This window comes from Thalassophryne amazonica, chromosome 12, assembly GCF_902500255.1.
Source record: "Thalassophryne amazonica chromosome 12, fThaAma1.1, whole genome shotgun sequence".
Classification (NCBI taxonomy): domain Eukaryota; kingdom Metazoa; phylum Chordata; class Actinopteri; order Batrachoidiformes; family Batrachoididae; genus Thalassophryne; species Thalassophryne amazonica.
This window is the reverse complement of record NC_047114.1, coordinates 49021624-49093712: the sequence shown is the minus strand read 5'-3', so window position 1 is coordinate 49093712 and position 72089 is coordinate 49021624. Positions and strand designations below refer to the sequence as shown.

Sequence of the window (72089 nt, the reverse complement as noted above, 5' to 3'; positions counted from 1 at the left end):
ATAATGTTTTCATTATCAGATTATCTTTTTAGATAACTTTAAAAACCATTATCGGACCAATTACCTTCCGATTAATTTTTGTCCAATAACTTTTAGACCGATAAACAAAGTAAACAAAGCTGAACAGCGACAAGCGTTTTTAAAATGAGTTCAGCACCTACCTGTTAAAAGTTTCGGAACAGATGAACAGTTGTACCCTCTGCTAACAAAAGAGAGCTGCTTCTATGAAAATCATCTCTATCCTCTGTAGATAAAGGAGAAATGACCAAAAAAAAAAATAATAATAATTTCCTTTAACACCATATCAAAATGTTGGCAATATCACCTAAGTCATCCAGAGGCATACATTTTTAACTTATGGTTCAAATTTTAACCAAACTAATTTTGGACAAGTTATTTAAAATTACTGTCATGTCTGAAGTTTAATAAAGTGAAAATATCAGATATATGTTTTAGTTTTAAAGTAATGTGCTCATTTTTAAGGTTTTGTGAGCACATGCTGTGCCCAGCAGTGCATTATGGGTACTCTCAGAATGCCTCTGTGCTGGGAGCTCTGTAGTAAACAAGAGCTTCCAGCAGAGGCAGAATGTTCAAAGACGAAAGTGTGGCCTCATTGTTTGGGTCTGTTGTTGCTTTTAATATTACTAGAAGCTATTGCAGCATTAAAACTTAAATTTGTTTTATTAGTAGTTGTAAATGTACCAGAGACAATATTGGAATTTATCTGTTATCGGTTATCTGTAACTTCTGATACATTTTTGGGTGGTTTATTGTTTTATCTTTATCAAAGATAACTTTTCAGTTATCTGATTATCTGTTATCGAAGTTAATTTTTTGGTTATCTGTGCCCACCACTGCTTATGCTAAGTATGAATGAAATAGGTCGAGTGGTTCTTGAGATATCGTGCTAACAAGCGAAAACAGACAGGCGGATACAGTGCCAGTCTTAACCAATTTGGCATCCTAGGCAAGATTTTTAATGCCATCCCACACACAAATGCAAGATATAGACATTGCTGTGTGGAGGCTTCGGAGCCCTCCACGCGGCTGAAACTTTTGACTGAAATGTTTTTGGCATTGGACGGATTGTGCTGCACAACAGGGGATCCAGGGGCATGCCCCCCCAAACAAAAATGGTGCATTTTGGTGCATTCTGGTAGATTCTTGACACACAATTCTTACTTAGAAAAATCTGAACAAGATATCACCTAAGTACACCCTTATGCTAAGTATGAGTCGAGTAATAGGTCGAGTGGTTCTTGAGATATCGTGCTAACTAGGGAAAACAGACAGGCGGATACAGTGCCGGTGTCCCGTCGAGATGAGGTGTGTCGCGCAACTGCACATGGGGAGATGATGTAACTCGCTCGATGTGCAACTGCGCATGCGCATTTTATTTTTTGTTTTTTTTTTTCCGTCAAAGTTTTTCTTTTTATTAATTGTATTCAGTGTATTTATAGCCTAGTAAGTAAAACATTTTCTGTATTTTACATTAGGAGCAAAAATGTATGTATATTTTGCCTGTTGAAATAAGCTAACTCCAGGTTAAAAATACTTATCATTTTATAGTGAGTAGATTTTATACATTACTATGTTCGGATGAACAATTTATACATTTACTTGCCCATCAAAATAACCGAACTTCGTCAAGTAATTTTTTCAGTGCACACATATGCAGTTATGCAAGGAAGCTCATCTCGAGGACGCACTTCATCTCGATGGTGCACCTCATCTCGACAGAACGCCGGTCTTAACCAATTTGGCATCCCCCACTCCCACAGAAAAGAAAATGGTGCATTCTGGTAGATTCTTGACACACAATTCTTACTTAAAAAATCTGAACAAGATATAACCCAAGTACACCCTTGTGCTAAGTATGAATGAAATAGGTCAAGTGGTTGTTGAGACATCGTGCTAACAAGCAAAAACAGACAGGCGGATACAGTGCCGGTCTTAACCAATTTGGCATCCTAGGCAATATTTTTAATGCCGCCCCACACAAATTCAAGATATAGACATTGCCGCGTGGAGGCGCCAGAGCACTCCACGCGGCTGAAACTTTTGACTAAAATGTTTTTGGCATTGGATGGATTGTGCTGCACAACAGGGGGTCCAGGGGCATGCCCCCCTGCCCCAGAAAAATTTTGGTGCATTCTGGTAGATTCTTGACACACAATTCTTACTTAGAAAAATCTGAACAAGATATAACCCTAGATTCTAGGGTTATATCTTGCATGGTTTCCCTGCATGTTTTCCACGTCTACCCACTCAAGGCACGCCTGATTTTTTTTTAAACTGATGTTTTCCAGCTCTTGATTGGCTGAACACACCTGATAGAGTTAACTGCCTGGGAGTGGAAGAGGGAGAGTTAGAAAACACGAACATTCAACAACATGGAACATTCCATTTTTCACTGAATGAAATATTCTTTCCATTGAACGAATGAAAAAACATTCATCATTTATTTTACATAACACCTATAAATTTTATATTTTATTCATTTATAAACAAAAGTAAAGTGACTTACATTTTGGTGTGCGTCACTGGTCCTTTGACGTCAACAGGTTCCAAACAGTCCAACATGAACTTAAAATAGTTCAATCCAATCCAAAGTTGTTCTCAGTCAACTTGCAAAAACAGTCAGATAGTTCAAAAACCATCCTGATTCCTGACATTGCAGTGCATAGCTGATACAGTGCACTGACTTTGTGTACAGACTGCTGTCTGCTTTGCTCAGTCCAGTGAAAAATCGCAACAGAAATGTCAACACATTTCTGTTGCAAAATGTGTTCTTCATCCGACACCAGTTCCACTTCACCTAGAGATGTCTCAGCGAATATTGTAAATGCCTCCAGAAGGCTTATGGTGTACTGGATTTGTTATTTTGTAGACCCCACACTTAGCAGTTGCCTATAGTGCCTATAGGCTGGGCCGGGCCCAGACATGTTGATCACTGTATCCCCCAAATTTCATAGCAAGGGGATAAAAATGAACCATACTAAGAATCTAAATGACAAATTCTACTAAATATTAAAAGCATTATATTACTATTTTATGTTGTAATTATGAAACATCCATTCTACCACTGTTTTAAATACATACTGTGGTTGGTATATCTTAGTAACATGCTGTGGAAGCAATGTGAGCTGAATTTTGGAGGAGCAGTGAGGCTGCAGGTGACGAGTGCTGACTGGACCATGGAGACACTGAAAATGTAACAAGGTCCAAGCCTATATATGTGTGTCTAACTCTTTCTAACTCTTGCTGCCTTTTCATGCCTCTCTCTCTTCCAGCACAAGAACCACAGGGGGAATCAGTGGAGCCTGAAGACACCCTGCAGTGAGACAGAACTCCTTGGGTTTTCCAAGCCTTTCTATGTTCCATATTCTTAATAAATCTAACTTTAAATTCTCCAGGAGGGTGGCCTTTGCCCATGAAAAACTGCAATATGATTGCTTAACTTTTTTTTTGGTCATCTGGACTGATAGTAAGACTCATCCTGCTAACCTGAGCCGACCATTTTTCTTCTATTCTTGTCAGTGAGGAAACTGTGCATTCATAGTTCTTTCTCTGAGGGACTGGAGAATCCCCATGCAGCAGAGCAGACCAGATATAAGTCAAGTCAACTTTATTTGTCAATTCTGCAATACATACACAGACATACAGAGAAGTGAAATTTCATTACTCTCAGTCTCCCAAACAACACAGAGGGGAAAAAAAAGACATTTCTTGTGTGCAAGAGCTATCGCAACAGTAAGAATATAAAATATATAAATACCGTACAGCACAGTGGCTTAGTGGTTAGCACTGTTGCCTCACAGCAAGAAGGTCATGGGTTCGATTCCCACCTGTGACCTTTCTGTGTGGAGTTTGTGTGTTCTCCCCGTGTTTGTGTGGGTTCTCTCCGGGTGCTCCGGCTTCCTCCCACATCCAAAGACACGCAGGTTAAGTGGACTGAAAACTTTAAATTGTCCGTAGGTGTGCGTGCGGGTGTGAATGTGTTTGTCACTGTGTGGCCTTGCGACAGACTGGTGTCCTGCCTCGCTATCTATGACTGCCAGGATAGGCTCCACCCCCATGACCCTTAATTGAAGTAAGCAGTTAAAGATGAGTGAGTGAGTAGATACAGTAGACAGTAGAATGTGGGGTACCTGGCGGAAGCAGTACGTCTTGTGCAAACTGAGCAGTGATTCAATGTTGGCCACCTTATTCAAACTAATTTAAAGTGCACGGAAGGTATAAGCAGTCCTTGGAGATATATTCAGTGTTTGTGAGGTGGGTGTCAGGAATAAGAAGTCAGTGTCTGGGGGGGGGTCAGCATCCAGAGATTGTGTGTGAGGGGAGCAGCAGGGGAAATGGGGGAAGAGCAGGGAGGGAGTTGAGTGCTCTGACAGCTTGGTGAGTGCAACTGTCCCTCAGTGGGCTGGTCCTGGCCCGGAGACTCCAGAGTCTCCTCTCTGATGGTAGCAGGCTGAAGAGGCAGTTTAATGTGTGGTTGGGATCTCCCGCGATGCAATGGCCTTGCAGGTGAGGCGGGTGCTATATATGTCCTGGGGGGGAGAGGTACCTATGATCTTCTCAGCTGCTCTTGTGACTGTAGGACCTTTGTGGCCGGGATGGCGGTGGGACCAAACTTCTTCAATGGAGCATTGTAGTCCAACCATTTCTCTGGGTAAAGATCCAGTGGTGTGGGTTTTTTCGCCATAAAATAAAAAGAACAGACATCAGGACGTTTGGGTGGATTTTTCAAATTCAGCACCTTTAAATAGCACCGGAGATCCTCGTCTTTCAATGGAGGAGGGAACAAGTTAAATGCTGGTCCACAGCACTCAGATCTCTCTTTTCCATGTTCAAAACATCATTCTGAAAACAATAGTTTCCTCTTCTTAGAGTTGTTGTGGCACCCATGAACTGAATAATTAATGCTGCTCATGTCTGGACAGTTGTAGCGTACTGTGTTCCCACGTAGCTAATCATCAGATGCAGTGGCAAACCGGAAGTTGCTTGACAAAATGGAGCTGCCCACCCTGACTTCCTCAATAAGGTGTATAGAAGGTGCACATGGGGGGAGGGGGTGCCAGCTCTTCTTTCTTTGCAGAGTAAGTAGGGTGTTGGTGAGCTTTCTTGGCCAGTTATGTAGTGTTAGTGGTTCAGGAGAGATCCTCTGTGAAGTGCACACCCTGGAACCTGGTGCTGCACATCCTCTCCACAGCAGCACCATTGATGGTCATGGGGGGTGTTGGATGTATGCTCTCCTTCAGTCCACAGCAATCTCTTTTGTTTTCTATACATTCAAGGAGAGATTGTTGTGCTCACACCATGAGGTTAAGCGGTTCACCTCGTTCCTGTAGTTGGTCTCATCTTTGCTGCTGATGAGACCCACCAGGGTTATGTCATCCACGGACTTGATGAAGAGGTTGGTGCTGTGCAGTCATGGGTCAGCAGAATGAAGAGGAGAGGGCTCAGCACACATCCCTGAAGGATCCCATGTTCAAGGTGGTGATGCTGGATGTCTTGCTGCCAACCTGCACTGCCTGTGGTCTCCCTGTCAGGAAGTCCAGCAACTAGTTGCACAGTGAGGTGTTCAGTCCCAGGTGGTTCAGTTTGAGGATCAGCTGTTGGGGGAAGATTGTGTTGAATGCTGAGCTGAAGTCAATGACCAGCTCATCATTCAACACAATTGTCGTCAAACTGAACCAGCTGGGACTGAACATATATTTAAGGTCAACACAGAGGGAAGGACACATACAATAAGTACTGCTTGGCAAGCTCTCATTTAGACAGCTAATTAATTAATTATGTGTAAATAAATGCTCAGTGTGCTTTAGAATGATACCTCACATTCACCCAGTCCTTTCTGCAAGTCAAATGTCGTTTATCATTAAGTATTAAGAATACCTGGAGTCTGCTCTATGTAATAAGCATGAGCCTGTCAGATCTCAGAAACTAAGCAGAGTGGGTTCTGGTTAGTACTTGGATGGGAGACCTCTTTGGAAGACTAGCGGTTGTGTGTGTTTCTTCAGGTAAAACTGGAGTTGCCCCAGGAAGGGCATCTGGTGTGATACTTGTGCCAAATCCCAATGCGGATCTGTGGTGGATCCACACCAGTGAGCCCGCTCATTCAGGAGCAGCTCAGAGAACAAGAACATGAAGAATATTTGGGTTGTTGTTGGGTTACCATAAATGACTCACACAATGAATTAAAGAAATAGTAGAAACTTTCCTGCCCTATAAATATATCAACTATTAAGTTGTTGAACTATGCTGTTGAACTATGGACCAAGCTTAACAACATCACAAAAAAGAATTCAAAGTAAGAAACAACAATAACATGTTCTTATCCAAGGTAATGTGAACAGAAAATGTTAACAGGCCAGATAACTCAAGGCATTCACACTATCTAAAGAGCTTATTTTACCTTAAAAAAAAAAAAAAAACACTAATGTAGCGCCATCCATTGGTGGACCATATAAATATTTTAAATAAATGCAAACATTGACCACTAAACACTAAAAATCACATTTCTGTCTCTGTGTATTATTTCAGGATTCAAATTGTCTGCCATGCATTTACTGGACCTATCTGAAGTCTGTGTGCACCACGTGATCATAGAGCATTTCCAACTTCTATTGCCATGACTTCAGGGCTGCATGCAGTCCAATTCATGAATTGGAGTAGTCACAGCAGTGTCTATTAAAAGTTTGCAGATGTTCTGCCTCCTGTTCTTACATGTTTGTGCACTCATCCTTGTATAAATAGTTGGAAATCTGTATCATTTATGATCAGTCCGTGTAACTTTACATGTATGATTGGTGGGTGCAACACAACTCCATTAATTTTGGTGTAAATCCATATGAAGAGGAGGCACAAGGGAGAGCAATCCGTATCAAGGTTCAGAGACAAAGAATAACGTGTAGAACAGGTAAAGCATTCATATTGCAGTGTGGCAAAAGAGTGGTAATACGGCAGCGCACACAGACTATGTTTACATGCAGCCAATAACCCTTTCATAACCGGAATATTAGCAATAACCCGGTTGCACACGGCCATGTAAACACCCGCAAAAACCTGAATATGCTCATATTCCGTTTTTTAAAAACCCGAATATGACCCCTAGGTTACTCCTTTTCTAACCCGAATATTAGGTCATATAAATGCGCATCGGGATATCCCCATAGAAAGGAACATTATTCTGTGTTCTGAGCATGTCCCAAGTATAGACACTAGGACAGGGACTGTTTAAAAGAATGAACACTGTGACTTGAGATGGTCTGGAAGAAAGAAAGAAAGAAAAAAAAAAGATGTACACAGTATGCAATTTAATGATTTGAGAATGTTTGATGTTGACAAAATAAAATGCTATGATATTAGTACCAGTAAGACAGGTAAAGGTTTGAAATGAGAATGGCATTATTAATGGTTAATTTTCAAAGGGGTTAATGGCATTATTAATGGTTAAATTTTGACATAGAATTGAGTCATTTGTTTGTGCATTATACTGCTGAGGTTATTTTCTGTTCACACAGCCTTAAGCTAAAGAAAGGGGATGTAGAACATTTATGTATTGTTGTGGACCAGTTTACATCGTATGTATTTCCCCACGTACCTGTTTACAAGTGAACACTAGAGTGCGCATGCGCATAAGGACACCGTTCTAATACGGTTTTGGTTGTCAGTTCAGTTACAGTCAGGCTGTATATCTGTAATGCTGCGATGATGTTCAAATAAAGTCATACTCCGGAATCCAAACTCAGTTCACGTATAATTTAATCAACAAGATACACAACGCTAATGAGTCAGAAACCGGAATATTGACCTTATCCCGAATATTAATGGCATGTAAACGTAGCCACAGTTGCAGCGGCTCTAGGCTTTCCTGGTTGGTGTTTTGAATGTTTGATCCTATGTGCATTGCTGCTTGTTCAATACTTACTCATTTTGTGGATGAACCAACACATATAGTTGCTCTGACCTCCTTAAAATAGGAGTTTGTTTTGAACAGCATGTAACAAGCGAGTTTCTTAACACACACAATCCCTATGGGTCGGAGACAAAACGTTGTTTTTGCTGTAGAGCTGGTGCACTAGCGAGGCTAAGGAGACAGCCACAAAGACCATCACTTCTTTTTCTCACAATGCCAGATCCCTTTCCAACAAGATGGATGAACTGAGGCTACAAGCAGGTACAAACAATTTTGTGAGAGGCAGTTGTATTCTGTTTGTCACAGACAACTGGATGCACTCATCCATCTTGGACTCTGCTATTGAGCGAGCAGGCAACACACCAGCAAGTTTAATCACAATCCATGAATCTTTGCAGCATTTTCATGTACACTAGAGACTTGGAACCCTAATGACCACCATCAGAATTGAAATGCAACACAGCATTGGAATTGGCTACATTTACATGCCCTTAATATTCGGGATAGGGTCAATATTACGGTTTCTGAATCATTAGGAACAACCCGTTTACATGCTTAAGCAGACAGAATTACCCCTGTATACATGGTCATTGGTATCATTTGGAATATCCCCATCTAAACAGCGACGCATGTCTTCCACCGGCGCTTGATTTGGTCTGGCGTCTGTGCAAATCCTGCTTCACGTAACTTTTCGGCCACATTCTTCTAAATGTCGCTATCTCGGTACTTTCTACTGTCAATAAAAGACATTATATTCATGCCTTTCACGATACTAATAAAGTACTCGGTTTCCTCCTCGCTCCAAAAGTGTGGTGCTGTGCTGTCACGTCTGGATTTCCCCATGCTTGTTTACCACTGCTTGTGGTGTCCGATGGGTTGCGCGCGCCGCATACAAGTAGTTACCGTACTCAAAAGACCAAGATTCCTTGTGGACAGGACATGCGCAGAACACAAAATCTTCCTTTCTATAGGGATATCCCGATGCGCGTTTATATGACCTGATATTCAAGTTAGAAAAAGAGTAACCCAGGGGTCATATTCGGTTTTTAAAAAACGAATATGAGCATATTCGGGTTTTTACGGGTGTTTACATGGCCATGCGCAACCAGGTTATTGCTAATATTGTGGTTATGAAAGGGTTATTGGCTGCATGTAAATGTAGTCAGTGTCTACGGGGTAGCGCAGGTGATTTTGTGTACCAAGTTTCACTTTGATATACCAAGTCTTTGTCAAGATAAAACATGCACAAAGTTACAAAGACTTGACCTGCTGGTGCCCACAATTTGAATTAAAATGCACCCAATGTCAAATGTGTTCAAGGTCTTGGTGAAGTGTCAAGGTATAGAGTACACATATAGTGAACACTGGTGGCCACAAATAGAATAGAAACTTGCCCAACACTGAACTTGTCCAAGTCTTAGTGAGGTGACTTTGCATATTATGGATTTACCTAGACAATGAAGTCTGTGTGAAGATAACACATACGCAATGCTTTATAATCCATACCCCAGTGGTTGAGAATTACTACTGTATTCCAGAATCATACAAAAAAAAAAAAAAAAAAACGCTGATCCCTGATATGCAAAGTGAAGAATCACACAATAAGTCATGCTGAATGTGTTCATAAAGTGAAATTTTTACAAAGTTCATAGGTTACACAGTCTATTTTTATGCAATATTTCTGCAATTGCTTTTAATGCATGAAGGTTATTGCTAACTGGTCTTGGTTTTTCAAGCATTTTCCCACTTTATGTGACTCGATATATAACATTTGAAGCCCCCCAAATAAATGATATGCCATTAATTTAGATTAATTAATCAGAAAAGATGGCATCAGCACACTCAAATCTGTTAAAAATTTAATTTCATTTAATAATGCAAGGATTCAGTCAGAGACCTTCGGGGATAAGCAAGCAACAAGTGAGTGCAGCAATACAAAGATCTGGTTGAACATCTGTTGATTAATCTATATGAGAAACACTTGTATCTGTCAGGAGAACTTGTGCAACTAAGCACCAAGGAAATTGCAGTCCTATATGTAGTGGACTACAAATTAAACATGGTGTCTACAGAGACCATGAATAAATCATAATAGAAATAGGTCCTATGTAAACATAACTGCCATCATTTAACATAAAAAATATATATATTAAAGTAAAATCACTTTTTTCCAATTTGTGCTTAACAGCGACTCCCCCCCCCCCCCCCCCCCCCCCCCTTAATTGTTATGAGGTCTTGCTTGTCAAGTATAGGAGTTCTAGTACCTTGGAATGACAGTGAAGCATGAGATTGGCTGGAGAATCGGCACAGCAGGAGCCTCTACCGTACTGTTGTGACAAAAAGGGAGATGAGGCAAAAGACGAAGCTCTCAATCTACTGCTCAATCTTCATTCCTACTCTCATGGTCGTGAGGGTTGGGTCATGTCCGAAAGAACTAGATCACAAGTACAAGCAGCCGAAATGGGTTTCCTCAGGAGGGTGGCTGGTGTCGAGATAAGGTGAGAAGCTCAGTATCTAAGAGGAGCTGTTCCTTCGCTTTGAAAGGAGCAGGCTGAGGTGGTTCGGGCATCTGGTAAAGATGCCTCCATAGGGCTCGTCCAGCTGGGACAAGACCCCAGGGAAGACCCAGGATTAGGTGGACTGGCCTGGGAATGCCTCAGTATCCCCCAGTCAGAGGTGGTTAATGTGGCCTGAGAAAGGGAAGTTTGGGGTCCCCTGCTGGAGCTGTTGCTCCCTGGACCTGATCCTGGATAAGCGGTTGAAAATGAGTGAGTGAGTAATTTCTGCACTTCAAATTCAGGGAAGCTATTAATTCTGATCGGGACTGCAGAGATACTGTATTCAACTGACTCAGCCTCCGCTTCCAATGCTCCTCCGGGACTGTCTGCTGCATCTCAGTCTTCTGGTTGCCCTGGCGCCTCCCTTGGGTCTGGTGGTGGGTTGTGGGTTCCTGTCCTTTTGTAGTCTTGTGGCCCTACCCTGGAACCTGTGGGAACCAGGGCACTGTGGCTGGTTGGGGTGTTGCAGTGGGGTGCTTATGATGGCATTGGGGGGAGTGGACTGATGATGGGGCCGTGGTATTGGCTGCAGGATGCTGTCCTGCTCGTTTGGGTGGTCTCCTGACCTAGGGATTGATTTGATGTGTGGGTGGGGTCTGGGGCAGGGTGTGGTCCTGCTGGCATTGTTGGGGGAGTCTCGAGTGGAGGTCTATTGCCTGTAGCCCAGCTCTGGATGTGTTGGTTCTGCACCTGGTCTGGGGTGGTCCCTGCCCAGGCTTGAGGATTGGGTGCTCCTCTGCTGTCATCTCCCCCGCAGCTCACTCCTCCCCTGTGTGGTTGTGATCTGTGTGGTGTGGTGCTGGGGTGTCTCCCTGTGGGATGCTGCTGGCACACTGAGCGCTTCCCTTTGTGTGCTGGGGTGTTCCCTGTGCCTCCGGTGGTGGTGGTGGGTGGTCCACGTTCACAACTCGGTCGTGGACTCAGTGTAAACGGGGTGTCTTTACTGACATCCTCACATGTATTTTGATCCATTTTGAATTTCTTTCACAAAATCATTGGAAATGTATTTATGTACTTGTGCAAAGTGGCAAATATGCTACCTATTGATTTTAACATTTGTTATAAGTTGAATATCCGATATAAGTTCATCCAGTTTTCAAATCCAACATATTTTCTGATTCAATGTCAGACTTCGACATAAAGATCAATATTGGATCAACGCCATTTTGCCTGCTTTGAAGATGAAGTAAATTAGCCACCGTGTCATGTAGCAAATTTTTCTGAACATGATCCAGCATGCAGGTGCCTCATTGAGGACCCCATCAAAGTGGAAGACACACAAGGGGACACCCATGTTTCATCTGGGTACAGCAAATAGATGGCAAATTTTGAGAGGTGGGGATGGACCAGTTACCTGTCTGAGTGGTTACTAACTAGGACAGTTCTGTTGTGTTGTGGACGGAGATGCTCACATCAGTGAATGCTCCCAGACCTGACCTTCAGATATCACTATGAAAACCAAGTCGATTGGATCTGTCGCTATAAACTATTACAGATTTCCCTCATTCTCTCAGCATTATTATTTCACTGTACATACTGAGTGATATCTATGACTCATAGGATCATGACCTGCACAGATACTGTATAGCGGTCATCCCTCTCATAGTGCTGCGAGACAAAGAAAGGCAGAGCAACTGATGGGCAGATGCTTTGTGTAACAGTCATGCTTCAGTAAGAACAGCCTCACAGTTGTCATTTCCTATCTGTGATGAACACAGAGAGAGAGAGTGCTGTAGCCTTGAGCAACACTTGTACGTCAAAGACTTCGTCTTTGTAAAAATAATGTTCTCCCTTTAGAACTTCCCTTTTATAATTCCTATTGCAAACTTGGACGCTCTGTCTCCAATAGATTTTGGAGGGTGAAAACGCATTTTTGAAGATATGATAAATGTTAAACACCATGCCAAGAAGAAAATTAAGAGTGTTTGGAATGCAACAAAAGCCTCTTCCATTTGTCATAAAGAAAGGTACAGTCAATTCCATAAGCATTTGGAAGTTAGGTTTGCCTCCCCTTACCAAAAAATAGTACTTATAAGTATATAAAAAGTAAACTAGAAGTATACTTGAAACATACTTGCATATACTACTTTTTGGTAAGGGTCTGTATACTCCTACAGGGTGTGCTCGCATATTTAGAGATTTGTATGGGCTGGGGGAGGGCTCAGCCTTTCTTAGATTAGATAGAACTTTATTGATCCCTTAGGAAGGCTCCCTCAGGGAAGTTGAGGTTCCAGCTGCATTGTATACCAGCACAAAGGGGAAGAAGCACAAAGTAGCAAAAGTAAAAAAGTAAAAGTTTGTAATATAAATACAGAGTATAAATACCAGATATGCTGATCAATACGGGTTTACTGGCTACTGCTGTTCCTCTCATTCCTGACCTCTGTCTTCCTGTTACTCCTCCTCTCCCTTGAGTGAGGAGTTGTACAGTCTGATGGCCTGAGGGACAAAGGAGTTTTTCAGTCTGTTGGTCCTGTACTTGGAAAGGAGTGGCCTGTGGCTGATTCTTGGATAGAAATAGGGAGGGAGGTGGTGTTGGGAACCACAGTGTATGTGGTTGAGATCAGTTGACTAATTTGGCCAATGAACATTCCATTTCTTTGCCTTGAGGAATTCTTCAGCTGCTGTGACAGTATGTGTTGAATCATCCCAACACACATGCTAGGACGTTATTCGTCAACTTCCGCTCCGCCTTCAAAAAAATAATCCCCCACAGACTGGTCACAAGCTCAACAACCTGCTCACAGCTTGTGGACTTTCTGACAACAGACTACAAAACGTCAGGGTGGGAAACTACATTGTCGACTCTCACCCTGAACACAGGAGCACCACAGGGCTGTGTCCTCAGCCCAGCCCTCTTCACTCACCACTGCGTGCCCATCCACCCCTCCAACACTAGTTAAATTTGCAGATGACACCACTATAGTGGGTCTGATAAGAGATGATGAGACCCACGACAGAGCAGAGAAGAGATGCAACACCTGACACAGTGGTGTTCAGACAGCAACCTTGTCTTGAACACAACCTAAATAAAGGAGATTGTTGTCGACTTCAGGAGAACCAGGAAAACGACACCCCCCCCCCACACACATATATCAATGGAGAGGAGAATTTCTACAGGAGCACAACAGAGCATCCTCTGCTACAGTACGACGGTGTGGTAGTCCAGCAGCACAGCAGAGAACTGAGACTTGGCACATATAACTAAAAATGGAAAAAGGATGGTGCGTACCAAGCTCTCAGATTTGGACAAAGTTTATGCTGGCCGCCTACAAAGGAGGGCTAGCAATATCATCAGGGACCCCACCCACTCAGGTCAGCACCTGTCTGCTGAAGACATGGATCAACAATTTGACGAACACCTTCTTCCCAAGAGCCAAGGCCTTAATCACACCCCTCCCACCACACAACACTGAGGACTGTATGAGTTAATCGTTTCCACATTCCACTCCTGTATAAGCCCAAACTAAAGTTTATACTAGCTGTAAGATTGAAGAAAAAAAAAAAAAAAAAAAAAATTTTCAGCCCAGTTTTATGGCCTTCTTTATTTGCATCAGCACCTCTTTGGACATCGTATCGAGTGATCCAATGAACAGCTACCAAATGGAAATTCAATATTTGGAATCAACTTGAAACCTTTTATCCACTTAATTTGCCATGGAATAATGAGGGCACCATGTAATGAAACTGCTTGTCAGTGGTCCTATTACTAATGGCCACTGAAAATGGAGATGGGACATATGTATAAAAATGCTGTACTTTCTCAATGGTCAATGTGATATTTTATTAACATCCTGCCCCCTGAAATAAAGCTGAAAGTCAACACTAAAAGCACATCTTGATTGTGTCATTCAAAAGTCATTGTGGAGTTGTACAGAGGCAAAAAAAATTAACAAAAATTGCATTACTGTCCAAACACAAACGTGTGGTTGGAAGTTTACATGCACTCATCATAGGCATGAATATCATAGTAAGTTTGGGATTTTAATGTGTCTGAATGGTTCTTTTGCCAGGGTGGAATGACTGTACAGCATACATCAATGACTTTAAAAAAAGAGAGAAAAAATAATAAAACAAGAATTGGGTACACAAACTAAATTTTGGATTTTCTCGAATCTACACAGGGTCAAAATTATCCATACAAGCTCAAATACACACATAAATTCAATTTAATCTTTTAATAAGTGGTACAGAAGGTTCTACAATGTCTAAATGTGACAAGGCCCATTAACGCCTCCTTAGTAATCATAATTGACTACAACTGGTAGTTTCTCTCTGCCAGCATAGAAAGGATGTGTTTGACAGCACTCACTGACCAATGTGCACTACTCAGAACAGCAGGACAGCCCAAAGACCTGTGAGGTCTAAAAAGGAAAATAGTTGGGAAGATCTGTTGACACCATTTCTAGACAACTGCAGATTCCAAGATCATCAGTTCAAACAACTGTATGCAAGTACAAGTTAGTTGGATGTGTAACCACTTTGCCCCAGTGTCGCAGACCGGACAGTCCCTCCTAAAACTGTTCCCCCTGCCTTCACTGCGCATGCGGCACTTCGGAGCGTCAGCAGCAATTCACCGATTATCTCCACGTTTCTGCTTCAAACTGCACTCCAGTCTTCATCTATCTCAGCGACAGTAATCTGAAGCGTTTGTACACCAATCATTTCCACATAAATTCAGCATTATTTCATAATAAAAGAAGGGGGCACAATCAGAGCGCCACAGCAGCACTTATGAGTCTGACTCTCTACACCCAAAACGATCAAAGGGAATAATGTGATGATTAACCATCAGATGACAAAGTAAAACCTCTTAAATCATTCTAAGGTCAGTTCTAAGCAGAGACGAGGCGATAATTGGTTAATTACTGCTGATGCTTAAAAATGACATGCGCAGTGAAGGCAGGGAAACTGATTTTTAGGGGGGAACCTACTGTCAGCGATGTCGTGCTCCGGAACAAAATTTTGGACTTCAAAATTTCAACGTTGATAGATGTTGAGAACCCAACCAGGTCATCAAGAAGCTCCCTGGAACATAACTGTGCCTTCTGCAAGGCTCCAAGACACCTGCTGCAAGTTTAAGATTAGGATTGTACCAAACGCTGATGCAGATCTGTACCTGATCAAACAGGCAGCAAAATATTCCATCCTCTGAATAGGTGTCACCGGTGACGAGGTCACTGCCACCTTCAGCTCCGCCCCTTTTTGAAGCTTTGGATGCCGTTTGCTTCCCGATTTCTATCTGGAGCACACCTGGAAACTGATGGGACCATGTGAACACAAAGCTTTATTGAAAATTTGTAGATTGTGCTTAAAATCTGGGTCCATGCCAGGCAATGGTTCAATTTAAATGACCTCTACCAATTCTGCCAAGAAGAGTGGTCAAATATCCAGCCAGAATTATGCCAGAAATTGGTTGATGAGCTGCTCCTGCAAGTGCCTAGGTCTAAATGAAAGCTCAGGGGGGGACACAGCTTTTTCTGTTGTTGCTCCCAAACAGTGGAACACTTTGCCTCTGGGTGTTAGGGAGGCACCCTCATTGGTCACTTTTAAAGTTTGTTTAAAAACTTAGATTTCTTTGGCTTTTGAATCCATAGAGGCTTAGTTTGCTCTTTTTTTTTTTTTTTAATTAGATTTTAGTGGTTCGAGTTATTTTTATTTGTATTATGTTTGCAGTGTATAGCACCTTGTGTCAGCGCTGGCTGTTTTAAGGTGCTTCATAAATAAGTTGGTATGGTATGATGGCTACCAAAAGCTTCTGGTAAAGGTGCAACCTGCTAAGCCTGCTATTAGAGGAGGTGTATATAGAAATTTGAGCCCATTAGCATAAATGTGAGCTTGTGTGGATTAGAGAAGAATATCCTAAATAAACTCAAACTTGTGCACCTAATTATTGTTTGTTTTTTTTTGTTTGTTTTTTTTGGGGGGGGGGGGGGGGGTCATTAATGATGTATGCTGTACAAATCGCTCGACCCTGGCAAAAAAAAAAAAAAAAAAAAAAAAAAATAATTTAAATACAGCTTAAAAACCCTTAAAAGCCCAAAAGTACCACAATATTCATTGAGCATTCTGCTTGCCAAACCATAAAATGTACTTTTATGAAGAAATGCTATGGATCGCTGATGCTTTGAGTTTTAAGACAAATCTAAAATAAAGCTTCTAATAAGTGGCAGCGTAAACGTTAATGCTTTAACACCCTTGATTTTTATAGAGGATGCATTTTCTTTTGTGAAAAGCTGAGAAAGTCAGTATCCCCCTACAGTCACGATTTAAATTTCACACATTTGTAAGTGCAAAGTGAAAACTAGCAGTCCTCATTCCATTTCAAAAGCAGAAGTGGTACCGTTATCTATTTAATATCCGAGATAAGAGTCTTTTTTTTTGTTCCGATATTAAATCACCACAAGTACAGATTTAGATCTGACCTTTCCAGAGGAAAGCAGAGAGCTCCAAGTTACTTCAGACCATTTTTCATCTTTACGTGCAATACCATTTTCTATCCAGGTCACCCTGGTCCATCACAGTCACAGCTCCTAACCCAAAGTCACGGTCATGTGTACTTTCTGAAAAATATGCTTTAGTTGCTCACCGCTGTCAGCAATTTTGCAGGGGAAAATGTCTGTCTCCACCAATTACTCAGAAAGCCCAACAGACGCAAAGCATTTTATTGGTCGGAGACAGAACATAGTCTTTCCCCTCAGTCCGGGCACAATATGCAGTTTGCTGCTCGTGTGAAAGGCCATCGTTCAGCACTCTCACTCTTTCGCAACAGTTTCACTCCTTCTACTCACAAAAAAAAAAAAGTGAAGTGCAATCTGTGGTGTTCAGAAGATATTCTACCAAGTGTAAAGACATTCCAGACATTTTATGTTGCATTACACCACCTTCTAAAAGCGATTTTTTTTTCTCCTCTGCATTTTAATTCAAAATTTAAGTCACAGTTCATTCACTTGGTGAGTTTTTTATTTGAGTGCAAAAGGAATGACTAACAAATTTAAACATTTAAAAAAAAAAAAAAAACTTTTGAGATCTATGATTAGTAAGAAAACTGCATCAAAACTGACAGGATGCAACACATTCTTCATCGATAGTGTGATCCAACTCCAAATCTGTGGCGCAAAAAACCAAAGAAGCTGTACATCTTGAAGGCGAGTCCTCTTGAGCTGTGGGGTGAAAAAGAAGAAAGGGGAAAGAAATTAAGTTGACTAGCAACATATTTTAAGATGAAACGCATTCAAACAAGTTCACAGTTGAGCATCTGTACATCAGCTAAGTTGTCTGCCCAACAAACTCTGCAAACTATTTGAGCAAAGTATGCGTCGGTTTTAAAGAAATGAATTCGACCAGTTTTCCTTAAACATTGTATCTGTTAACGTCATTAGTAAACAACAAATGATGCTGACTAGCACCAAGACATTTATTTTTGTCCATATTGCACATCCCTTATATGTGGTGTCAGATTCTCTCAGAGATACGATCTATGTCATCAGATGTACCATCTGAAGCTTGTCCTCAAAGCAGTTAATGTGTCTCAGAGAACAAAGACACACTTACTGCTTTGTAAATACTAGTCAGAATACAACAAAGCAGATTTTTTTTTTTTTTTTTTTTTTTTTACTTAAACCTCCTTAACACAGGGATGGGGTCTGTCCAGCAGCCCTTGTTCGGTTGTGAAATCACGTCAAACGCTACATGATGCTACAGAGGTGCTCAGCTGTTGCCAGGACCTTAGAAGGTCCTCTCAGTATTCTGTCACAAACCACCATGATCGCAAAGGTTGCCGTGAACTATGAAGCTGCACCTGATTTCTGCAGAAGAGTTGCCAAGCCCAGAAGATGCAACAATACCACACAGGCCACGCAAAGACACCTCACAGATCACCACATCACCACCCGACGGGCATGCAAGGGCAGCAGGTCAGATAACAGCAGATCCTCCACTGTGACATGATCAGAATGACTCGAGTTTGGGCATAAACTCAGGGAAAAAAAAGAGCAATATCATTTCAATATCACAGCTGACGGGCGCACAATGATCAGGGCTGTGTGCTGTGAATTTAGGAATAAAGTTAATTTTATAAAGAGGAGGATTTTCTTAAAAAGAAGACCAGAAAGATCAGCTACAATTTGCCAGAAGGTATATCTGAGATGCAAACCTAGATCAGGGCACGTATGCTCGGTGCATCTCAAAGTCATCTCAAAGAGCCCCTAACTTAGCCTAAAATACTCCCAGCCTAAGAGACCCAAGAGGTGTCTGAGAGCAACTCTGGGCAAGGCATTGACACAAACTCCTGTCTTAGTGAGGAGGCGGGGTTGACCCCGTTGCTAGCTATGATGTGGTCCTGTAAGAGCTGTGACTGGCTGTCACAGAAAGGGAAGCAGAAATAAAACAATAAATGGGTGATTCTTTAACTACGGGCACTACTGGCCTTGTAAATGTAATTTCCACCACACCACTGCCTTACAATATAAAGCGCCTTGGGGTAACTGTTTGTTGTGATTTGGTGCTATAAACATGTGCTCTGATGTCACTGTTTATCTCCATAGAAACTACCCAAACAATCTTTCATACAAACTGTTTAAAGGGACATTACAGTGTTGTGGTGGAAATTACGGCAATAGTGTGGGACAACTACATTTTGTTTAAAAAAAATCACAACAGTTGTATGACATTGAATACCCCAATTATGTTTTGATTATTTTACTGATATTTTATTCAGAGATATTTTAAAACATTAGAAAAAACGTTTCTTTACCATTCATTTTTATCATTGAAGATCAAAAGTCTGGGTGTGGGACAAGCACAAAATGGCAATATTTGCATATAAAGATGCTGAAAAAAGGTGAAAAAGTCATCATAGACTACTAGAACAAATTTCTTAACACACTTTCATTGTAAAGATAACTATAAAAGTGTGAAAGCTCCCCTTTTTTCTGTTTTTCATACAATATGATCAAAGGACATAAGTGCCCGTAGTCTAAGAATCACCCAAATGCACTCTGTGCGCCCACATATGAATGAACAGTAAAATCAACCCATCATAAAACTGTATAAAGAAATGCGGAATCGTAAAAAAATTTAATGTCATGATGATGATATTTGGCATAATTAATTTGGAGCGATCACTGGGCCGGTCACAAAACCTGTAAATTCTTGTGCTGCAATGCATTATGGGATTTCTGCGTTTTGGGGTTTTAAATGTTATTGTGGCTCATGAAAATTCAGTAAGGTATGTCTTCTATAATATATTCCAACTCTAAAGCAGAACTCTACTAGTGTATACTAAGGTATATCTAAATATCTAAAAAAAAAAAAGAAGAGTACAATAAAGTAGAGCCACTTAGGTGCCTGATGTAATGTTAGTTTAACAGTGTTGTTAGTGTAATTGATTTATTGTGTTTTTGTAGTTCAACTGGTTTAGTGATTTAAGTGTCACCATGTTGTCATAAGTGAAAAGTGTATACTCCGTGTTGTTTTATCTGAAAAATAAGAGTGCCTCCTAGTGGCAGAGTGCTGAAATAAAACAGTTCACCACAAAATGAATTTTTACACAGCTTGAAGATGTTTGAACGTATCTCATTCACATGCCAATTATCTACATATTAAAAATGTGCGTGGGGTTCATAAGTTTATTAATAGGTTCAATGTAAGTACATAATATAATTGTAAATATGTTAAAATTACATGCATGACACAAGAAAGTGAAAACACATTTCTATTGTGGTCCATTTAAAAATCAAATGACAAAATAGAAGTAATCATAAAATAAAATAATATAAATAATACTGATAATAATAATAAATAAAAAAAGAATGATAATATTAATATGTGAATATGATAACAGCAACCTAAACAATTTATAAATACATTAAGACAGTAAATTAACATAAAATAATTATGTAGATCAAGCCAGTAGTGTGTTACTGACTCAGTGTCATCCTACATATGGAGAATATCTCTGCTTCCTCTCTGTCTTTTCGACCAGCTTGTCTGCTTAAAACACGCTTTAAAAAAAGTCCTTAAAAGTCCTCCTCCCTACTCTTACCAGTCTGGCACCTTAGGAGCTCTCTTAAGGCCTAAGATGCTTCGCGGACAACTTTTATCTTACCAAGGGAAAATTCTGAGAAATGTCTAAGAATTCGAGGAATTCTAAGATTTTTCTTAGAATAACATCACTAGGAGCTATTTTGTTTAGCCTTAGGCTCCTTTGTGCATACGGGCCCTGATGTTTTGGTAAAAGAATATCCTACTCTATACCATTTAATCACAAAGCTGTATAACTGGGGATATAAAATGCAAAACATGCACTGTGCACAATTTCTCCAATCACAGCCACAGAAGCCTATAACTTCTTCTGGGTTGTCTGGGAGTCTTGGTGGCTTTCCTCCACAGCCAGTCAGTCAGTTTTTGAGAACTGTCTACTCCATGCAGATTTACCATAGACTGTCATACTGTTTGTATTTCTTCATAACTGATGTAAATAAAGTCCAAGATCTATTCAATGACTTGGAAATGTTCATGTATCCATCCCCTGACTTGTCTTAAGAATACTAGCAATAAAACAGATTACTGACAGGTATTATACCAAAGCATTCCATTACTTATGCAACCCATCAGCTTGGATTTTATATTTTTTATTAATTTATATCAAGTTGTAGAGATTTAGCTTCAGTTTGAGGAAAAAAGTAGAATTTTAAAATTTTTGTATTTGAAATGACAAACAAATTAAAATGTGTGAAATACCAAGTGTTCCAATACTTTTGGAGGGCAGTGCAAGTCAAACTTACTCAAATTCAAACATTACTTACTGGTGTTGATTGCATGGTTTCTGGTATTATTATTTGCATGATTTGTTTTACATATATTTCACAAATAACATGTAATGTCAGCTGTAATGAATATAGTGGTAATAGTACTCAGATATAAAATTACAGGAATCTAATACAAGACTGAAATCATTCAAATGAGGTTTTGTTACAGATGGAGAATCATCAATAATAAAAGAAGCATGATGGCAAGCTTCAAGAAAAAGACTGACCAAACATGACAACTTAATGGCAGATATGACTAAAATGCTCAATGCTAATTATGTAACTGTAGGCTAAACTAAGCCAACATTGAGATTATATTAATATAAAAGTGTAGGGCTGCAATTAATGATTGTTGTCATTATCAATCTGTTGTATTTTCACTTAACTGACTGATCAATAAAATGTTTTTTTTTTATATTGAAAAGAGATTCCCCTAAAATGACATCTTGAAATGTTTTCTTTTGCCCCCAATCCAAAGACATTCAGTTAATTGTCAGAGATGCGTAAATAAAAAAAGGTAAATATTCACATTTAAGAAAGCAAAATAAGAGAATTTGAACATTAAAGGACTCCAAACAACTGATAAATTATCAAAATAGACCTATTAATCATTATATCTTTAAGACGAAAAAAAAAAAAAAAAAAAAAAACCTTGTAGATTCTGCCACATACCTTGCGAGGTGGTCAGTACTGGTTCGGTGCACAACTGCCTCAACCAATGAAATTCATCACGACAAGATGGAGGACAGTGTGAGCGAAGAGAAAGTCAGCGAAGGCTCTTTCTGGGGAGATCGACAGGAACTCTCCTTTGTTTTGCGGGTTGATCTGGATACGGAGGCAGACTAAGAAAAGCAAAAGATGTGAAAAAAATTAAAATGTTTTTAAAAAGGTACAGTTACTGGTAACTAAAACAAAGCAAAAGCTGTATTCAGACTGTGGATCAAATGTGCACCAAATACAATTTTTTGTTCATATGACTGATCTGATTTTTTGTTTTTCTCTTGTCTGTCACAGCCACTGTAGACAATTTTCACCCTAATCATTATTCAATGCAAAAAGAGAAAATGATCTGCATTTATTTTAATTTTACCTTAAAGTCTATCCTGACATTAAAATAACTGAGCAGTCAAATACTGGCGCAGCTACAGATCATTCACGTGTGCCACAATCAGCACACATCTTAAGGAAGAAAAAAAAAAAACAGACATAATCCATAACAGTGATATAAGCAATGTTAAATAATTGCCACCTTTTACTGGACTGTCTATGTCTGGGAAAGATGTCACACACAAACACTAGAAATACAATTTCAGCAAGGTTGGACACACCTTCCCATTCAACAAACCCAAATTTACAGTGCTGATACAGAAAAAAGGTGGGATTTATACTTAGGTATGACATATATAGGATTTAAGGACATTTTTTAAAAACAGGTGCAATTTATAATCCAGTGTGATTTATACTCTGAAAAATATGGTAATCGGGACCAAGTATGGACTTGAAAACTGCACATTTTTTCCATTTTTAACTTGTCCCAACTGTGTTCATCAAAATGTTCGTTATGCGTTGTAGCTTTCATGATCTGTCTGAGTGTAACTTGTCCCTTGGGAAAGAAGTAATTTCACTCACAAGGTTTTTACAAAGTATGCTCCATTAGCCTTTTGACTCCCTCCACAGTGACATCTAGCACACTGGCTGTGCCGTGGGACAAAGAAGTCACCATGACAATAAACCCGCATTTCACGCTATCATGTAGTTACATATGTTTTGTGTACACACTACCTGGTTAGCAAAGGCAGGCTAACTCTCCTGGTCATATTGTTTGCTAATGTTCAGTCTCAGGATAACCTGTAGACACACTTAATGCATGGGTTAAAGCAATAAATTTTCATCTGACTGAAATTCAGATGTGGCTGCCACCTTATCGTGGTGGGGGAGTTTGCGTACCCGGATGATCCTAGGAGCTATGTTGTCGGGGGCTTTGTGCTCCCTGTAGGGTCTCCCAAGGTAAACAGATCCTAGGTGACGGGTCAGACTAAGGGCAGCTCAGAACCTCCATGACCAGTGAAAGATCAAGGAGCCAGGCCAGGGTTTGGGGCTCGCGCGCGAGCGCCTGGTGGTCGGGCCTTAGCTCATAGGGCCCGGCCGGGCTCAGCCCGAAGGAGCAAAATGGGCCCGCCCTCCTGTGGGTTCACCACCTGCAGAGGGGGCCATGAGGGTCGGGTGCAGAGAGGATTGGGTGGCGGTCGAGGGCGGGTGGCCCGGCAGCCCGGTCCATGCTCATAGCCCCTGGCTGTTGGGATGTGGAATGTCACCTCGCTGGGGGGCAAGGAGCCTGAGCTTGTGTGGGAGGTTGAGAGATACCGACTAGAGATAGTCGGGCTCACCTCCACGCACACCATGGGCTCTGGTACCCAACTCCTGGAGAGGGGCTGGACGCTTCATTTTTCTGGCGTTGCCCACGGGGAGAGGCAGAGAGCTTATTGCTCCCCAGCTCAGTCGCCATGTGTTGGGGTTCACTCCAGTGAATGACAGGGTCGCGTCCCTATGCCTTCGGGTCGGGGACAGGTCTCTCACCGATGTCTCGGCCTGCGGGCCGAGCAGCAGTGCAGAGTACCCGACCTTCCTGGAGTCCCTGGGAGGGGTACTAGATAGTGCTCCGACTGGGGACTCCATTGTTCTCCTGGGGGATTTCAACGCCAATGTGGGCGGCGACAGTGAGACCTGGAGGGGGGAGGTCGGGAAGCACGGCCTCCCTGATCTGAACCCGAGTGGTGTTCAGTTGTTGGACTTCTGTGCTAGTCACAGTTTGTCCATCACGAACACCATGTTCGAGCACAAGGGTGTCCATAAGTGCACGTGGCACCAGGACACCCTGAGCCGGAGGTCGATGATCGACTTTGTAGTCGTATCATCTGACCTTCGGCCACGTGTCTCGGACACTTGAGTAAAGAGAGGGGCAGAGCTGTCGACAGAGTTGGATCCGCTGGGAGGGGAGGAAGCCGGTTAGACCTGGCAGGCCCAAATGTATCGTGAGGGTCTGCTGGGAACGACTGGCGGAACCCTCTGTCAGGGAGGTCTTCAACTCCCACCTCCGAGGGAGCTTCTCCCAGATCCCGGGGGAGGTTGGAGACACGGAGTCCGAGTAGACCATGTTCTCCACCTCCATTGCTGATGCGGCCGCTCGTGGTCACAAGGTCTCTGGTGCCTGTCGCGGCGGCAATCCCCGAACCCGGTGGTGGACACCGGAAGTAAGGGATGTCGTCAAGCTGAAGAAGGAGTCCTACTTATCTTTGTTGGTAGGTGGGACCCCAGAGGCAGCTGACAGGTACCGGCAGGCCAAGCGTGCCACAGCCCGTGCAGTCACAGAGGCAAAAACTCGGGTCTGGGAGGAGTTCGGGGAGGCTATGGAAGAGGACTATCGGTCGGCCTCGAAGAGATTCTGGCAAACCGTCCGACGCCTCAGGAGGCGGAAGCAGCTCTCCACCGGCACTGTTTACGGTGCGGGTGGGGAGCTGTTGACTGACTGGGGATGTTATTGGGCGGTGGAAGGAGTACTTCAAGGATCTCCTCAATCCCATCGTCACGTCTTCCGAAGAGGAGGCAGAGACTGGGGACCCAGAGGCGGACTCATCCATTACCCAGGCAGAAGTCACCGAGGTGGTTGGAAAGCTCCTCAGTGGCAAGGCTCCAGGGGTGGATGAAATCCATACTGAGTACCTTAAGTCTCTGGATGTTGTGGGACTGTCTTGGCTGACACGCCTCTGCAACATCGCGTGGCGATCGGGGACAGTGCCTCTGGATTGGCAGACCGGGGTGGTGGTCCCTCTTTTTAGGAAGGGGGACCAGAGGGTGTGTTCCAACTATAGGGGGATCACACTCCTCAGCCTCCCCGGTAAGGTCTATTCCAGAGTACTGGAGAGGAGAATTTGACCGATGGTCGAACCTCGGATTCAGGAGGAGCAGTGTGGTTTTCGTCCTGGTCGCAGCACACTGGACCAGCTCTACACGCTCCATCGGGTGCTCGAGGGTTCATGGGAGTTCACCCAACCAGTCCACATGTGTTTTGTGGATCTGGAGAAGGCATTCGACCGTGTCCCTCGGCGCACCCTGTGGGGAGTGCTCCGGGAGTACGGGGTCCGGGGTCCTTTGCTAAGGGCTATCCGGTCCCTGTACGACCGCAGCAGGAGCTTGGCGCGCATTGCCGGTAGTAAGTCAAACCTGTTTCCAGTGCATGTTGGCCTCCGCCAGGGCTGCCCTTTGTCACCGGTTCTGTTCATTATTTTTATGGACAGAATTTCTAGGCGCTCACTTCAACTTTTAAGTAAACACATTACTGATTATGGGGGGGTGGGGGGGGTGGGGGGTGTGTGTCTGTGGGGTGCCATTATTTCTTTAACTGAGTTATAAAAAGGCCTTTATCACACAACATCAACGTTTGAGCTTGTAACAAAGCTATGATGTTATATTCTCATCAAAAACATACCTGGAGTAGTGTTTTGTTTTATTCTGCACATACATCACCGACACACCACAAAGAAATTTCCATCAGGTTTAACCCCATTATGAGAATTTTTAGATGCCTACAGCAAGTATCTCAACCACTGGCAACATATTACAGCAAGAGTCCACAAAAGTATTTTAAAGGCCTGACTAAAGTGTAATATGTGATCTTTAATAAGATATTTCCATTAAAAAAGACACAAATGTGCATTTTATTTTTTTCTTGTGTAAAAACAGCTTACATGTGGTTTGACCAAAACAAACTGTCATTAAACTTAAATAAAACAGGGATGGAGGTGTAAGAGTCGCTAGGTGTTCATATTAATTTATGTTCATTGTTAGTTGGTTTTATCTTTTCTGTTGTGTTTTGTTTTATCAGGTTCTTTGTTTCTCTGGGCGCGCATATGTGTGGTTAAATTTTCCAAATGACGGAAATCCATTGTGGTGACGGAGAACCAATACAGCTTGGGACTCCGACGAGGGAGGTCGCATCTCCTCCACTCTCCCTTATCTCTGCTTTCTGCTTTAACCTTCAAGTCCCTACTTCACCAGACTGTGAATTCCTCAAATTATATTGGATACTGGATCTATTGGATTTACCATGGAATTGATCAGCTGGTCTCTGAACACTACTGACACCATTTTTTCTACAAGAAGGTCAGGACCGGGGGATCCTACCTGCCCAGATAGAACGTATCCTGCGGGCTATGTTCTCGATTCCTGGGGCTCTTGGCATGTGGCATGCTTGGCGCCTTTCTCCGTTGAGGACGTTGAGGATTTATTGGCTTATGTGCTGCCCTGATCTACCGGAAAATTGGCAAGACGCCAGCATCAAGAACCACGGTCCCTCGCTTGTCCGTCATGATCAACAAGGTTGGCAAGGCAGTGCATTCTCCGACTGCGATGACTCTTGAACTCAGATGCAAATTGGATGACATCTTGGAGCAGATGCGTGCCTTGCAGTTGAAGTTGAAGGTTTCGGAGGCCGGTGAATATTCTTAATTCATAATTGGGAATATTCTTAATTCATAAGTGGGATTTGGTTGTTCAAGTGGAACTGTTAAAAGTGTTTTTAACTGCTCAACCACAACACTCCAGGCTTATCAAGCCTGAAGGACAAACTGCCCACTGTTTTCCTCCAGAGGAATTTATTCAGGCCTTGGTGAGATTATTCGGCTCCTTTCTTATCTCAACCCACAAAGACAATAAACTGACAGACTTACACATGGACAAAGACTGAAGCATGCTCCATTTGTTTCCTTCACCTTCCTTCTTGCCCCCCATCACACTCCCCATCCCGGCCACCGCTCACACCACCCCTTTCCCCCGCGAGGGCTGCGCGGTTTTTAGCTGTGGCAGGTCCCCCGTTCCCCTCAAGCTAGCAAGTTTGACCGATGGTAGAGATTTGGACTCCACCGACTAATCACGATAATGCCCGCTGAGTTTTTTGATCCAGAAAAACTCTTCTGTGAAGTGTCTGTGTGTGTATGTGTGTGAAAACCGCTTTGCTGCAGAGTGCAGAGGGGGAGGTATTCTGAGTGGAGGTGTGTCTCTCACTGAGATGAGGAGTGAGATGTCCATCTTTTGAACTTAGCAGTTTTAGCACTGAACACCACAAAACAGAGACATCCCATATTTGCAAAGCTGTTGTTTACCTTTCAGACCAGGTGTTGGTGGTTCTGATTATTACTGGGCCAGCTTTCAGCCATTTGATGCAAGTGCATTTCAGAAGGATTGCCAGATTAATTTTTGTTTAAATAGAAAAATAATCTTGTCAAGCATTTTTTTTTTAAGAAAAAATGTCTTATTTTGGGAAAATGTATCTCACTTTTTCTAGCTAATATCAAGCTGTATTTAACCAGTAACAAGAAAAGGCAATAAATTTCAAATCATCCAACCAAAGGGACTAGATCGTGTTCCTTATTTTAAGACAGACGCTCATCTTAAAATAAAAAATTCTGTCTCTTTTTAAGGCACATTTTCATTATTCAGTGCACAGACATTTTTTCTACTTTTGAGAATTCTAACCAAATAAATTTTCCTTACCCCATTGGCAGATTTATTTATGTTTTTATTTATTTATTTATTTTACTTAATACAAGACTATTTGGCTAGATTTCAGATTATGTGGTTTATTTTGAGAGGGACAGTTTTGCAGTGAACAGTAGGTCTCGTGTGTTTTTTCCTGTGGTCGGAAAATTTAAAGTCTTGCAGTTTTGGCATGTATTTCCAGAGATTGCAGTGATTAAAATCCCCAAGGATGACAAAAGCACTGTTGGAATGAGTTTTCATGTCCATTTATCATGTGCAGGGCTCGCAAAATTTCAAAATCCCTAGTAGCCCTTCGGGCAGGCACTCTTCAGGTTTTGGTAGCCCGAAATGAAATGAACTGGCCCATTTTTTGTTTTTAATGTTTTAATGCAAGTGATAACACATTTAACCTAATTAACATTTTTGGAACTTTTATTAACACAGAACAAGAACAAGAAAATGGATTATTCTGGCAAATTAGAAAATGCCAGTTGTTGAGGGAACAGTCTCATCATCTTCAGACATTTCCTCTTGTGCCACAGTCTCCTCTTCTCTGCTCACTGTCTTTCCTGTTTTGTGTACAATATGTCTTGTGCCCTTTGTGCTCAACACCCAGAAATGAATTGCTGTCTCAGGACAAAAGGATTCCACTGATTCCCCATTTATGGAGATGTGCATAAGGTCATTCAGTGTTTCAGCCTGGAGACTTGTGCGGTATACTGTTTTCACACGGTTCATGCAGGAAAATCCTCTCTCACAAATGGCTGTTGATGGACTTAGTGTCAGCATTAACTTCACTAACAACAACACATGGGACAGGTTTTCAGGATTCTCAGATAAGAGATCTTTGTACAAGGTGTCTAGTTTGCTACCACGGTGTGCTGAAAGCCACATTTTTAGATCCATCCATTCTTCTGGAATTTTGACTTTTTCCTCCTCATTTAGCAAAGTATCAAAATGTTTGACAAGACAGTCCACCTCTTCATCCCCAAAAGTTGACAGCTCTAGTCTTGAGCTGGGAAGAGTAGAAGGGTCAAAAACTTGGAAACAAGACAAGGGTTTTTGAGAAAGATTTTTAAATCGGTTGTCCATGTACTTAACTGTGTTGTCAATAATCTTCAAGAACAGTGTACTAATGGCACTTTTGTCCTTGTCTTCACATCCCCCCCTAACAGGTCGCTGGCTTTTTGTGAGTTTTGTTCCACTGTAAGAAATACTCTCATCATCATTTACTGTGAGTTTGGTGTCCAGGGATCTTTGAAATTCACCTGGCTTGGTTTTAAGGCTGATTAGGTGTGATGTTGTGCTCTCAACTAACTGATTTGTTCGCATAATGCTCAGTTTGTCATGCTGCATTTCAGTGCTGCATTTGGAAAGGATTGTGCTGTAATCTAACATAAAATGCAGAAATCTAACAAATCTCTCACTTTTCATCTCCTGCACAATCCCCTTTGCTTTTGCAGCATCTTCTGGTGTAACACCACTTCCTCCTGACATGTTTTCTAAATGGGTAACTGTTTGAGTGTAGTTTTTTTCCACAGCCTTTAGACATCTCAGCCTGCTTGGCAGCCACCGGGTGCTTTTTAGGCCACTAAAATGTGCCAGTTTTTCATTGAGCATTTCACTTATTTCAGTCAGTTCCCTTCTCTTTTTTGGCGAATAATAATACATCTTAAAGATGCTTTTGAGTGTGTCTTCAAATTTTGCTAGGTACTCGCATCCTTTAATACTGTCCAGCACTGCCAGCTCTAATTTATGTGCCACACAATGTATAGTAATGATGTGAGGTGCCCTTTCTTTGAGCCGCCCAGCTACTCCAGTTTTGTCTCCAATCATTACAGCAGCACCATCAAAATTGGCACAGACCACTTTTTTTTCCCAAGTGTCTGCCCTGATGCCTACATGGTCCACAGCTTCATCAATGGCTTCTAGAACCCCTGCAGCATTTGAGCTTCTGACTGGTTGGCATTTCACCATGTAGGTAGATATGTCACCATTTCCCTTTACATATCTAACATGAACCAGCTCCTGTTCAATAACCCCAGCATCTGTGCTCCCATCCGCGAGCACAGACAAAAACCTGCTGTCTTTGATATCTTTTTGAATTTGGTCTCTAGAGGTTTTTGCTATAGCCCTAATAAAATCTCTGCAGGCATGGTCATTGTGGTAAGTAGAACCTACATCTATGCCATTTGCTTTTTGAAGTTTGCAAAGACTGCCAAATTTTGCCATTGGCAATTCACTTTTTGCAACATAAAATGCTGTTCTAAAAAGTCTAGTCATTATATCCTGCTGTGCTTTGTTCATGTGTTGTATGGTTTTTGCAATTGGTGTCTCTTCTGGGAATAAAGCTGCAGACTGGGCACTAATGCACTTCTTATGTGACAGGGAGTTGTCATGGGTTCTGATGGGGTCTTTCCTTAAATTACTAGTACCAAGTACAAAAGCATTGTTGAAGTCAGAAATTGTAGGGAATTGACGACACACTTGACAGAACATTGTTTTGTTCACCTTATCATATTCCAGCCAAGGGAATTCCTTAGTCCATGAAACCACAAATGTGCGCTTTCTTTTTGCTTCATAGTCTGATTTTTCAGAACTCTTTCTTTTTGGGCTGGCTTGTCGCTCTGTTCCTGTGGAGGCTGGCTGCTCTGACGCTGACTTGGCCTGGTCCTGTGTGGTTGCCTGCTCATCTGTGCTGGACTGTCCCTCTCTCTCTGCCCCCTCTTCATTCTGACCTGTGTTTTTTGGCTGCACAGAACTAAAATATCGACGTAAATCCATCTGTGTTCAAAAAAAGAACAAATGAATTAAATAAATAAATATAATTGTTTCGCACGTGCGTTTCTTTTTTCTTTTTTACTTTATTAACCTACCATCAAAAGACGTCTATATTGGCGAGTGTTTGCGATGCTTCAATTCTGAATAGTAGCGTGGTGACTGCAGACTAAACCAGCAACTGTTTTGCTTCCTATTCTTCTCACTTCATCGTACTCGCTGCTTCGTGCACATGCGGCTGGCTCGTGTGTGCGCGTGAGAGAAAGCGGGCGGGAGAGCGAGCGGGTGCCTGGCTGCGCACGTAACACACAGAAGGACGGCGCCATCTCCTATCATCCTCAGCCAGCCAAGATATCGGGTATATTTTTAGGTAGCCCGTCGGGCAGGGGGTGTAAAATTTTAGTAGCCCGAGTGAAAAAGTACATAGCCCCGGGACGTCGGGCTAGTGATTTTGCGAGCACTGATGTGGTACATTTCGTTCAGTGCAGTCTCCTCTTTGGCAGAGGGTGGGACATACACCACACTCACAATGATACAATGCAGTTCCCTGGGTAAACAGAATGGTCTGCACTTTAAAGTCAAATACTCCATATCTTCAGAACAGAACTGTGAAATAACATGGCAGTCAGTGCACCAGGATTGCTTTACCATGATAGCCACTCCCCCTCTCCGGGTTTTACCACTCTTCATTGCATCACGGTAAGCCCTGAACATGGTGTAGCCTGCCGGTGTTATGGGCTCCTCTGGTGTATTTGCGCCAAGCCACGTTTCACAGAAGCCCAGTATGGAACAGTTCCATGCATAGCGTTGTTCAGTTAAGCATGTGTGCAGGTCATCTGATCTCTTATCCAGAGACTGAACATTAGCAAACAATATGACTAGGAGAGTTAGCCTGCCTTTGCTAACCAGGTAGAGGAGCTTGCTTTCAACTCCTCCCCTTCTACCACATCACCTCCTCTGCCTGTTGTCTTCAGCAGAGACCCTTGCTGTGGCTTGTCCTAGTGTCTCGAATAGTTCAGGGAAAGAGTCGAAGACACTTGTATCAATAATTAAAGTCCGGCTACTCCCAGTCGGGACAAAGTCACTCTGTAACATTTGAGGTTTATTCGTGTTGTGCCCTTCACTTTAAAGTGGATATGACACCTAAAAAATGAGGTAAAACTGATGTAAATATCAAAATATACATACAGTATAGTAAGTTGAAAGTAGTTTTAATTGTTATCACTGAGAAATAAAGTTTGTACAGCTTCTCAAAAGTGTGTTTCTTGGAAAGCGTGCTGGCAGCGTTCCATCAGTGGTCACGTGATGCCGTGATGTCACAACGTGTAGAGTCGCGTCTGTCTGTTAGATTGACAACAGGAACAGATAGACCTCAGCATGGACGGTGATGAGATCAAGAACTTTTCTGACTCCTCTTCAAGTGTGGATTATTTCTGACTCGGCTCCTGAGGATGTCGCAGCAGTGATTAGACCCTACAGATCGGAGCCGTACCTTTCGGACGAACATTCAAACCACGAGCATTCTGACAGCGATAATAATGCCGACAGTGTTTATGGCAGAGTCGAAGTAGAGGCAAGAGACAAGCCAATTCCAATGGATTTTGAAAGGCTGCAGAATATGGAATGGTAAGGGAGGCTTTGATTTTTGTTGCTGCTGTTTATAACACTAATTATAGCATTTTCGATTATAGCGTCTGTTTACTGCCTTTGTTACTGTTCCGGAGCTGCGATAGTGTAGCTATTACTTGCGGACCACCGTCATTACTATCGGGTTTTTGCCGTTTTTGAGTGCCTGGCATTGCATTCATCCATGTTTAGTTACGTTATTTTCACGAAAGAATAGGAAATAAACAGCGAAAGTTTCGAAAAAGATCGCCGAAAACAACAGTGAACATGCCGCCGCCGTGTTTACTATGTATTGCACTGATATTTTTACAAGTTCCTTGACCATTTCAAGATTATTGTGAACATATTATTTGGGGTTGACATTTTATGTGTTCCTGTGAGTGGTGAGAACATGGAGACGGTAGAGGAAAGTGTCTGCTGTCGGGAGCAAATGAGTGTGTGCGAGCGGAGGGAGTGGCAGCCTGACATTTCATGCATCGCACAACACCGCGGCTTTCAATCAATCTGCCTGGACTTGAAAAGGCTAAAACCTTTCGCCCTTGTGTTTGTGCAATATGCTGCGACACACTGGTCAGGCATATCGACAAACAAGTCCCTGAGAGCTGTGTTTTAATCAAAGTTTCTGCCGCTAAAAAAAAAAAAAGTGTAAATAACGGCCGCCAGGCGCGGGAAGCTGGTCACGGGGCGTGCACATTTTTCAGTGGCGGGACGTTCAAATGTTGTATAACGGGAGAACTGCGTCCATTTTCCCAAAATGCTTAGGTTGACCGAATTATATAACCTTTGTTACATGTAATAAGACTATGTTGTCTTTAAGTGTCATATCCACTTTAAGCGTGAAAATAAAGAAAGCAAAAGTCTCACTCAGAGAGCTCTGCGATGTCGCACGCTGTGGAGTGCTATCTTTTTGTTCTTCTGAGGCTGCCCCTGTCGCTCATTCCTCCTAGCTCATTGCTCAGCAAGGCCTTCTGACACCAAGGCGCCAGGCTGCACGGTCCTCTGCACATTACTCCCACATGTTGACGTTAATGCTGCATGTTTTCATGTCCCTCTTGCAGACATCCTTGAAGCGCAGGCCTGGTTGACCAGACAAGTGCCCTCTGCCAGCTCACCGTACAGTAGATCTTTGGGAATACGGCCTGGACCCACTCTCCTGACGTGGCCAAGCCAACAAAGGCGCCTCTCGCCAAGAATGGTGAACATGCTGCTTATGTTGGTGCATTCCAAGACCTCTGTGTTGGGCACCCTGTCCTGTCCATGTGCAAAATTCATCTGAGGCATGGTAGCTGTTTAGCTTTTTCTTGTGACTAGCGTAGGTGGTCCATGCCTCACTACCGTAGGAGCGTGCTGAGGACGCGAGCCTGGTAGATGATTATATAGTAGACTTAAATTAATTTGTTAGTCCCGGTCCAGATGTAGTGAAGGGTTCACCTAGAGTTATGAAGTCATTATCTTTATCAAGATAGAAAATAATAGCCACCATCAGTTTGTCAAACAGAAACATATTTAAACACATTATGTCTGCCATGACAAGATTTATTTATTTTCATTTATCTTATATTTCTTTGTTTTCTTGTTGTGCTTTGAGTTAATTGTTTTACATGTGGACCACAACGGAAATAAGCGTTTTCATTTCATTGTATTATCCTTTTTTATGTATATACTTTAAATTGAATTGTTCCACTCTGCTGTGTGACTTGACGAAATCTGCATACTCACCACATTTTCAGAATGATGCTTGGCACCATTATTTCTCTGTACAGTATTTATTACACTTTACACTGTTCAGTATGCTTTTTTTTGGCTACGTAATGCAGCAACTGTAGAAATGCCTTTATTGTCATTATGGGGAAGTGGGGGTAACAAAAAAATTGGGGGGAGGGGGGGGTGCTCCTGCAGAGCTATTGTACACCACAAAAAATTGTTTAAATATGAAATATGTACTTTATATATATATATATATATATATATATATATATATATAAAAAGTACAGTTTTAAATGTGGCTGTAAACACTGAGGGCAGTGACTGTGAACAATGGGGGGGGGGGGGGGGCAGAGGGCAGCCGATGATCTTTAGGGCAGTGTCTATGGCCCTCTGCACCGCCTTTCTGTCCTCGGCTGTGGAGCCTGCGTACCACACACCCAGACAGTATGTCAGTACGCTTTCCACCGAGGAGTGATAGAAAGCCAGCAGCAGCTTTGTGTCCAGGTTGTTCTTCCTGAGGACACGCAGGAAGTGTATCCGCTGCTGAGCCTTCTTAACCACAGCCTTGATGTTGGAGGTCCAGGTGTGTGGCCATGCGGGTGCCCAGAAGCCTGAAGGTGGTGACAGTTTCCACCTGTTCTCCATTTATGAAGAGGGTGGGATAATCCTGTCTGTTCTTCCTGAAGTCCATGATGAGTTCTTTTGTCTTATGAACGTTCGAGGTAAGGAGTTCTCTGAGCACCAGAGTGACAGTTCCTCCACCTGGGCCCTATACGCCGTCTCGCTCCCGTCGCAAAACACTGTGGCAAAACACAACCTACCCAACCTACCGCATATTTCATAATGCGGTAGGTTGGGTAGGTTGGAGAACAGTTGTAAATCTACAAGGCGCACAGCAGAGGGCTCAGAACACAGCCTTGAGGGGAACCAGTGCAGAATGAGAGTGTGGAGGAGTGGTGGGTGTCGAGTCTCACAGACTGTGGGCGACTCGTCAGAAGTCTTTAATCGAGTTACAAGCTGGGAGGGGGATCTGTAATTTCAGCAGTTTGGTGATGAGAATGTCCGGTATGATGGTGTTAAATGCTGATCTGTAGTCGACAAAGAGCATCCTCACATAGCTCTTTTAGTTCTCCAAATACCATATATTCAAATGGCTCAGTATTTTGTTACTTATTGTTTTCTTACATGCTTACTGTTTAAAAAAAATAAATTTTGCCTTTTTGAAAGTTCAACACCTTTGATATTCGGTGCTTGGAAAGGTTTTGTTTTGGGAATTGCAAGTGTGCAACAACACTGATTCTGAACACTTGCATTTGGCCATTTTTTCTGTGAAGTGTCTTTTTTATGATGGAATCCATAAATTCCTTGCAACTGAACGTTAAGAAACATTGTTCTTAAACTGTTGGACTATTTTTTCACGCAGTTGGTCACAAAGTGAAGATCTTCGCCCCGTCTTTGCTTGTGAACGGCTGAGCCTTTTGGGGATGCTCCTTTTATATCCAATCATGACACTCATCTGTTTCCAATTAACTTGTTCACCTGTGGAATGTTCCAAACAGGTGATCTTTGAGCATTCATCAACTTTCTTGTCTTTGTGGTGTATTCAGCTGAATATAGGTTGAAGAGGATTTGCAAATCATTGTATTCTGTTTTTATTTACATTTCACACAACGTCCCAACTTCACTGAAATTGGGGTTGTAAAAGTGCAGTAATGCCTCACATTCACCCCGATGTCAGGGTGCTGCCGCACAAGGTGCTCACTACACACCGTGAGCAACTAGGGGATTAAGGACCTTGCCCAAGGGCCCTTAGTGATTTTCCAGTCAGGCTGGGATTTGAACCAAGGATCCTCTGGTCTCAAGTCCAACAGCGTAACCACTAGACCATCACCTCCCCTAAGTTAAAGTTAAACAATGGTGGTGCAAATAAGGGCATGAAGACAATATTTACACCACTGTGGTGCATATAAGGATGCAGTGCTGCATTATTTGCATCACCATGATGTATACAAGGATGTAATATGCAGTTATTCACACCAATGTGGTGCAAATAGCCTTTGCTGAGAATGAGGGCAATGGGGTCCTCTGTAAGCTGGTCTGCCCTGTAAGCAAACTGGTGGGAGTTGAGGAAGGGAGTCTCTGATGTGCTGGCAGGCTGATTGCTCCAGGCACTTCATGATTATAGACATCATGGTGATGGATCTGTAATCATTCAGGCTGTCTATGGCAGGTTTTCGGGATGGGAACGATGTTGGGGGCCTTCAGACACGTGGGAACAGCGGCATGTGTCAGGGAGAGGTTGAGGAGTTTGGTGAAGATCCCTGCCAGTTGGTCTGCACACTCAACACACCATTCCAACAGGGGGCAGTTAATCATGTATATATTAAAAATGCGTGTGCGCGATTTTATTTAGGAAGTTCAATGCAAGTACATAATACGTATAGTTGCAAACATTAAAAATACATAGATGACATAAAAAAGTGAAAACACTTATTTCCACTGTGGTCCATTTAAAGATCAAAACACAAAATATAAGAAAAAAATAATACAATTTAAATAACTTAAAATAATATTAATAATAAAAACTTGATTCAAAACGCCAAATTAACACAGCTACTTTGTGACTCGAGCTAAATGAGCAGACTTACCTGCGAGGATGAAGGAGCCCACACAGGAGATAAAACCCGACAAAAAGCTGTTGAAGGGGAACGTGCCGACCAGCAGACAGTAGAGGAACTGCAGCGCTCCTGTTAGCATGATGTACAGCAGATACGCGTCCACGACCTTCAGCTTTGTGGACGTCGTGTTACTGTATTCCTCCAGAAAGCGAGAAATGACTGAAATTACCGAATTCGACATGGTGTCAGTGTTTAAATTAGTATACTTTTGCACAGCTCCTCTTCCTCAAGCAAAGAAGTGACGTGTCCCATTAACCGGATGTGCGATGTGTGTTCACAGAATATGTTCCGTCTCCCCGGAACCAAAGACAGTGTTGGTTTCGCCCCCACTGGAGAGGCACACAAACAGTGATGTTCAACTCTTGTAATATTTTCAGCTTCTTCAAAATAAAAAAAATACCAAGAGTAAGTCATAATGTGTAAAAGCTCATTTAGGAAACAGAGCAGAATTGTTTTCAACACACTCAAACAGAAAATGATTTAGTGTTTCAAAATGTTCAAAGCTTGCGATTCCTAGGTTGAAACCTTTGAACAATTAAACGATTGCTTCAGAAAATTATTTTTTATTTCATAGTACTGAAAACAATTTCAGTATTTTTTCAATCACCAACTTCTGAAAAATAGAAAGGAAAAAGAACCCCAGACACATTTTTTTTTCTCAGAATGGTTTTAATTTCGCGATCTTTTCTACATTTTACTGTTCTGTCATATATATATATATATATATATATATATATATATATATATATATATATATATATATATATATATATATATATAAAATTTTCGTAAACTCACTAATTCATATACCTCATGTACAACTTCAATATGTTTGTCCTTTGCACATTTTTTTATTTGCATTTTTTATGTGCACATTTTTTATTTGTGAATTATTTAGTGCATTTATACAGGTTTGTACAGAGAGAGTACATTGGAGTCAAATTTCTTGTATTCTTTAGAAGATACTTTGCGAATAAAGGCTACTCTTCAATGTTGCACTTGTTGCGATCACCCCGGAGAAATGAATGAGATTTTTGCATCGGTGGCGCATCTTGCCAGGAGACAATCTTTGTGTGCAGTCAGCTGACCTTATCAAAGAAGAAAAGTTACACAACGTTGAACACATTACGGCTTCCTGAGCAACATGATCTTATTGTTTTAAGTGAATATATGGAATTTAGGTGTTTCAATGGATTCTGTTACAGCGACAGGTCCGATGCATAACGACTGCGACACACAGTAAGTAACACAAAACAGCGTCAACACTGTTGTTTTGTTCTGGAAATAATGTCACCTGGACTGGACGTGTTTCCGTTTATTAAATTATTAGACCTTTAAAAACAGTCTGTTCCAATTTACACATTTAGATCAGTAACCTGCTGAGTAATAGTGTTAAAGTCACGATAAAATAACAGCTAATCGCCTGAAACTCGCTCACTAAAAATTAATTTTTTACCACTGACAAAACGTGTGGCATAGCATGACTCAGCAATCTTTAACTCAGTTCACATTACCACTTGAAGTGACCTGAATCTGATTTTATTTTTATGTCCGCCAAGGACGTAAACAAAATCATCAGCGTTTATTTATTTATTTGTCTGTCTGCCTTTTAGCGGGATTATGTCAGAACTACTGCACAGATTTTGACAAACGTTTCACCACAGATAGATATTAGGGCATCAGACTCCATCAAATTTGAGAAGTGGTCCAGATCCGGATTCTGTATCAAGATTTCTCTTTAGGCTTTGCTACTTACATCAAAACTACTTCATGGATTCTCACCCAGTTTGCACCACAATACTAAAATACGAAATGGAGCGAAATGGGGCGAATTGGAGCTTGATGATCCCAAAATCGGGGTAAAATGTAATGAAATGGCGCAGACTAACCCAGACTGACTCCAGATATGATTAAATATGATTCAGTTTAAGTACTTTTATTTAATTATTTTGAAGCGAAATGGGGACTGATAATAACGAAACGGGGGTAAAATGTAGTGAAATGTTGCAGACTGACTCCAAATATGATTCAATTAAGTACTTTTATTTAATTTTTTTTTTTTTTTTTTTAGCGAAATGGGGATTGATAATAACGAAATGGGGCAAAACATAACAAAATGGAGCAGACTTACCCACTGACTCAAGTTTCACCTGGCCCTACTATATGTACTGAGCGCATCTCACAAAAAACACAAAAGCCAAACAATTAAATAAAAGTACTTATTTGGAGTCAGTCTGGTTCACTCCGCTCCATTTCGTTACATTTTACCCCCATTTTGTGATTATTAGTCCCCATTCCGCTCTATTTCGTCCATTTCATATTTAAGTATACCCCCATCACAGATAGATATTAGGGCATGGAAGACTCCAGTGAATTTTGGAGGTGATCTGGGTCCGGATTGGCCGACGTCAGAAATCTCAGATTGCTATTGTTTTTTCACATTCATGTTTGATGTCTGATGTGACTGTTTGGATAGCAGTCACATGATTGGCTAAAGTGTCCTGAAACTAAAATATAATTTTTGTTGACTGTCACACATACGAGGTCTATCAGAAAAGTATCCTACCTTTTTATTTTTTTAAAAAAACTATATGGATTTGAATGACGTGCGATTACACCAATCATGCTTGAACCCTCGTACGCAAGCGTGAGTTTTTTCACGCGTGTCGGTGATGTCATTTCCCTGTGGGCAGGCCTTGAGTGAGATGTGGTCCTGCTCTCTCGGCTGAATTCCTTTGTTTCACACGCTGCTCGAGACGGCGCGCGTTGCTTTATCAAAATTTTTTCTGGACCTGTGAGGAATATCCGAGTGGACACTATTCGAGAAATTAAGCTGGTTTTCGGTGAAAAGTTTAATGGCTGATGAGAGATTATGGGGTGTTTCTGTTGGTGTAAGGACTTCCCACGGAGCGGGACGTCGCGCATCGCTTCCAGGCGCCGTCGTCGGCCTGTTTCGACCTGAAAACATCCTAATTTAAGGCTTAATTCACCCAGGACGTCGTGAGAAAACAGAGAAGATTCAGAAGAGGCCGGCATGAGGACTTTATGCGGACATTCCATTGTTTAAGGACATTTTGTAATGAAAGACATGCGCGCAAATTCGCCGAGTCGGTTCTGTGACGACGCTGCAAATCCGAGTCGTCACGGAAACGACTCGGCGAATCTGTGTGCGCCGCGACAGGAAAAACACCTCCGTGTTAAAAAACATTTGTAAAATTCAGGCGGCTTTTGATGGCTTTCAACAAGTGAGTAACTGAGAAATTGTTTAACAGCTTGGGCATGTTCCAGCTTGCCCGTTAAGGTTTCCAACGGAGGTGTTTTTCCTGTTGCGACCCCCCGCGGTCGGGTCCGGCCTGACATGCGACTCTGCCCGCACGTTCTTTCATTACAAAATGTCCGTTAACAATGGAATGTCCGAATAAACTCCTCATGCCGACTTCTTCTGAAAGTTCTCTGTTCTCTGACGACTTCCTGGGTCAACAGAGCCTGAAATGTGGAAGTTTTCAACTTGAAACGGCGAGACGCTGCCGCCTTGAAGCGCAGATCGCCGTCAGGCACCGTGGGCCGTCCTTACGGCGACACTACCAGACCAAAATCTCTCATCGGCCGTTAAAATTTTTACCGAAAACCAGCTGAATTTATCGAATGGTGTCCACTCAGTTGTGCCTTACAGTTTTGAAAAAATTTTGATCAAACAAAGCAGCAGTCTCTGAGCCATTCCTAAACAATGAAAAAATTGACGAGAGGGTGGGCCACTCCTCACTCAAAGACCGCCCACAGGCGAATGACGTAACCGACAGGCGTGAAAAAAACTCTCGCATGCCCACGAGGGTTCAAGCATGTCTGATGTAATCACACGTGATTCACATCCATATGGTTTTTGAAAAAAATAATAAGGTCGGATACTTTTCTAAAAGACCTCGTATATTAATATGTACAATTTACCATTCACAAACTGGATTATAAATAAAGTGGTGTGTTTTAAATTTTAGCCTTATTATTATTATTATTATTATTCTCCATCCATTTTCTGAACCTGGTTGTTCCAGTTAAGGTAAATTACTGTCCAGATCTAATACACATAGAAAACAATGCAGCACAATAGTAGTATATTTTCTCCTGTCTCTCTCTCTAGAACAAGTTCATTTTGGAGCTGGTGGCCTTCCTGGCGTCCAACATCTATGTCCCTTTTGAAGACGGTAGAATCCAAGATTCTTGCCTGTAAGATAATACTGATATAAACGTGATGGTGAAGGGTATCTGGGTTGGGGGTCTGACCCAGCACACACTGGGTGAGGGGCGTAACAATTACAAACATACAAACTCCACTGAGATTTTTTTTTTTGGATTTACTTAGGATTAATGTAAAACAGATACAGGTAAGGATTAGTGAACCTCCAGTTTTTGGCCGTTTTGGCATCTTTTGATGTGGATGAATTTCACAAACTGGGCCTAAAAAGTGTAATATGGTCAAAATGGTAATTTTTTCAAAATTCATTATGTAACGCATACACATGTATCCCTTTCAAATGCAGCTTTCTGGATTTAATTATTCCATTTAGTTTTAGAGAAAAAGCCAATTTATGTGACATAAATAAATGGGAAATGTATTGGAATTCAAAACATTTTTGTCTGTTTTCTTGGAATTAACCTTTTTTTGCAAAAAATAGCATTATTCAGTCAGTTTTTATGCAAAATCTATGGAACTGGTGTCAAAATGTTCTGAAGAACCTTTTCTTTCATAATATACCATATTTAAAGACATCTGGGCAAAAAAATGACTGTATGTTTATTGAATCACCCCCGCCGAATCCACGCCTGACAAAATTATATCAACAGACCAGAAGTTCCTTGATTTATGTCAAAATGTTATGAACTACACATATCACTGGAAAGAGAACATCCTAAGCTTTATGATACCAGGATTGTCTTCTGTTTTCCAAGAAATGACATCTGATGTTCATAAAAATTACAGTCCACCCATTTTGATACACCAGCACATGAAATGCGACCATGTGCACAATGACCATAAAAACAACGAGACACTTAACAAGCTGCTTGTAAATCTTTGTTGGCAACTGTTTACGACTTTTACATATTTTAATTTGTTTATGCCATTTAATATACAAAAAGTAATTCAGGCTTCTCAATATTGAAATTTCTAAAATAATCCTCCTTAAACTCAAACTCAAAGCAAGTCTCTACAACTTCATATCAATCTGCATTCAATTGAATACACCACAAAGACAAGATATTTAATGTTCAAACGGATAAACTTTATTGTTTTTGTGCAAATATTTGCTCATTTTGAAATGGATGCCTGCAACACGTTTCAAAAAAGCTGGGACAGTGGTATGTTTACCACTGTGTTACATCACCTTTCCTTCTAACAACACTCAATAAGCATTTGGGAACTGGGGACACTAATTGTGAGTGTCATGACTGGCTATAAAAGGAGCATCCCCAAAAGGCTCAGCCATTCACAAGCAAAGATGGGGCAAGGATCACCACTTTATGAACAACTGCGTGAAAAAACAGTCCAGCAGTTTAAGAACAATGTTTCTCAACGTTCAGTTGCAAGGAATTTAGGAGTTCCATCATCTACAGTCCATCGTATAATCAGAAGATTCAGAGAATCTGGAGAACTTTCTACACGTAAGCGGCAAGGCCGAAAACCAACATTGAATGCCCGTGACCTTCAATCCATCAGGTGGCACTGTATTAAAAACCAACATCATTGTGTAAAGGATCTTACCGCGTGGGCTCAGGAACACTTCAGAAAATGATTATCAGTTAACACAGTTCATCACTACATCTACAAGTGCAAGTTAAAACTCTACCATGCAAAGCAAAAGCCATACATCAACAATATCCAGAAACACTGCCGCCTTCTCTGGGCCCAAACTCATTTGAAATGGACAGACACAAAGTGATAAAGTGTGCTGTGGTCTGATGAGTCCACATTTCGAATAGTTTAGTTTCGAATAGCATCTGTGATGATATGGGTGTATGTTAGTGCCCATGGCATGGGCAACTTACACATCTGTGATGTCACCATCAATGATGAAAGGTACATACAGGTTTTGGAGCAACCCATGTTGCCAAGCAAGCAACGTCTTTTTCAGGGACGCCCCTGCTTATTTCAGCAAGACAATGCCAAGCCACATTCTGCACATGTTACAACAGCGTGGCTTTGTAGTAAAAGAGTGCGGGTACTAGACTGGCCTGCCTGCAGTCCAGACCTGTCACCCATTGATAATGTATGGCAGATTATGAACCGCAAAATATGACAACGGAGACCCTGGACTGTTGAACAACTGAAGTCATACATCAAGCAAGAATGGAAAAGAATTCCACCTACAAAGCTTCAACAATTGGTGTCCTCAGTTCCCAAACGCTTATTGAGTGTTGTTAGAAGGAAAGGTGATGTAACACAGTGGTAAACATACCACTGTCCCAGCTTTTTTGAAATGTGTTGCAGGCATCCATTTCAAAATGAGCAAATATTTGAACAAAAACAATAAAGTTTATCAGTTTGACCATTAAATATCTTGTCTTTGTGGCGTAATCAATTGAATATAGGTTGAAGAGGATTTGCAAATCATTGTATTCTGTTTTTATTTACATTTTACACAACATTCCAGTTTAATTGGAATTGGAGTTGTATTTGACAGGAGCAACATTATACTCCAGTGCAATTTATACTCTGGAAAATGCATTACTTCTCCTATATGAAAGAGGCATAATAGTTCATTTTCTTTATCTTTTCATGGCAGACATTCAGAATGACCTATGGGCCAGGTTTGTGACTCTTCCAAGTAAAGACCGAATATGGACGCTGACCATCACAAACAAGACCATCCCAAATACTCTAGATGGAGGTACTTGTTCCTGCCACACTGCTCTTAGCCTAGGTTTGTTTACTGGGAGGTGACAGCTGCAATATAACTTGTATCATTATTTGTAAGATATTTAGTGTACACCACGCTGGTGCTTCTCTACTTTTTTGTATGTTTTACTTCTTGTACATTTTCCCACTCTTTGGTTTTTCTAAACTTCAACTCAAGGCCATAAGACGCCCCTTGTGATGGTCCATGGTTTTGGAGGCGGTGTAGGCCTATGGATTAGGAACTTGGATGCACTGAGTCGTTCTCGGCCTGTATACGCCTTCGACCTGCTTGGATTTGGCAGGAGCTCCAGGCCCCACTTTCCTTCAGATGCCGAAAAGGCAGAGGAGCAGTTTGTCAGCTCTATTGAGGAATGGAGACAGTCTGTAGGCCTTGAGAACATGATTCTGCTGGGACACAGCCTGGGGGGTTATCTGGCCACCTCCTATGCAATCCAACATCCTTCAAGGTAAGAAAGAATGATGATTGGGTGCAATTTTCAGCTTTTACTGGTAAAAGGGAGTTATGTTTTCACTTGTGTCTTAGTTTCTGTGTTTGTCATCATATTATTCCAGGACATTTGTAATGATTTCCTTGAAACTTTGTGGAGGGGAGGGGCATGAACCAGAAAGAACCCGGTGACTCTTGCTGCAGCTCTGAATCAGAGTCAATGCACAAATGCATTTTTTTAAAATAATCTGTGCATGTAAGTAGAGTCAGTTAATCAATTTAGATAGCGTCATATCAGCAGAGTCCAGTTATGATATTGAATGGGGAGGTGGAATTGAAGGGTTCAGATGCAAAACCCAGTGTTTCCCTTTTTTAATGGAGAAAAACAGTTTACACATGGGGATTTAAAGGAAGATGCACATTCTTTCATTCATTCATTTTCTATACCATCCATCCATCCATACCCACCTTCTCATCAAGGGTGAAGAGGCGGGGCGGGGGGCTAGGGGGTTAGAGGGTTGAAGCGTATCCCAGCAATTATATGGGGGGTACATCCTGGAGAGGATGCTAGAGTCTAGAGCAGGGCCAGCAAATACATAGATTCCCATAAATACAACCCCTGGCAATAATTATGGAATCACCGGCCTCGGAGGATGTTCATTCAGTTGTTTAATTTTGTAGAACAAAAGCAGATCACAGACATGACACAAAACTAAAGTCATTTCAAATGGCAACTTTCTGGCTTTAAGAAACACTAAAGAAATCAGAGTTGTTGTGGCAGTCAGTAACGGTTACTTTTTTAGACCAAGCAGAGGGAAAAAAATATGGACTCACTCAATTCTGAGGAATAAATTATGGAATCACCCTGTAAATTTTCATCCCCAAAACTAACACCTGCATCAAATCAGATCTGCTCGTTAGTCTGCATCTAAAAAGGAGTGATCACACCTTGGAGAGCTGTTGCACCAAGTGGACTGACATGAATCATGGCTCCAACACGAGAGATGTCAATTGAAACAAAGGAGAGGATGATCAAACTCTTAAAAGAGGGTAAATCATCACGCAATGTTGCAAAAGATGTTGGTTGTTCACAGTCAGCTGTGTCTAAACTCTGGACCAAATACAAACAACATGGGAAGGTTGTTAAAGGCAAACATACTGGTAGACCAAGGAAGACATCAAAGCGTCAAGACAGAAAACTTAAAGCAATATGTCTCAAAAATCGAAAATGCACAACAAAACAAATGAGGAACGAATGGGAGGAAACTGGAGTCAACGTCTGTGACTGAACTGTAAGAAACCGCCTAAAGGAAATGGGATTTACATACAGAAAAGCTAAGCAAAAGCCATCATTAACACCTAAACAGAAAAAAACAAGGTTACAATGGGCTAAGGAAAAGCAATCGTGGACTGTGGATGACTGGATGAAAGTCATATTCAGTGATGAATCTCGAATCTGCATTGGGCAAAGTGATGATGCTGGAACTTTTGTTTGGTGCCGTTCCAATGAGATTTATAAAGATGACTGCCTGAAGAGAACATGTAAATTTCCACAGTCATTGATGATATGGGGCTGCATGTCAGGTAAAGGCACTGGGGAGATGGCTGTCATTACATCATCAATAAGTGCACAAGTTTACGTTGATATTTTGGACACGTTTCTTATCCCATCAGTTGAAAGGAAGTTTGGGGATGATGAAATCATTTTTCAAGATGATAATGCATCTTGCCATAGAGCAAAAACTGTGAAAACATTCCTTGCAAAAAGACACATAGGGTCAATGTCATGGCCTGCAAATAGTCTGGATCGTAATCCAATTGAAAATCTATGGTGGAAGTTGAAGGAAAAGGTCCATGACAAGGCTCCAACCTGCAAAGCTGATCTGGCAACAGCAATCAGAGAAAGTTGGAGCCAGATTGATCAAGAGTACTGTTTGTCACTCATTAAGTCCATGCCTCAGAGACTGCAAGCTGTTATAAAAGCCAGAGGTGGTGCAACAAAATACTAGTGATGTGTTGAAGTGTTCTTTTGTTTTTCATGATTCCATAATTTTTTTCCTCAGAATTGAGTGATTCCATATTTTTTTCCCTCTGCTTGGTCTAAAAAAGTAACCGTTACTGACTGCCACAATTTTTTTTTCTGATTTCTTATAGTGTTTCTTAAAGCCAGAAAGTTGCCAGTGCTTTTGCTGCGCCATCACCTTTGTGCCGATGAATTTCGCTGCAACTCTTTTCATGGCAAAATCTTCTGTCACAGTGGAATGTGCCAAAAAAGTGCTGATGTCCACCTCTTCCGCAATTTCTCGGATAGTCACACGACGGTCCCACATCACCACAGTGTTCACTTTGGAATGATCCGGTCATTTCAGCATGTTGATAGCCGATCTGAGCGTGGCTCGCTCTCCACCGTTGTGCGGACGTCTTTAAACCGGTTGTACCGCTCCTTAATCTGTGTGATGCCAAGAGGATCATCACCGAAAGCGTCTGAATAATCCGAATGGTTTCCACCTGGCTGTCACCCAGTTTCTGGCAAAATTTGATGCAGTCGCGCTGCTCCAGTCGTTCTGCCATTTCCTTCCAAAGAAAAAACGCAGAGAGACTCCACCCATCCTCACACGAAGGCTGCTTACAAGCAAATGACGCAACCGACAGGCGTGAAAAAAATCACGCATGCGCACAAAGGTTCAAGGTTGGCTCATGCAAGCACACGTGATTCAAATCCATCAGGTTTTTGAAAAAAATAAAAAGGTCGGATACTTTTCTAACAGACCTCGTATATTGCTGATACTGATACCTCAGCAGCTAAGTGCATGTTGCATCAGTTAAAAATTTGTGGTTTGGAGATACTAGATTGTGCAGCTTAACCCTTCAGTTATCAGAGGGTCCTTGGTTTGAATCCCCGTCAGGCAGGAAACTTGCTGAGGTTTCCTTCCTTTCCTTAATCCCAAAGTTGCTCCCAGTGTTCACTTGAGCACCTTGCATGGTAGCAACCTAACATTAGAGTGTGTGTGTGCGTGCGTGCGTGTGTGTGCGTGCGTGTGTGTGTGGGCAAGAGATAAAATATCAGATTTTGTTGTTATCAGGTGTTGTCCCCAGCTGCTAAGAAAGTCAACAGATATATGCTCTGAAAAGATTAATTTTACAGAAAATCAAATTTTTTTAAGTACGAAATCCTTGAGAGCCTTGTTTAATGACCAAAAGAACAAGGTCACACACAGAAGCCGCAGAAATGAGGTTCCTCTCTTGGGTATCTGGGCTTACACTCCGGGACAGTGTGAGAAGGACTAAGAGACTAAGAGTACAGCTGCTGCTTCTTTGCACACTGAAAAAAGTCAAACACAGTGCACTTCATTCAAAGTACTTATTTACATTGGTCTAATGGAAAATTGTGGTTTCCAGTTTAAATCTGCTGGAATCACTTTACAGAATGATAAATATACATTGTGAGAAACTAAAAAAATTAGCTGTAACAAATTACATCAATTTTTTAAGTTGATCCAAAGTAGCATTTTTTTTCAGTGCATCAAAAGAAGCCAGCTGAAGTGGTTCAGGCATGTGGTAAGGTTTCCAGCTGCTCTTCTCCCAAGGAAGGCCTTCCAGGCACATCAAATTTGGAGGATCCCTCAGGGAAGTCCCAGGACCTGCTGGAAGGATTATTTTTCCCAGCTATCTTGGAAATGCCTCTGAATCTTACAGCAAGAGTTAGAAGACTTGGCTGAGGATAGGGAATTGTGGGATGAGCTGCTTGGTCTTCTGCCACCATGACCCGGACCTGCCACAGGAGTGCTATAGTTATACCCGTGCCAAAGAAGCCCACCCCAGCATGCATGAATGACTTCTGTCACAAGGCTCTCATTACAATTGAGGTGAAGTGCTTTGAACAGCTGGTCATGCAGCACATCAAAGCTTGCCTGGCCACACATCTGGATCCTCTACAGTTTGCATACAGAGGCAACAAATCCGCAGACCACGTAATGTCATCTGATGCTGCCCCATCTAGAAAAAAGGGATGCCTATGCCATGCTGGTAGTTATTGCTTCAAGCTCCATCTCAGTGACCAGGGATGTGTGCTGAGCCCCCTGCTCTTCACCCTTCTGGCCCACAACTGTGCTGTCAGTATCAGCAGCAATCACATCAAGTTTGCTGATGGCACCACAGTAGTAGGCATCATCACTAAAGGCAATAAGACAGCTTACAGGTTGGAGGTGGAGCAGCTGGCAGAGTGGCACAACAAAAACAACTGCTTCCTGAACAGCAGTAAGACCAAGGAATTGTCATAGACTTTGGGAAGGCCCGCACTACGGACATTTTTTTCAAAGCTTCCAATTTACCTAACCTGCATGTCTTTGCATGTGGGAGGAAGCACCAGGAGGGAACCCACACAAAAACATGGAGAACATGCAAACTCCACATGGCAAGGCCACAGGTGAGATTCAATCCCATGACATTCTTGCTGTGAGGCAGCAGTGTTAACCACTAACCCACCATGCTGCTCCACCTTACATTCCACCAGTGCCACTTCTGTTTGCACTTTACAGTATATACTGCTGATTGCACCTTATGTATGCCTCAGTATGTTGCTGCCAATGTGTGAATGTGTGTGTGACTTGTATTTATGTATGTACACATACCATCCACAGAGCAATCCACACTTCCCAGACCCTTCTAGCCTCTTATTTTTCTGTTAGTATTAAGATAAACTCTTAAATTATGAGCTTTGATCAGTCAAAGGCAAAGAGCCTCCTTTTAAGCAGACTCTGTTTTAAGATGCAGTCTTAAAGTATCACTATGAATATTTATCTCTTCTTGCAGAGTATCACATCTTATCCTGGTGGACCCGTGGGGTTTTCCTGAGCGACAGAAGGTAAATAATCAGACCCAGGCTGGTCAGACTCAGGGGTCAGAGGTGAAGAGGCCATCCATTCCACACTGGGTTAAAGCTGTTGTATCAATCATGTCATTCTTCAACCCCCTTGCTGTGATTAGAGCAGCGGGCCCATGGGGTGAGACGTCTTTATCTGATGATTTGACCTGTGGTAAAATGCTTCATGCTAATACTTGTCACTGATTCAGGTCCAGGCTTGGTGAATAGATTCCGTCCTGATTTTCAAAGAAAATTTGAAGATCTGTTTGAGGATGATACCATGACACAATACATCTACCACTGTAACGCTCAAACACCAAGGTAGGTCATATCATTTCTTTTGTGTTTGGTTTGCCAGCTTGGTAACTGGACTGCATTAACATGGTTCTAATGCAGTTAACATACGACCACCATGCTACACTTTTTAAAGTTCTCAAAAATAAAAAAGTTGCAACTGTGGAACTGTTGACTATAAATTATTACTTCTGTCAAGTCGCTTTCAAGTATCATTGAGCTGATTTTGATAATGTACCAGAATGATCTGGAGCCAATAGGACTCAGGAAAGATAGAAGAGCAAGTCTTAGACCCCTGTCATACAGAACGACACATCCGGCCACAGTCAGGAAGTATTGAGGTGCCGTCTGAAGACGGATGGACAGCAGTCTCTGAGCAGTCCCATAGTTGGTCCCATTTAACTTCCTGTTAAAAGGGAGTTTTTCCTTCCCACTGTCGCCAAGTGCTTGCTCACAGGGTGTCGTTTTGACCGTTGGGGTTTTTACGTAATTATTGTATGGCCTTGCCTTACAATATAAAGCGCCTTGGGGCAACTGTTTGTTGTGATTTGGCGCTATATAAATAAAATTGATTGATTGATTGATTCGCTCGGCTGTCCCAAGTGTGTTACACAGTTCAAAACACTCGACACCATCGAGATGAGACACTCATTTGACAGCGGTCTATGTGCAGTTTGTGCACTATCTGATCGCACTCTACATATTCTGAATACGTCATAACAGCATTTGAAATAATCTGAACGAGGTTGATTGAGCTCTGAGATGGATTGGTCACGGCAAAGCCTGCCAGCATGTCCTGCTTGTGCCACGTATGTCCACCTCCACTGGACCCAGCCAGGGAGGGCAAAGGAAATGCTGATATGTAATAAGATGTATGTGGCACACATTCATCATGTGCGGTCAATGTGAACAAACAAACCAAAAGCACCGTATGCCACTGCAGGTCAGTGCATCGCACATCATATTCCACCGCGGATGTGAACAGGCTGTTATATCCATAATAGACCTTACAGTACACATATATTTCCATTCCTTCCCATGAGCGATAATGGGAAGGAAATAATAATGGGAAGGAAATAAATAATGTGAAATATTGTGCCCATCATATCTGCGACACCATGGGCAGGTGCGCTGCACTGCTGTCTCATGCGCATTAATGCATCATTGCCTCCGTCAGAGGCTCACAGCTGAATGGATCTCACCGCTGTACTATACATATCATTACTTAATCACCATCTAAACTTTGTAGGAGATATGATGTGGAACTGTTTTGCCAGGCCATGACAACATTATTAAACATGAATCTCACCTCTGGCACGGCCCCAGGAGCGCTTCACAGTGCAGGGCAGACAGGAGCCAGGGACCACAGCCTATGGTGAAAAGTCTCTCACCTGGCTGCTGTGTGCTGCAAACAACCACGGCATAAATAAATCCCATGTGACATGCTGTGCACCGATAATCCATCCGGACATCGCGATGTACAGAGTTGAGTTGTGCCGCTTATGCTGAAGTGAGCAAAAACAACAACAACAACAAAAAAATAAATTATAGTTTGCTGGAAAAGTGCGCATGGGAAAGCTTGGCCCACTGCCAGCAAGCTTTAGCAGCAAAAAGTGTCCATTGATAGCGGGGCACAGGTGCACCCCGCATGACTTATTCAGCTGTTATGAACACACACACACACACACACACACACTGAGCGATCACCTGTTCTACACACGCACGTGAGGTCAGTGAGTGCTGGGAAGAAGAGGATGAGCGAAGATGTGATTGCACGGGTGTGAGTGAGTGACAGCATCATTGTCGGCTTGGACACATATGGCGTGAGTCCGGTCCATACATTGGTTAAATGTAATGGTAAATGGACTGCATTTATATAGCGCTTTTCCATCTGCATCAGATGCGCAAAGCGCTTTACAATTATGCTTCACATTCACCCCGATGTCAGGGTGCTACCATACAAGGCGCTCACTACACACCGGGAGCAATAGGGGATTAAAGGCCTTGCCCAAGGGCCCTTAGTGATTTTCCAGTCAAGTGGGGATTTGAACCCATGATCTTCTGGACTCAAGCCCAACTGGTACTGGTACTGGTTGTACTCTTATGTCCAGTACTGGCAGGCCCTCCTGTCCTGTGCTTGCCATCCAGATGTTTGGACATCAGGCAATCTTCAGCACCTCTTATGACCGTCTGACGGCAGTCTGTGTCATGTAACTAAGGTCTAAATATGCTTTGGATGCAGTCATGCATATGTGGATGAGGTAGTCTAGACGGGATCCGCACACAGTCTACACACCTCTTCCCCTGTGGATTATGGCCATTTTTGCTGTGTCGGCCTGAGTCCTGTGCATTCTTACTATGTGTAACGGGGGTCTTATATAGACTCTGGTTTCCATTGGTGTCAAACCTCATTTCTAATTGTAATTGTTGTTGTGTTGTGTTCTGTATTGTAAACCTTTTTTGGTAGAATGGCCTAAGCAGTGGGTCACCCCTTTGAGTCTGGTCTGCTTGAGGTTTCTTCCTCAGTATCATCAGAGGGAGTTTTTCCTTACCACTGTCACCTGGGTGCTTGCTCCATGTTTTGGTAAGGTTAGACCTTACTTATGTGAAGCACCTTTGAGGCAGCTTTGTTGTGATTTGGTGTTTCATAAACTCAATTAATTGAAATTGAAACTAAATAAATTGAAATTCTAATTCCACACAGTGAAGTTGATGAAGGGTCTACAACTCCCACAGTCCCAAGGGCACAATTTAGAACTAGAAATTGGGGGGACAACGTGTGAGGCCCGCAGGGCCGAAGCCCATAGGCCGGGGATCTGGGGGCCACTCAAGGCCCCCATAAGCCAGCGGTTTCTAGATAAGCTCAGATGCATTCTGAGCATCCAGAACAGTAATTTTAATGTTTTGAGAAGGCCATAAAGTGGACACCATTTGACTTATGCAATTTGAAACTGTGGATATAAGTACTTTATTTTGAGAATAGCCAGCATTGATTTTATTAACATCCTGGTGTAAATAAGGTATCACCACATGTGTAGAACTCAAAAAGAATGATAGGTTGAGTTTTCATTAAAAAAAACAATTGCAATGTGGTAAAATGTATTCTTAAATATGAAAGAACAGGCTCTTAATAATTATTAACTATTGCATACTGTATTTTTTTTTCTCAAGATTTGTTTTTGCATAAGTTTGAAAAAACAACAGATCATAAGTTTAGGATAAATTACTTATCATGAATTTAATTTTCGAAGTGGCACTAATGACAACACTCATACTGAACATAATTTCGCTTGCATAGACTGATTTTGGAGATCAAGCAATAATTGCAGATGGGCTTTGTGAGGTCCCAGATAGCTTTTCTGATTTCCTTTTCTAACTTTCAGAATTTAGTAAATTAGCATATGGTCCATTGATACTTATGTGGAGACACTAGTCCCTAGAGGCAACTATTTTTGGTTTCAAATCTGGGCAAATGCAGTCCCAGACAATTCCGAATGTGACAAACAAGAAACAGGTGTTGTAAACCAGTCAATGCTGCTAAAAATACAAACTTGCAGAAACAAAGATACTATTCTGACATGGTTTTGCACATAAGACTGACATGGTTTGCAGATAAGACTGGGATAGCATGTTTCAAGTACACACATATATGTCAGAAGGTGGGGGGGGGGGGGACACACCATATTCTGTCCCCCCTGGTTGAAAAGGTGGGGAGACATGTCCCCCCTATCCCCCACCAAATTGCGCCCATGCACAGTCCGGTACCCATTTACCTCTAGGTGGACTGGAACGATACAGACAAAATATGTTGTTCATGGACAGTGACACATAGCATGACCAGGATTGGAACCCAGGTCTACATTTTGGTAGAACTTGTTTTTAATAATCTCAGTTTCTGTTATATGCTTTAGTTTAGAAAGTAGTTACAAGACATTTTACCAAACTTGCAACCTAAAAATAGTTGATATGGCCCTTTAAGTCCAACAACTCTGATTTAAAGGAAGACCTATTTGAATATTATAAGGAATTTATAAAAATCAGAAGATGTGTAAACAGGGTAGGGTAGGATGTCAAGTGTCAAAATAGGAGAGAAGTGCAATTAAATTTGAAAGGTGTCACTGACTATCTGACAAACAGGAACAATTGATTTATAGTAAATATATCAAATAATATACATCCAAAGTTCATGTTTACATCAAATCTACCTTATAGATCCATTTTAAGAGAATTTCCTGTTTTATTTTCACTGAAGCTGAAAACACTGCAGATATAGTGAGAAGAAAGTTAGCAGTTACTGGAAGTCATTGCAGGGACAGATGATGTAAACACAAGATGCAAATGAGTGTTTGTGGTCATCAAATTAAATGGCAAACAGTGCGATCATGAGTTTCTTCGCTGTCAGTGATTTATTAGATTATGCAAATAATTTAATATTCTGTATGTATTGCTTTTGTGCTTTGTGTGTGTCTGTTTGGCAGAGTACAAGCCAAAACAACCTTCCCTCTGGGACAATACCATCCTGTGTATCTAATCTAATCATCTGAACTGGAATATGATAAATGTCTTGTGACATCAGTTTTGCCACTTTAAGATGAAAATGAGAGAAAGAAACAAACACTATAGGGTTATACTAGAAAGAAGATCCACATTTCTGTGAAGTAAATTGTATATTTTTCTCAGTTTTGAGAGGCTATATGTTTACATACACCTTGGACTATGTATACTCTGGATGCTGTTAGCTACATTTTTTGGATTTCTTTTCCATGCTCATAAATATAAGGCAGTACTGGTTCAAAAGGTATACAATTTCATAAAGTTAGAGATGCACACATTTAAACCCTAATTATGCCAACTAGCCAACTAGAAAATTCTAAAAGGAGCAGAATCAGTTAGTCCATATAAACCTTTAGCAGGGGTGGTGGCCAAGTGGTTAATGCGCTTGGTTTCAGTTCGGAAGGTTCTGGGTTCAAATCCCACCCCTGCCACATTTCTCCATGTAATGTGGAGTTGCGTCAGGAAGGGCATCCGGCGTAAAACCTGTGCCAAATCAACATGCAGATCCACCTTGGATTTGCTGTGGCGACCCCGAGTGCAAACAAGGGAGCAGCTGAAGGGACTTACTTACTATAGTGCATATAAACCTTTGACCAACATGAGATCACACACACACACACACACACACACACACACACACACACACACACACACACACATCTTCAACCGCTTAGTCCAATTAAGGGTCGCCGGGGGCTGGAGCCTATTAAAGGTAAAATAAATCTCTCTAATTTTTTAAAAAATTGTTTATTAAGTGCAGGTAGCTCGTGAGTAAGGAGCTAGACTTCCAGTATGTTGCCCTGGGTTCGAAATGAGTTCATGCTCTTTGTAAGTGCAGTTGGACAAGACAGTCTGCATTGGCTTGGTCCACCCAGCTGTAAATTGCTAGTGGCTTTGTCTGGGGACATAACCTGCGTCCCGTCCAGGGGGAGTTGTAGACTCTCATCCACTTCACGATACAGAATTCAAAAACAAGCATGGATGCTAACAGGCCTCAGGGCTTATAGGACCTATGTAGGACTTATTTCTTCTTAATATAGAATTTACTACACTCAAAAAACTGATTCATTGGTTTGGTTTTCTATCTAATAAATATATGTAGTCCCAACTAAATTTAATTAATTTATCTTGCATGGATGAGCTTTTTTTTGAGTTGGGGCTACATATATGTATTAGGTGGAAATCCTGCACATAATTGAATTGATGTAATCCAATGAGTCTTTTTTTTTTTTTTTTTTTTGAGTGTAGACACTACTTTGTCACCGGTTCTGTTCATTACCTTTATGGACAGAATTTCTAGGCGCAGCCAGGGTGTAGCGGGGGTCCGGTTTGGGAACCACAGAATCTCATCTCTGCTGTTTGCGGACGATGTGATTCTATTGGCTTCGTCAAATCAGGACCTTCAGCGTGCACTGGGGCGGTTTGCAGCCGAGTGTGAAGCATCCGGGATGAAAATCAGCACCTCCAAATCCGAAGCCATGGTTCTTGACCGGAAAAAGGTGCCTTGCCCTCTTGAGGTCAGTGGAGTGTCCTTGCCTCAAGTGGAGGAGTTTAAGTATCTCGGGGTCTTGTTCACGAGCGAGGGACGGATGGAGCATGAGATCGACAGACAGATCGGTGCAGGGTCTGCAGTGATGCAGTCGCTGTATCGGACCGTCATGGTGAAGAGAGAGCTGAGCAGAGGGGCAAAGCTCTCGATTTACCGATCAATCTACGTTCCGACCCTCACCTATGTTCATGAGATTTGGCTCATGACCGAAAGAACGAGATCATGAGTACAAGCAGTCAAGATGAGTTTCCTCCGCAGGGTGGCTGGGTACTCCCTTAGAGATAGGGTGAGGAGCTCTGTCAATCGGGAGGAGCTCGGAGTCGAGCTGCTGCTCCGCCACGTCGAAAAGAGCCAGCTGAGGTGGCTCAGGCATCTTTTCTGGATGCCTCCTGGACGCCTCACTGGAGAGGTGTTCCGGGCACCTCCCATTGGGAGGAGGCCCCGGGGAAGACCCAGGACACCTGTGAAAATCAATGTTAATATTTGGTACAGTAGCCTTTGTTTGCAATTACAGAGGTCAAACGTTTCCTGTAGTTTTTCACCAGGTTTGCACACACTGCAGCAGGGATTTTGGTCCACCTCTCCACACAGATCTTCTCCAAGTCTTTCAGGTTTGGAGTGTCAGCTCCCTCCAAAGATTTTCTATTGAGTTCAGGTCTGGAGACTGGCCAGGCCACTCCAGGACCTTGAAATGCTTCTTATGGAGCCCCTCCTTAGTTGCCCTGGCTGTGTGTTTGGGGTCATTGTCATGCCTTAAGACCCGGCCATGACCCATCTTCAATGCTCTTACTGAGGGAAGGAGGTTGTTTGCCAGTATCTCGCAATATATGACCCCATCCATCCTCCCTTCACTAAGGTGCAGTCGTCCTGTCCCCTTTGCATAAGAGCACCCCCAGAGTATGATGTTTCCACCCCTATGCTTCGCGGTTGGGATGGATCCTCTAAACATGGTAAGTGAAGTTGATTCCAAAAAGCTCTATTCTGGTCTCACCTGACCACATGACCTTCTCCCATGCCTCCTCTGGATCATCCAGATGGTCACTGGTGAACTTCAAACAGGCCTGGCCATGTGCTGGCTTGAGCAGGGGGACCTTGCTGCCCTGCAGGATTTTAAATAATGACAGCATCATGTGTTACTAGTGTAATCTTTGTGACTGTGGTCCCAGCTCTCTTCAGGTCATTGACCAGGTCCTCCTGTGTACTTCTGAGCTTTCTCAGAATAATCCTTACCCCACAAAGTGAGATCTTGCATGGAATCCCAGACCGAGGGAGATTGACAGTCATCTTGTGTTTGTTCCACTTTCTAATAAATAATCATAACAGTTGTTGTCTTCTACCAAGCTGCTTGCCTGTTGTGTTGTAGTCCATCCCAGCCTTGTGCAGGTCTACAGTTTTGTCCCCGGTTGTCCTTAGACAGCTCTTTGGTCTTGGCTATGGTGGACAGGTTGGAGTGTGATTGAGTGTGTGAACAGGTGTCTTTTATACAGGTAACAAGTTCAAACAGGTGCAGTTAATACAGGTAAAGAGTGCAGAATAAGAGGGCTTCTTAAAGAAAAATTAGCAGTTCTGTGTGAGCCAGAATTCTTGTTGGTTTAAATTATTAAAAAATCATACATTGTGATTTCCGGATTTTAGTTTGTTTTGTTTTTTTTAAATTATGTCTCTCACAGTGGACATGCACCTAAGATGAAAATTTCAGACCCCACCATGATTTCTAAGTGGGAGAACTTGCAAAATCGCAGGGTGTTCAATACTTATTTTCCTCACTGTACAGTAGTGTTCAGAATAATAGTAGTGCTATGTGACTAAAAAGATTAATCCAGGTTTTGAGTATATTTCTTATTGTTACATGGGAAACAAGGTACCAGTAGATTCAGTAGATTCTCACAAATCCAACAAGACCAAGCATTCATGATATGCACACTCTTCAGGCTATGAAATTAGGCTATTAGTCAAAAGTAGAAAACGGGGTGTTCACAATAATAGTAGCATCTGCTGTTGATGCTACAAGCTCAAAACTATTATGTTCAAACTGCTTTTTTAGCAATCCTGTGAATCACTAAACTAGTATTTAGTTGTATAACCACAGTTTTTCATGATTTCTTCACATCTGCAAGGCATGGAGTCAACCAACTTGTGGCACCTTTCAGCTGTTATTCCACTCCAAGATTCTTTAACAATATTCCACAATTCATTCACATTTCTTGGTTTTGCTTCAGAAACAGATTTTTTGATGTCACCCCACAAGTTCTCAATTGGATTTAGGTCCGGGGATTGGGCAGGCCACTCCAAAACATTAATTTTGTTGGTTTGGAACCAAGATTTTGCTCGTTTACTAGTGTGCTTGGGGTCATTGTCCTGTTGAAACACCCATTTCAAGGGCATGTCCTCTTCAGCATAAGGCAACATGACCTCTTCAAGTATTTTGACATATCCAAACTGATCCATGATACCTGGTATGCGATATATAGGCCCAACACCATAGTAGGAGAAACATGCCCATATCATGATGCTTGCACCACCATGTTTCACTGTCTTCACTGTGAACTGTGGCTTGAATTCAGAGTTTGGGGGTCGTCTCACAAACTGTCTGCGACCCTTGGACCCAAAAAGAACAATTTTACTCTCATCAGTCCACAAAATATTCCTCCATTTGTCTTTAGGCCAGTTGATGTTTTCTTTGGCAAATTGTAACCTCTTCTGCATGTCTTTGATTTTACAGAGGGACTTTGCGGGGGATTCTTGCAAATAAATTAGCTTCACACAGGTGTCTTCTAACTGTCACAGCACTTACAGGTAACTCCACACTGTCTTTGATCATCCTGGAGCTGATCATGGGTGAGCCTTTGCCATTCTGGTTATTCTTCTATCCATTTTGATGGTTGTTTTCCATTTCCTTCCACGCGTCTCTGGTTTTTTGTCCATTTTAAAGCATTGGAGATCATTATAGATGAACAGCCTATAGTTTTTGCACCTGCGTATAAGTTTTCCCCTCTCCAATCAACTTTTTAATCAAACTACGCTGTTCTTCTGAACAATGTCTTGAACGTCCATTTTCCTCAGGCTTTCACAGAGAAAAGCATGTTCAACAGGTGCTGGCTTCATCCTTAAATAGGAGACACCTGATTCACACCCGTTTGTTCCACAAAATTGACGAACTCACTGACTGAATGCCACACTACTATTATTGTGAACACCCCCTTTTCTACTTTTATTTACTAATAGCCCAGTTTCATAGCCTTAAGAGTGTGCATATCATGAATGCTTGGTCTTGTTGGATTTGTGAGAATCTACTGAATCTACTGGTACCTTGTTTACCATGTAACAATAAGAAATATACTCAAAACCTGGATTAATCTTTTTAGTCACATAGCACTACTATTATTCTGAACACTACTGTATGTAACCAAATTTTTAACATATTAATTGGTATTTGCTGGCGTCATTATACTATGTTAGCCACAAACATTCACCATCAGTTTGTCTCAATCAGGTATATTTGGACCACAAGGTACTTCATCATATTTAGTTTAACTTTGGTGGAGACCACAGAGGTTAATATGAGTACTAGAGTCCGCACTCCCAGTGCTACCTCCTAAAGGCGAATGTCCCTTCATGAACAGCGACATGACACCTCCTAACCGGGCAAAATATTGACAAAGTGCCCGGATGTTAATGTATTTTCAATGCGGATATGCGAGTGAACACACACAGAAAAAAGCTCACAAAATACGTCTTAAAATGCCATTCTGGCTTGGATATTGAGCCAGTAAAATTAATTTCCATTAAATTATGTAAGGAGAGTATTAAACTTACACATTCCCAAATATTAGTGTTGAAAGTTATATGGATCTGATCTGTTCCAGCTATGAAAAATCACCAGCTTAGCTGCTGAGAAGTCCTGCTGCTGCTGTGTTCAGCGCAGCACGACACCTGCAGCTGTAAATGATTTCTGATTCCATGAGCGCATGGTTTCATCAGCCAATAGTTCTGAAAGCAAATGGGTCATCAGCTACAAAATTATTATTTTTTTTTATTTTAGTGTTAAAAGTTCCAGCTTCCAAACTCTGCTGACATGAAGGCACAATATCACACAATCCAGACGAGCACACAGACTGCATTAATTAATTCCACATGGTCTGAGTTAATTAAATCCGTTTTTTTGTATAGTACTGAATAAATTCAGCTTTGAATAAAATTCCATTCAAGGTGGTTTCAAATCCTCAGATTTCATACACAGGCATGACACTTTACACCAGTTTATTGCCCAAAAGTCACTGAAAAAGTAACAAGAATAACCAAAACTGTTTAATTACAAAAGGACATGTTGTCTCACTTCTTCCTCCATTTGTGGCTTTGCCATCATGTGCAGCTTTCCAGCATTTTCCACCTGTTTCTTGACTAGCCTCATTGAGCGTCAGTGTGCGCTGCCGGCTGAGTTGCCCTGATCTAAAATGGCGACCACGCCTCCTTGCTGGGACACGTCTCAGTGTGACTGGGGCCTCTAGTTCTCATATTAACCTCTGTGGTGGAGACTCAGTTATAGAATAACACTGCTTCTTTTGATGCATCACATTCATTTTAACAATGAATGGATGGTCTTCAAAGTACTGAAAATATATTTGTGCTGGTCTAAGCAACAGACCAAGAACTCCATAGCATTTTCTTGGGAAAACCATGGAGTTCATATTTTAACGAATTAATAAATAAAATAGCCGCTGCATGTGGATGAGGTTGGGGATGTGATTTAAGATATTTATAAAAGATTTATGGGGCTGTTTATTAAGTGTTCTGCTTGTACTTGTGAAGTTTTATGTTTGGCTCATTTGGTGTAGAGTCAAGGACCTCTACTCTGACCAGTAACTAAGTGGCAAATGGCCAATGAAAATTTTTCAGTTTTACTGTTCAACAGCTGCTACAGTTTGTCCTTTTTGCATTTTCAGTAATCTCATGGGAAGATGCTGCAGAACTGCAGGGTCTGTAGAAGTGCCCAATTTGTGAACTCTGGCCAAACATTGATTGTGTCCTACGTTAAGATTCACTTAATGTCCCGTAGACCGCCATCAGTTCACTGTCCAAGACTTAATCTGGATAGACGTAAAGCTTGTACTTTTTCAGTGGACTTTGCACACAATCTGATGAAAGGTCTTGCAAACATGGACACATCAAATGACTCGAAAAGAATGGAGAATTCCTTTTGCAGCAGCACCCCGATAGCAGCCAGGGAATGCATTTTGGATCCTGTGTAGGATGTGTTTCATCTGGCAAGGAGGCGTGGTCGCTATTTTAATTCCGGGCAAGTCAGGAGGCAGCGCCCATAGAATTTGAATTAGTCTTGATAAGAAACAGGTGGAATATGCCAGAAAGCTGCGCATGTTGGCACTGCCACAAACGGTGGAAGAAGGGAGACAGTATCGTCCAGAACAGTCATAGTTGAGTAGGTTTATGGCAACCAGAGACTTAGGCACTTTTGTCATTGAGGAAAGTTTTAGTGATCCTGATTTTTCAGCCAATGCTGTGATCTTTGTAGAATCAATGTATGCTACTGCAATCAGTAGTTGACAAGCTCAGTGAGGAGGTGGAGTATCTGTTTGTGATTATCCTGTATCAGCACTAAGTTCCAGTTGAAGAGGTTATATATTACTATTAGAGTCCGCACTCCCAATGCTGCCCACTACGCGCGAATATCCCTTCATGGACAGCGACATGACACCTCCTAACCGGGCAAAATATCGACGAAGCATCCGGATGTTAATGCATTTTCAATGGGGATTCGCGACTGAACACACTCAGAAAGATGCTCACAAAATACGGATTAAAATGCCATTCTGGCCTGGATATCGATCCAGTAAAATTAATGTACATTAAATTGTGTATGGAAAGTATTAAACTTACTCTGACACCCACACATTCCCAAATATTACTGTTGAAACTTACATGGATCTGCACTGTTAAGTTGCGCTGCTGGGCTGAGCTGCTGCTGTGTTCATTGCAGCGTGGCTCCTAAAACCATTACAAGATATTTATATATTATACCTTTTACAAAATTATCCTTTATCGACTGACTTTAATTCATGAAGTCAGTGGTGTAGTGCACATCTCTGTGTGTGGGTGACTGTAAGTGGCATAGCACCGGCCATTATAAACTCCGAGCAGCGGATTGTTATTTTAAGGTGCAAATTAAAAAGAAATGTTGGTTTTGTCGAACAATTTTAATCATTAACGACAAATATTCTAACTGGACATCTAGCAGGAGAAAATATCAACTAGACATTAGTGAAGCGTTCATGGTCCATATCGTCAGATGACACAGGCACTGCAGGCAACATACACATGTTTATCAACCAAATGTCATGGACAAAGTGACAAGAATAACCAAAACCACTTACTTATTGAAGGAAATATTGTCTCAGATGTTTCACATGGTGGTAGAAAAACCATAATACTACCACTTGTGAATTTCAAACAACTTTAATAATCCCACAAGGTGCAATTAAGTAGCAAAATTCCTGTCATCTGCAACAGCAGATGATGTGAGACACCAGTCGTTCGGTGTTATTGACATGGACAGCAGTTTACTTATTTGAAACCCGAAGAGTTTTAGCATTTTTGTACATCATTATATTAAAACAGGAAGCCCTGGCTGTGATAGCACCTTAAAAATGTTACTTCTTGTGAGGTCATAGATGAATTCCTCTTTTGTATTGTCACACAAATTGTTCACTTTTACCTGATTAAAATCTGGTGACTCTCTGCACTTCAATAATCAATCTCTTGCTGTCTGACTTTCCTCCTCATTAAAGATAAAACAACATCTGGTTTGTTTGTCCTTTTGCTGCGGGAAACAACACAAGTTGAAAATTTTTATTTTTTGATTGCCAGTGCAGTACACAGTTGCTGTGCTCACAGACAAAGGTGGCAGAATTTTTCAATCAATCTCTCACTGAAAACAATGGAACATCCAGTTTACCGTCTGCCACTTACAGCAAACATTTGATTGCAGCATCATAGACTTCGTTTCTGATGATCCAATGATCTGGAAAAGGCCAATGGGATGCTTATATGTCACCTGGCTGTAGAAAACAGATTATGAAATGTGGGATGTGGGAATGAACCGTTTGCCTGCCTGTGTTGTTGCCAACGAGGACCCAGATTGATTCTGTGTTGTGGTGGATATGGCACCAATGCATGATGTCAAACCTGATCCGTCATAGCCATTATATTTGGAGGCATTACATTCTCACTTAAATTCCTTCATAATTAATTTTCTTTTTATAATTTCATCATTGATCACTCTATTCAAACTTCCACTTTCCAGTGGTGAGGTGGGTTTCCGGGCCATGTCGGAGTCTCTGGGCTGGGCGAAGAGGCCAATGCTGCAACGGGTTCATCTGCTGCCCCCCTCTATGCCTGTCACCATGCTATACGGAGCACGATCATGGATGGATAGCTCGTCGGGGGACAGTGTGGTCCACATCAGGGGCCAGGCCAACACCAGTGTATTCGTAAGTACGCATGTAGAATCTCGAGGGAGATGTAATTCAGTTAGAACATTCTAAAATTTGCCAATCACCTTTGAGCTAGCTGAATTCTCCCTACTACATATAGGACAAAAATCAACCCACAATGCATTGCTTCATTAACATCATTTTTTATCTTTTTTCAGTCAGCCAAATTTCCACTCCCATTGTTTATAATGCTTGACCACCATGCTTTAGTTTTACATATGTACATGAGAAAGCCAGGCAGGTTTATCCAATTTTGCAAGACTGTGACCATGAAAGCTTGGAGTGGAAGTTGGAGTTGATTTTGTACGACGTTTACCGAGTGTCGCAGTTCCAGTGGTGAGCACTGTTCTGCTAATCCGCTAATTAGCAAAGCTAACTTTTTTGGTTGGCGGATTCCGCTAAATTTAGCTCCACTAACTTGTTTTTGCTGGCATAGTGAATCAAAATAATACATTTTAGTACTGAAGCAAACACAAACCCAAAAACGAACAACGAGCCAGAGCTTATGTCTTACATAGTCAGACAGCTGTGAGCTCAGTCCTCCTTCAGCAGAAGAGAGAGGAGCAAGCCGGCTATTGTTGCCTCAAGGGAAGAAAGAAATAATTTACTTTCAACATACAAAAAGACAGACAGTGTGGAGGAGACATGAAGCGCAACACACTTTTCACTCATGGTTTCACTCATAAACAACTAATTCCGGACAGTTTGTCAATATTAATGGTAACTGTGTCATTTTTACATAGAGAAAATATCACACATATGACATATCTTTTAAAGGAATGCACTAAATTCTGAAGGTTTGAGCTTCAACAGACACATGCTGAAAGGCATTATGGGAAATTCATGTATCTTTCAATCACTGCCCCCCGTTACGATATTCTTCAGAACAACAAGATATGCAACATGCACCCAGCAGCATACACATTGCTGTCATAGGCAATTGCCTGTAAAGTTTTTTTTGGCAAGTTATAACTTTCTAAACAGCGTAATTTGTAATGAAAGCCGCTTTCATTTGTGTGGCTCTGGGTGCCATGTTTGTTTCTTTGGAGACAGCGGTAAGCTCCTCCTACCCCTCCAAACGGAGTGTGCATCCAGATTCACTCTGTTTGGAGGAGTTTGTAGCCCTCTGCCTACCCCTTCGCCTCACTCCAAAAAGAAAATTGAGACACCCCTCTGTCTCTCGTGCCAGCGCAAAACGGAGGGGAAGGGGTAAGGGGAAGGGCTGAGGGGTAGAATTGAGATTCAGCCCAAGTGTCATCTCTCCCCAGTTTGTCCGTGATCAAAGTTGTACACATGCACACAGAACTTTTGTCTTTTCTGCATTCTGCTGCAAGCAGATGCTTTTAATTTTACATACTCACATAAAGAGACAGTGGCGGAAGACGTCAAACGCACTACAGTTTTAATTCATGGTAAGGGTAACATGACACTTAACTAATCTGACTAAACCAGTTTAACTACAAAAACAGTGTTAAACTAACATGAACCACAATAACAACATTTAACACCCCCAAACCCCAAATTCCCATTGTGTATTGCAGCACAACACAGTGGTTAGTGGTTAGCACTGGTGCCTCACAGCAAGAAGGTCATGTGATCGATTCCCGGCCTTTCTGTGTGGAGTTTGCATGTTCTCCCCGTGTCTGCAGGAGTTTCCTCTGGGCACTCAATCAAAAACATGCTTATTTAGGGTCTGCTCCTTTCTCTGCCCCTGACCAAGGCAGCATCTACATCTGTAGTTGGTCCCCGAGCACCGATCTGTGGCTGCCCACTGCTCCTAGTGGTTGGATTGTGTCTAACTGTAATTAGGATGGGTTAAATGAAGAGGGCAGATTTTGTTGTATGTATGTGTGCAATGACAATAACGTTTCTATTCTATTCAGTGTCCATTGTTCACTGTTGTTAGCTAATAATTTCTTCAAAAATATTAGTCCTACCAACTTTCTGTTTTGACGGTGTTCATCTTATGGCTTAAAATAACTTCAACTAAAAAATTACTCCCTGTACAGTTGACATGGAGCAGGAAACTATTGAAAAAGAACAACAAAACCATTTTTTGTACCATGCTGTCAACATGTTTATTTTTGTTCTAAAGTTGGACATTTTAACATGGAGTCCTATGGGAAAGTGCTGTGAGCCAGTTTCAAGCGGCCAGTCAAGGAAGTACACTTCCACATTGGCCTCACTTCTCGCGGGCTCAGGTTGCTGCTTGGTTTTGTCGCAAATATGCATCTCCAGCTACTCTCCAACAGTCGCAGCCCAGTGAGATAGTACCATTACTGGTTTATTGACTATGGCTGGACAAATGAACGAAGGAAGAAACACAAAGGTGATGATGACAATTGGATGTTTAATAACCGTCATGTGCAACTGGTGGAACTTTGTTATATCGAAGGTGACGAAACCCTGTGAATTCCATAGCAGTGCTGGATAGCAGGGTGATATTCTCTGTGACAGCTGTGTGCCGCTTCGAGTGTGCTGCAAGGTATCTATTTATTATTTGTTAGTTAAGCTTCGGTCCCACCGAATATTAAGCCATGAATAATGAGCCACGCATCATTGGTGCACGTTTAGGCATGGGTTTGGCTCAAACCTTCAGCCCTCCCACACTTGATCCCTTTAAAGTGTGGGTATTCAGTTCACAGCATCCATTCAAGATGTCACATTTTTTAAACACAGTCCAAAAAAAGATGAGTAAGTGCGCGCTCCTGCACCAGGGGATGACTACTTTGGCACGACACCGGCCGGTATGCGCCAGGCTGCTGTTCACCAGTGTTCCAGCGTAAAATACAGCAGTTCTGTGCGTTCACCCAGCTCTCTGTGACCACAAAAAAAAAACCACCAGACTGAGATGGCCACTCAGTATATACATCTGCTGCCGCAACTGTGGATCACTTCCAAAAAAAAAAATTCTTCATTTCTTCCACAGCTTACAATCACTGATCCAAAATTTATCTTTGTGTTCATCCATTATTGACTGCACAATCACTCTTTTGCGAGCTGCCGTTTTGCATAAATGCTCATCTTGGGTGCCAGTCAGCGCGCACAGAGTGCGCCTCATCTGATCTGAACTGTTTTACCAAGCTATAAAAACATTAATTATCTTTTAAGCTGTTCAAAAATACATTCCTCATGGAGCAGGAGAGAGACAGAAAAAAAGTCCAGATGAAACAGTCCTCTGTGATTCCAGAAGTGATTAGATGTGTTTTCAACATCCAAACTGCCAGAAAATAATTAATCCGCTACAAAATAATTAGTTTACAGTGAGGAAAATAAGTATTTGAACACCCTGCGATTTTGCAGGTTCTCCCACTTAGAAATCATGGAGGGATCTGAAATTTTCATCTTAGGTGCATGTCCACTGTGAGAGACATAATAAAAAAAAAAAAAAAAAAAAAATCCGGAAATCACAATGTATGATTTTTTTAAATAATTTATTTGTATGTTACTGCTGCAAATAAGTATTTGAACACCTGTGAAAATCAATGTTAATATTTGGTACAGTAGCCTTTGTTTGCAATTACAGAGGTCAAACGTTTCCTGTAGTTTTTCACCAGGTTTGCACACACTGCAGCAGGGATTTTGGGCCACTCCTCCATACAGATCTTCTCCAAATCTTTCAGGTTTGGAGTTTCAGCTTCCTCCAAAGATTTTCTATTGAGTTCAAGTCTGGAGACTGGCCAGGCCACTCCAGGACCTTGAAATGCTTCTTACGGAGCCCCTCCTTAGTTGCCCTGGCTGTGTGTTTGGGGTCATTGTCATGCTGGAAGACCCAGCCATGACCCATCTTCAATGCGCTTACTGAGGGAAGGAGGTTGTTTGCCTAAATCTCGCAATACATGACCCCATCCATCCTCCCTTCAATACAGTGCAGTCGTCTTGTCCCCTTTGCAGAAGAGCACCCCCAGAGTATGATGTTTCCACCCCCATTCTTCACGGTTGGTATGGTTTTCTTGGGGTTGTTCTCATCCTCTAAACTCTATCCATGCGCTTGGATAATGGGCTTTTAGCAGCCTCGTCCTCATCACACACATGCCTCTATAATCCTTATTAGTCCTTGTAGTAACTCATACACAATCTGTCCCAGTTGTTGCTAAATTTTGAACATCTTGAAATTAGTTAAATACTAGTAAATATTAGTTAAATAATTAATTAAATACTGTGTGGCGCATAATTCATCCTTCATTATTTGGTAGGACCAGGGCTTTAGTTTGTCCAGCCTGGTTTACACTTATTGAATGTATTGTAGCGATCACCAGGCCAGTCGCTAAGACTAAATTGTTGCGCTCCAATGCACCATGGCAGTTTAGGGTTTTGGGGTTTTAAGTGTTATTGTGGTTCATGTTAATTCAACAGTACGAGGTCTATTAGAAAAGTATCCAACCTTATTATTTTTTTCAAAAACCATATGGATTTGAATCACGTGTGATTACATCAGACATGCTTGAACCCTCGTGGGCATGCAAGAGTTTTTTCACACCTGTCGGTTACGTCATTCGCCTGTGGGCAGTCTTTGAGTGAGGAGTCGCCCACCCTCTCGTCGATTTTTTTTTTTTTTTTCATTGTTTAGGAATGGCTCAGAGACTGCTGCTTTGTTTGATCAAAATTTTTTTTAAAACTGTAAGGCACAACTGAGTGGACACCATTCGATAAATTCAGCTGGTTTTCGGTAGAAATTTTAACGGCTGATGAGAGATTTTGGTCTGGTAGTGTCGCCGTAAGGACGGCCCACAGCGCCTGACGGCGATCTGCGCTTCCAGGTGGCAGTGTCTTGCCATTTCAAGTTGAAAACTTCCACATTTCAGGCTCTGTTGACCCAGTAAGTCGTCAGAGAACAGAGAACTTTCAGAAGTCGGCATGAGGAGTTTATTCGGACATTCCATTGTTAACGGACATTTTGTAATGAAAGAACGTGTGGGCAGAGTCGCATGTCAGTCGGACCCGCCCGCAGGGGGTCGCAACACGAAAAACACCTCCGTTGGAAACCTTAACGGGCAAGTTGGAACATGCCCAAGCTGTTAAACAAATTCTCAGTTACTCACTTGTTGAAAGCCATCAAAAGCCGCCTGAATTTTACAAATGGTTTTCAACACGGAGGTGTTTTTCCTGTCGCGGCGCACACAGATTCGCCGAGTCGTCATGGAAACGATTCGGCGAATTTGCGCGCACGTCTTTCATTACAAAATGTCCTTAAACAGTGGAATGTCCGCATAAAGTCCTCATGCCGGCCTCTTCTGAATCTTCTCTGTTCTCTCACGATGTCCTGGGTGAATTAAGCCTTAAATTAGGATGTTTTCAGGTCGAAACAGGCCGACGACGGTGCCTGGAAGCGCTGCACGACGTCCCGCTCTGTGGGAAGTCCTTACACCGACAGAAACACCCCATAAAATCTCATCAGCCGTTAAACTTTTCACCGAAAACCAGCTTAATTTCTCGAATAGTGTCCACTCGGATATTCCTCACAGGTCCAGAAAAAATTTTGATAAAGCAACACGCGCCGTCTCGAGCAGCATGTGAAACAAAGGAATTCAGCTGAGAGGGTGGGACCACATCTCACTCAAGGCCTGCCCACAGGGAAATGACATCACCGATGCGTGAAAAAACTCACGTGTGCGCACGAGGGTTCAAGCATGATTGGTGTAATCGCACGTCATTCAAATCCATATAGTTAAAAAAAAATAAAAGGGTCAGTTTATTATCTAATAGATCTCGTATTGTTAGTGTTATTGATTTTTTTTGTGTGTTTTTGTAGTTCAGTTGGTTTAATCAGTTTAGTTAAGTGTCATGTTGCCGTTACTGTGAGTGGGAAGTATCGTGCATTTGATGTCTTCTACCACTGTCCGTGTGTGTGTGTGTGTGTGTCTGTGTGTGTGTGAGTAAAAATAAAAGTGCTTGCTTGGGGCAGAGTGCAGAAAAGACAAAAAGCTCTGGCTCGGACTTCGTTTTTCCACACGGCTCGCCACAGTATTTTAAACGATGGCTGTGCCTCCTAGAGCACAACTGGAAAAATGGCTGACTGTAAACTCTTCCAAATATGATAAATAGTGTAATAATGTCCCTTTACGGTGGTCCAGATGTGACTACATGCAGTAGGGAGAATTGTGACTGACGTTCTGCATTGTTACACTGACATGACTTGAGGTGTGTCTTTACTTCTTTATTTCACTCTGCAGTTGATAAGCAATGCCTCTCATCATGTCTATGCTGATCAACCAGAAGAGTTCAACAGAGTGGTTGAAAATATATGCAGATCTGTTAACTGACTGTGTCTGTGTGTGTAGAAGCACAGACGGAATGTGGACTGTTCGTGGATGTAGCTGGGAGGTTGTGCATTTGAGAGCCATATTTTCTTTTTTTTTTTCTTTAAAAATATTCTTTACAACATGTAGTCTCATATCAGTTTGGTGTAATTAATTGTTCTTTTTGAATATTATTTCTGAATACTACTAATACAGAATACTATTTTAGTAAATTTGTATGTTGTTATTAATAAATCACTGCATGATTTTCATATTTGTAGCTATTTATTTGAGATATTGAATTTATTTCTGAAGCAGATTAGGTTCATTTTAAGAAACTACTCTTTGTTACATTTTGAATGTTTGAGTTATATTTGATAATGAACAGTCAAAATTTTACATGTGCCTCAGATAAACAATAATAGTAATAATATTTTTTTTTCCTGTTGTCATTTCGTTCACTTACTCCACCGAACAGGTGTCTGTATCCCACCCCCCCACCCCACCCCAATAAAAAAAAACAGTAAAGCACTTATTTGACAAAGCACTTGGTGTGAAATGTGAAAATATAAATCTAATTGTGATGTACTTTGTGCTACAACCAGTAGAGGTCAGTAATAATAAATAAATAAAAAGGTTTACACCATACCAAGGTATAGAACATTTTGTAGCATCTCATCACAAGTAGTTGATCAGTTGATCTCAGTCAGTCCTAACAAAGAACATAATGATGAATTATAAATGAGAATGGCACTCATCTGGTGTTTCAAGGTTCATGTGCATTTGGAATATTAAAAACGTGTGTCCATCCAAAGTTATGTCTATTCTAGGGTGGACAGTTGTTGGTTCATTAGTGTTTGAGTAACTCTGGTTAAACAAATGAAAAAGTAAAAAAAATAGAAAATCATTTTGTAACAATCTGGAAAGACAAGTCAGTCACACACTAGCCTAAAGGCCTAAATGTTAATATTGTTTCTTGTATCCACTGTACCGAAAACGGACTGAAATGTGATTTTTGTGCAGCATTACACACCTGTTGTTTAACCTATTAAGTCACAAGACTTCCCACGACTTATAGTCTGGAAAATATGGTACATTTCACAACTGCAATTCAAGAAACGCCATGAAATTCTCTTTGTTTAGGTCAAGAATCCTAATCAGGGTTTGTTGCTTTTGAATACAAAATGAACCTGTAAATGTATTTGTAGAATCGGTTGGAAATGTGTAATTATTTTGATAGCTCTCAGTAAATTCTTTGTTGATTTCTGTCCATGGATATGCTGCATTACCAATGAATACATTACTGTGATAGTGGCAGGAAATATGAAATGAACTCTGCTGTCAATGGTGGAGTAAACCCAGTTCAGTCAGACAACTCTCACTGAGAATCTATTGCAGCAGCAGGACATGGTTGGAGCTTAGCATCTAAGTTCAGACCTCGTCATTCCCCACAGATTATTACTTCCATTACTGAGGAGTGATGATTAGATGTATACAAATTATCCTCTCACTTGGAGCCCACAGGTGGATGCTGGAGACGAGGCAGGGCCGAGATCAGACAACTGCTGTAATTCAGCGGTGGCGGTGAATGACACTCAGAGGAGGGAGCGGGGAAATTGCATCTTATAGCCCGTCCAATTTTCCTCCTGTGTCTTTCTTCACAGCGAGACCCCAGTGATCTTCTCAGCTATCCTCACCACACTGCAAATTAAATTCCTGCATTCATTCGTTCATTCATTCAGCAAGTGTTGGATTTCCAGCTGATTCGACATTTAATTCTGCTACTGGTCTATCCAATCTAACCTGTGTTTTATATTTTAGTTCTCATGTCTGTTTTATTTTCACAGTAGTCCATAAAATGCTGGGTGGTCAAAGTTGAACAGTTTATAGATGATTAACTTCCCTAGCTTCCCTACTCTATAAAACGCAAAATTTTGTATTATGATTACTGTATTTTCCAGAATATAAGAGGTCCTGCAACTTATATATGGAAAAAAGTCACGATTCATGACCACAAATTATCTTCACGCTTGAAATGAGAAGCACACCATTAAACTGTCATTTCATTTAAAAAATGAGAGCAAGGGAAACTTCCTAACAGGGCTTGATTACTTTCAGCATACGTTTAAACCGAGGCGGGTCACACTTATAGAGTTCTTTAAATGAGCGCCTGTCATGGCAACACTATTTTGAGCTTTTCCATCAACTCCAGTTACAATACAATTTGCACTCATGCTCACTTCAAGCAAATATATATGAATAAATGTCTTTATCAAATAGCAAAGCATTTCTAATGGCACAAAGTACTGCGCTGTAAAAATGCACAGGAACAGACATTCATGTCTGTGTGCAGTGTGCCTGCACAGTGCACCATTACAGCCCAAATGAACAAAAGTGTGTGTGTGTGTGTGGTGTGTGTGTGTGTGTGTGTGTGTGTGTGTGTGTGTGTGTGTGTGTGTGTGTGTGTGTGTGTGTGTGTGTGTGTGTGTGTGTGTGTGTGTGTGTGTGTGGACGTTATTACGGCACAGACAAAAAGGTGTTCAGTTCCACTGCAGTAAACAGATAAATGCTGCTGTGTGCTGATTTAAAACAAAACTTACTTTAAGTTTGCATTGGACCGCTCTGTCACTTTTGGAAATGTTCCACGTAGAAAGTAATCCACAAGAGGTCAGTGGGCTCACAAATTTCATTTGATAATCTGCAGTTAAACAAGGAAGAGAAAAGTCCAAAACAGCTGACTGAGCTCTGAAAAGAAACTCAAGCAAAACAGTCTGTCATCTGATCACAAAGCGTAGTCCGGGTCCATAGCTGAGAGGATCCACGAAAGGTGCCCATCCAGAGGGAGCAGCCACCTGCAAGGTGAGCCCATCGGCCCATGCTTTCAGCACCCACAGCGCAGGCTCATTCACCCAGTTTTCACCTAAAGTTATGTTGTAGCATAAATCTGTCCCAAGATCCTTTGTTTCAGGAAGGAGACCTCTGAACCACCAGAATAAGAAAGAATGTTCTTTGTTCTGAAGATAGACCGCAACATATTTTTACCAGAAGACCACACTTTAGAATGAAGACGGACTTTTTTTCTTTATTTGGAAGAAACTTTATTTGGACTTATTTGGAAATACAAGGACAAC

General features: G+C 41.8%; 2 protein-coding genes across 5 annotated transcripts; one reads left to right on the top strand and one right to left on the bottom strand.

The window, feature by feature from the left end:
* Nucleotides 1–17437: 17437 nt before the first annotated feature.
* Nucleotides 17438–36886, bottom strand: dad1 (defender against cell death 1). Of its 2 annotated transcripts, none has more exons than XM_034183699.1 (3): nucleotides 36584–36886; nucleotides 21963–22132; nucleotides 17438–17642 (listed from the first exon to the last, which is right to left on the bottom strand). In XM_034183699.1, the coding sequence occupies exons 1-2, from the start codon at nucleotides 36792–36794 to the stop codon at nucleotides 22002–22004; spliced, it is 342 nt and encodes a 113-aa protein (XP_034039590.1). In that variant the 5' UTR covers nucleotides 36795–36886; the 3' UTR covers nucleotides 17438–17642; nucleotides 21963–22001. The 2 variants fall into 2 exon arrangements, with proteins under 2 accessions (XP_034039590.1, XP_034039591.1); XM_034183700.1 differs by having other exon boundaries at nucleotides 17438–17653; nucleotides 21990–22132.
* An 811-nt stretch (nucleotides 36887–37697) lies between these two features.
* Nucleotides 37698–69469, top strand: abhd4 (abhydrolase domain containing 4, N-acyl phospholipase B). Of its 3 annotated transcripts, none has more exons than XM_034183559.1 (8): nucleotides 37698–37852; nucleotides 40749–40834; nucleotides 43390–43490; nucleotides 43674–43969; nucleotides 48763–48953; nucleotides 49024–49135; nucleotides 62530–62716; nucleotides 68893–69469. In XM_034183559.1, exons 1-8 carry the CDS (start codon nucleotides 37803–37805, stop codon nucleotides 68980–68982), a joined length of 1113 nt encoding a protein of 370 aa, XP_034039450.1. In that variant the 5' UTR covers nucleotides 37698–37802; the 3' UTR covers nucleotides 68983–69469. The 3 variants fall into 3 exon arrangements, with proteins under 3 accessions (XP_034039450.1, XP_034039451.1, XP_034039449.1); XM_034183560.1 differs by having other exon boundaries at nucleotides 43390–43494; nucleotides 43681–43969; XM_034183558.1 differs by having other exon boundaries at nucleotides 43390–43527; nucleotides 43681–43969.
* The last annotated feature ends 2620 nt before the right edge of the window (nucleotides 69470–72089 follow it).

What these genes read in the sequence shown, in the direction of transcription:
- dad1 (XM_034183699.1), bottom strand. Translation starts at nt 36,794, where the DNA reads ATGTCGAATTCGGTAATTTCAGTCATTTCTCGCTTTCTGGAGGAATAC. An exon ending in GGGCTCCTTCATCCTCGCAG is followed by an intron (nt 22,133 to 36,583) that starts GTAAGTCTGCTC and finishes TGCTTTTCTTAG; the next exon opens with TCTGCCTCCGTATCCAGATC.
- abhd4 (XM_034183558.1), top strand. Translation starts at nt 37,803, where the DNA reads ATGGATTCTGTTACAGCGACAGGTCCGATGCATAACGACTGCGACACA. An exon ending in TAGAGCAGCGGGCCCATGGG is followed by an intron (nt 48,954 to 49,023) that starts GTGAGACGTCTT and finishes TCACTGATTCAG; the next exon opens with GTCCAGGCTTGGTGAATAGA. An exon ending in AGGCCAACACCAGTGTATTC is followed by an intron (nt 62,717 to 68,892) that starts GTAAGTACGCAT and finishes TTCACTCTGCAG; the next exon opens with TTGATAAGCAATGCCTCTCA.